Source organism: Ochlerotatus camptorhynchus, unplaced genomic scaffold (genome assembly GCF_037179485.1).
Source record: "Ochlerotatus camptorhynchus isolate MF236.1 unplaced genomic scaffold, CSIRO-AGI_Acam_v1.1 ptg000328l, whole genome shotgun sequence".
Taxonomy (NCBI): domain Eukaryota; kingdom Metazoa; phylum Arthropoda; class Insecta; order Diptera; family Culicidae; genus Ochlerotatus; species Ochlerotatus camptorhynchus.
In genome coordinates, this window is record NW_027040816.1 from 3,128,176 (window position 1) to 3,194,139 (window position 65,964).

General features: G+C 39.7%; 1 protein-coding gene across 4 annotated transcripts; it reads left to right on the forward strand.

The window, feature by feature from the left end:
- The first annotated feature begins 1,292 nt into the window (after nucleotides 1–1,292).
- On the forward strand, nucleotides 1,293–53,351 carry 14-3-3zeta (tyrosine 3-monooxygenase/tryptophan 5-monooxygenase activation protein zeta). Of its 4 annotated transcripts, none has more exons than XM_065230181.1 (7): nucleotides 1,293–1,450; nucleotides 29,490–29,641; nucleotides 29,717–29,830; nucleotides 29,912–30,038; nucleotides 42,975–43,098; nucleotides 43,289–43,452; nucleotides 51,466–53,351. In XM_065230181.1, exons 2-7 carry the CDS (start codon nucleotides 29,580–29,582, stop codon nucleotides 51,619–51,621), a joined length of 747 nt encoding a protein of 248 aa, XP_065086253.1. In that variant the 5' UTR covers nucleotides 1,293–1,450; nucleotides 29,490–29,579; the 3' UTR covers nucleotides 51,622–53,351. The 4 variants fall into 4 exon arrangements, with proteins under 4 accessions (XP_065086253.1, XP_065086256.1, XP_065086255.1 ...); XM_065230184.1 differs by lacking the exon at nucleotides 43,289–43,452 and adding an exon at nucleotides 43,858–44,021; XM_065230183.1 differs by lacking the exon at nucleotides 1,293–1,450 and adding an exon at nucleotides 17,204–17,274.
- The last annotated feature ends 12,613 nt before the right edge of the window (nucleotides 53,352–65,964 follow it).

Sequence of the window (65,964 nt, forward strand, 5' to 3'; positions counted from 1 at the left end):
CATAAGATTATCAATCTCTTAAACAACTATTTAATTTGACGTTTGGCTGAAATCGATTTTCTGCAAAGTTGTAGCTGATAAAAATTCCCATAAGAATAGAAATAGAATTTGTTAACAGTACAATATGTAAAAAGGCAAGAAGACAATGAACAAAAAGTTTTGTTTTTCCATAGTAATTTCCATATAAACTTCAATTGGTTTGTGCCAAGTCAGATTCTAATCAAATGAGTTTAAACTTTCGGAGGCTAATCAGGACCCGATTTGAAACCGTTTGAACACTCTGGAGCGAAAATTTCAAATTTTGCATCAGTCTAATGAACGTACCGCATTCTAGTCGAAATTCTAGTACTACACAATATTTGTTTTGATTCGCTATGAAAGTTTGACAGATAAAATGAGGGATTAGTGGAATTTCCTATGTTTCGAGGGGTGAATCGATTAGCTTCCCTAATACAAATTGTATGGTTAATTTGCTTAACGACGTGTTCTGGGTATCATCCAAACCATCTGTGGAATAGTTCAATGATTTGGGTTATCGTTCGTTTACGGTTATTTTTTTTATTATGGTTGGCACCGAAGAGAGTACCAGAGCTGAGCCAATAAATTGAGCACGTTTCTTCGGGACCTTCTGGTCTTAGAGTTACCTCTATGGTACAACCATAGAGGTAACTCTAAGACCACTGGGTCCCGAAGAAAATCATTATTATTTTTGGCTCACTCAGTACCAGAACAACGGTCCCAAGCAGTCCCAAGCTATTTCACTCACCCCTGCATGTTCTGCATGAATCCACACACCCCTGATGTTATCTGTCAAACTTTCATAGCGAATCAAAACAAACATAGTGTAGTAATAGAATTTCGACTAGAATGGGATACGTTAATCGTTTGCTTGGGACCAATAGGCTAGTCAAGTAGTGAGCCAATTTAAAATCGTTAGTTTCGTATTGATTGTTGGTACAACCAAGTCCCAATTATCACCTAATGATTTCATAATTCCAATTTTATAGCAAACGAATTGCCCCGTCCCAACAATCAATTACATGTTGTGTGCCCGAATAAATTATAGCAGATGAATTAATTATGGATAATGACAAAATCAAAAGAAGCAAATTGTGTAACTTTCTCAATTTTATATTTTCGATATTTACAAACACAAAAAGAAAAGTCACACAATTATAGCACCAAACGCTAATTTGTGCCGAAACCTCCGAAGAATCGACGAAACTCACCCCTGATAGTTGACAGCGAGCGAGCGAGAAGAACAGAGAGAGACAACGAATGCCAGGCTTGTCGCGAGTGCAAACCTCGGTTCGTCGAGCTTGCGGAGCGCTCAAAATCGATCGATTTTTGATATTGCGGCCGTGGAGTCTTTTCGTGAGCTGATTCTGTTGAAAAAGCGAGTGTGTGTGCCATTATTTTGTACGCGAAAAGTGTCCCTTCGTTGCAAAAAGTAAGTAACAAATGCGTATTATGGTGTGTGCCATCGGGGCGTCATGAAATTCACCCGTTTCCGGTTTGGGAAGATGGAATTTCGGTGCCCTGAAGTCGGTGTGACGCATTGAGGAGTGTCCAGGTCGCCATTTTGACTGCCTTTGCCTTGGCTGCCTGATGGTTTTTCAGTACTGCTGGTTATACGAGCGAGAGGCAGCGAGTGAAAAAGTTCTTCGATGCCGGGCGGTGTGCGCTCTCTTGATATGCGGTCGGGCTTCTTCCGTCTTCCAGACTATTTTATGAGATTTCAAATCCCGGACCCCTAGGGGGAGCTCGAGCTCATCAGCAGGAGCTCCTGTGTGGATGGTGATTAGTGATCAGGGACTCTAGTGTCTGGATGGTGAAAAAAGTAGATGCTGGAGCGCAGTGTTTCACCTACATGTGAGTGCATGTGACGTAAAAATGAGTCAAATTTCTCGTCTTTTTTCTCGTCCGTCAGCCTGCCTTGCCATCGGTGAAAAGAGTACGCATGTTTCTCTCCACATTATGGCAGCTCGAGCTCCCCGTGCTCACATTTTTTCTAGATTTTTCTGGTCTACCGTGAGCACATTCGGCATGAAAAAGATTGAATTATTGGCTAAAGTGCAATAAAAAATCATCAAAAGATCGAGATCATCGCTGGTGTAAGAACGCGAAACGGAAATCACCAAGGTCCCTTCCTGCCCCTTAGATTTTGCTAGCCACTGAGGAAGGAGCTACCGCAGCTGAATGCAGTACCCCAATGTCTCGCGCACGGCCGCACGGAAATTAATATGAGCGTTAAGGAGAGAAATTTTCAAGGCTATGGGAGATCCTAGAGCTTAGTTGTCAAGCTGCGCTATTCTCATGTTATACTAGATACAGTGAAAAAGGAAAGGCGATTTGGAGAGGGAGGAAAAGGAGGCAACGGAAGGCGTACAGGATGGGGGCCTTGTGGTATGCGCTCTAATCGATCTCCTTTTCCGACACGTCAAGGATGAGGGCGTGGTTAATGGCAAACCGATCATTAATAAGCAATATGTGAGACAGTAAATGAAGTCCTATTGGAGAAACACGCACAGTTTCAGAATATGTGATAAAAGCTCGCAGCACAATGCCTAGTAATTGGCCCCTATCGTCGCTATCACTGACAAATAGTAGCATAAGCGACCGGAATCGACGCATATGTTTCGGTACACGTAGAAAGGAATGTATGAAAAGCTGCACGAAACCATGGTCACTTTACCGCTGAAAATCCGCTCCACGCAAAGATGACTGTGGTATGGGACAGTACCACTACACGGATGATAGGTTTTAATTGATGAAACCAACACAGCCAAACCAAATATACCTATCGCCGCATCGAACTTGAGAAACATCATCGGCATTCTTTCTGTACCTACATCGGCTGTTCCGTTTTTTCTCCTGTCCTGACTCACATCGATGTATGTATTTATATAAATTTGTCATCCACATAGAACGTGTGCCGTAGGTAGCAGCAACAAAGTGCGAAAAAATAACGTATAAAAGATGACGTGCAGCATAAAATTCGCAACAACATCTACGCACACACAACCCAATCCTGCTCAACATTAGGCAATAATCCTTGTAGTCTGTTACAACGTTCAATAAACCATTAAAACGTGTTCAGAGTAAATTTACTGCGCCCTATAAGGGAGAGCGGGTGAACAGAAAGAGCGAAAACCCACCACAAGTGAGAAAACACGGCTTCAATGTCATATTGATAACACACATCTCCGATGTTCCAACCAGCACGAAGCTCTATCGTCGTGTTCCTCGGTGGATGACATGGGGCTAATGATAAGATATACGACAGTCCAGCAGTCCGGTCTAGGTAGCAGATATAGACTATCAGTGTTAGCTAACTTATATACATAATTGTTGTTCCATTTTGCCGATGCTCTCGAACTAATTAGTGAGCTCCATTGATTCACTACTGTGCTGGATTCCAGATAACATCGTCATACTGGTTGTCGTGCAGTAATTAAGTGGAAACTTCCCATCCCACAGCCTACCGGGGCTAGAATACCCCCATAAAGAGTGAGTGTGAGTGTGAGTGTGATCAGGGAAAATATGCGCGGATGACGACGGACCGACAGGAGCTTGCTGCGATCGGCGGTTTACCTACTACGCGGAGCTGATTACGCAATGTTTGTTCTGAACGGATGAGACTCTCCGCGCACACTCATACACAAACAATCGCAAGCGGATGAGCCTCATTGGTTTGCATAGCAGCACACGCATCGCAAAGTTTGAAAACTGTAGGATTTAGCTGCAGGAAAACAAGCCTGGCGTTACTGCACGGCAGGGTGCGAGGAAGAGTACGCTGGGGGGAAAACGTCACCTTGCACATAGCGAAACAATCACGAGACAGTTTTCGAAAAAAGAATTTGTTTACGTACGGTGGGACCTTCCAAGATATAGAGGTTGGATATTCGGGGATATCTGTTAAGACTCTTGACACACGAAATTTAGGAAGAAAATTTAGTCTCCCATTTTTGTAAACCTAGTCATCGATGTTATTTTTGAATCAGGCGACTCAATTTCAGTATCCAACCAAGAAGCTTATCGGAATTAATAAAGGATTTTCACCGAAGAAATCGATATCTACTGATACTTATGAAGAGCTTTTTGAGTGTGTTGATTTATTCTCGGAATTTAACGTTATATTTGCTTATCTTTTGACAGATATGCGTATTTCTACTACTACTTGCAGACTGCATCAGTGACAAGTACTCAACACCACAACATACTCAACCACCGCTCTTCCGGGATTCCGTTAAGAGATTCGATAAAATTGAAATATTTACTCATACTTGCTTTTAACTGGTTGAAAATTAAAAAAATTATTGTCAATATTATTGATGTTTGTTCCTCATTATTCCCTGCTACAGCACCAGATCCATCCTCTTTTGTCAGGAAAGTTTTCATTTGTATCGGATTTAAAACCGGACACTTTTAAAACTTGATTATCTCTGCCTACTATGCTGAAAATAGTACGCAAATTTAATCATGTTAATTTAGTATTGTTCTGAATTATCACACATAGGGTAGATGTCCAGTCATGGCTATACCTTCCTATTATGGTGTGTTCCAATAATGGCCTATGAAAATCCCATTTGCCAAAATGGGAACACACCATAATAGGAACGTGTAGCTATAACTGGTACATCTGCCTAATTTATAATGCTGCAAATATATGTAAAATTTAAAAAAAAAAACTGGATCAATGAACCGTCTGGTATTCGGTACATTATGGCAGTATTATCTTTGTCACATCACAAAAAGGTGGTGGTTACGAATGTATAAACTCTTAGTAGGCGCTGTTCATACTATTTTGTTTTAGCTTATGCCTGTACAAGTCCAGTGATATTCGATTGTATTCAAGTACAAGAAGTCAGTGAGCTTTTGAAATGGTTCTCAAAAGACTTGAAAGTAGCTATCATTTTGAAAACAGCCTAAATTGCTAGAATTTGAATTCAGCCGTCTTTGGAGGCAGGCTCAGAAAACTTCTGAGCCTTAATTTTAATTTGTCTCCAAGTCCCTAGACCTACTCATAAAGTTTGGACTTCAGGCCACTACTGGTTTCTGAAGATGGACTAGCAAATGAAGCTAACTAATTATTAAATCTAATTACTAATCCTTCTCGCTAACTTTCTTGTTTACAAATTTTACGTTATAGGGCAAAAGACCACAGGACAAAAGGTAGAAGGGACAAAAGGTCGAATTGATTTCAGTGGAGCATAGAACTAAAGGACAAAATGTCGGTGTGACAAAAGGTGTAAAAGGCAAAAATTCCAAGGGAGAAAAGGACGAAGAGATAAAAGGCCGAAAAGGCAATATACCGAGGAGGGCGACTCTATCTTCGATGCAGGAAAGATTGTGTTTAGCTGTACGCACACTGAGTAGATAGAAAGAAGATCGATGGCGAATTTGAAGATTTCCTACAAAAAGATGATGCGCATTGCAAGTAGCTTGAAAGAAGATTTTTCGAAGATTGATTCGCTAGTGTGAGATTTTTTGAATATTTATAAATGAGATTTAGATGTGTCGCCTTCCCCCCCCCCCCCCCCCCCCCCAGCAGTTCTTTGACCGATAAAAGCTATCCGGCTTTCCATGCTCGGTAATGGCGGCCTGTTTGTATGATAAATGTATCCTTCACTGTGCTTTTTGACACTAACTGTAGGGCGTATGTTGTTCCATTTTCTTCTATTCCTGGGAGAGGGAAAGGAAGGAGTCAAAATCCGAACCTCCAGATAGTGTCAAAAAGCACAGTGAAGGATACATTTATTCATACAAAAAGGCCGCCATTACCGAGCATGGAAAGCTGGATAGATCAATGGCGGCGTCAGCAATACAATTTTGACTGTTTAGAGAACTTTTTTTTAAATGGACATTTATGTTATGTTTTGTAAACAAATTCCATGAACTGTCAAAAAAGTGAGGTTAAATGTTTATGTGCAATGATATATTGAATAATCCATTTGAAAATGCTTGTGAGGCATTCCTCTCTCTTGGAGTTGACTTCTTTTGTATCAAACAGCAAAAAAGGTTATCTTCCATTTAATTCCAATTAATAAATTTTGGTATCCATGACAGATACGTATTTCGACTACAATGTGCAGTCTTTATCAGTGTCATTCCCACTAAAGAACTTATCAAAATCTAACCCCCTTAAGTACTTATCTCCTAGGTAAAAAAGTCAAGATCACAGGTATAAAATGAAACTACAATGTGTTGAAACGGAACCTACCTAACTAATAAAAACCAAAGATTTAAGTAAACTGAAGGAGAAAAATTTATGCAACTCTCTAATAAGGAAAATCCCAAAGACTTGGTAGCAGGCTTCCAGTGCGCGCGCTACCGTATGCGAGACGCAATACGAATAGTCTCATAATCATAGCAGTCTCATGCGCAAGAGATTTGTAGCACTCTGTTTCTCTCTCTTCAGTTTTGTCGCATCTCACATTCTCATAATGTCTGTGTGTCGCACTGTTTTGTAAGCACAGCACATTTCCGGATGTATGCGTTTCATGAGAACGAGTATCATGCGACGTCGCGTGAGCCGAAGCTCATGCGCTTTTCGCAATGAGACGTCGCTAAGCGACGTTTCAATGCGACATCGAAATAACAAACTCAACTGGAAGACCAACTCGTGTTCTTGATGTGGGGAAAGTGTTGTTTTGTTTAGAAAACGATGGAAAGCGACCTAGCTACTACACTCTTATCGAACATGGAGAAGAGGTGTCGGATGGTTATGACAAACAAAGTTTTCCTTGCGGCAATTTTCGTTGATTAAAGGATTAACTTGAAAAATAGCCCATTCATAACGAACGAAGTAAGAGATGTGGCTTTGGTAAGCGAAATGTACAATCAAGTTGTGGTTTATTTGCTCGTTATTATGCTTCTTTTTTTTATTTCACCGAGGGTCCACGGTACTAAAACTAGGACTATTTAGAAATCTGTCGTCGCAAATTGATTGTTTCAATTCAGCATCATGGTGGCTGATTTGAACTATCCTGTGAGCGCTAACACATCTGAAGAATTCAGTTGCTGCCGTAGTAAGTTTTGTTGATTGACAGGTATTCAATACAATTCCTGAAGCAAGAAGCTTAGCAACAATCCGTAATACAGATATGACACAAATTGTTCCTAAATTTATTACTTTAACCTTAATCCAGCATTTCGTACCTACGTACACTGTGGTGCAAAGTTGATCGGACAAAGGTCGTTTTCATACAAACTAGCCAAGCTTAACATGTTATAAATGTGTTCTGTTATGATCAATTGGGCTGAAATTTTGACGCAAAACTACAAATATGTTGAATTTCACATGTAAGAAATACCAAATTTTTTGAAGCACCTGCTGGAAGGTGACAATAAAAATAAAATTTGTGCATAGCTGATCGGACAAAGGTCAATGGAAAAGCAAGTTTTGTGTCAAAAATTTAAACTCAATTGATCTGACAGAACACATTTAAAACATGTTAAACTTGGTTAATTTTTAAGTGCAGACTTGTGTGTGAGCAAAGAGAAGTCACCACCAACGTTTTTGCAGCAAAGTACACTTCTGCGTTGAAAATAATCCCTTAAAATAGTGTTCACTCAAGCCAGACAAATAAAAATATTAATCTTCAGAGTTCTATCATTACTAGCGTGTTGATATGATCGGTCAAGTCAGACCGAAATGTGAATTTTTTATTTGATTTTGAGAAAAACGAATTTAAAGTTGGCTGTTCAATATTGTGTCTTATGTAATGGGAAAAATCATTTGACCGTTTTCTCGTGCTACTCTAATTTTTCAAATCTGGCTGAAAAATTTAAATGTAGCTGAGGGAATTCTTGATCTTATGATATCATTAACTCATTTTTTGTTTTTATTTTGCTACTTAGTCCCTTCTGACTTAAGGCCGACCATATGATCTTGTATAGTATAGTGCTGTTTTACATTCAAAATCGTCCATTTATATTTTTACTGGTCTGAGTAAAAGTATTCTGAGGGATTCTGAGTTTAATTTGGTGCAAATGCGCAATAACTTATTTATTTTTCCACCAAATGGGCTGAAAGCTTCAGAGGCTTCCAAAAAATGTATTTTAGAAGATTTCCGCATAAGGACTTGTTGAAGGACACATAGTTCCACAGATATTCCGGTATTATTTGGGTGATAACATATTTACTAACGGTATCCCAACTACCGTAAGGTAGCCATCCACAGCTCACGTAGCCTTCCTTTACCTTCCTTTAGCATCCTTTCGACAAGCAATTGCGTCTTCCTAGGATCATTAGTGGTGATCTTACGGTGATTCCAGTATATCTCTGGAACCATGAGTTGAGTCTGCTTGAATCTATACTAGAAGATATTTCTGGAACCATCTAAAAACTTTACCTCATTTCAAAATCCACATGTGCAAAGGGCCACAAGTCTTCTGTGAACAAACCCTTGCAGTCCCTTATCTCGTTACCCGACAACATCACTTATGATGGGACCGCGAGAGTCAAAGCATGCGAAACAGCGCACGGCGATGGCGCCCTGAGAGAGCGCATTGAGATGTTTCAATGAAACAGTCGCATGTGATTGAATACATGCGTCGCATTGAGAGAGCAATGCGATGAGACAAACAAAAATTGAAACGCTCGAATTTGTTGAGAGCGTGTAGCTTGTCGCGCGCATCGTTCTGGTCTCTCTTTTGTACAATAATGTAGCACACCATGGATTTGAGAGTCATGCGACGCTCCGTCTCACAGCTCGCTGTCGCATTTGTGTACGCGTGAGATTCCCGGAAGCCTGCTTGGTAATCTAATTGAGTAATGAAATTGGGTTGTTAGCGGAATGCTTAAATAAAACAGCAAAAAAGGTTACCTTCCATTTAATTCCACAACTGTAGGGGTCATTGTAAAACCACAGACAAACAGACATAACACATTGAATCTTTCTCACTGTAAAACATCGTCACTAAAACATTACCGCCATCTGTTGTGTACACTTTGGTGGGTAGTACGCTGAACAGATGGCGGTAGTGTGTAAACGTCAAACGCAAGGGAATTGACTATGTGCGCCACAGGTGGTGGTACTACCAACTACGATACTTTCAAATTGACCGTTAAATGCTTGTTCGATGAACAACTTGCGAGTGTTATGTCTGTTTGTCTGTGGTAAAACTATACTCAAAAATTGACACTAATTCAGATTTGTACTGTAAGCATGCTGTCTGTTTGTTTTGATTTTTTTAGTATGGATTTGACAGTCGGATTAGCGAGTCAAACCCTGGGGGGACGTGCTGTCAAATCAGCCTACTGATCATTCTTGTATGAAACTGGTTCCAAACGTAAACAAACGTTGTAGGTTTCTTATGGCTTGTTTACGTTTGGAACCAGTTATGCGAGGTAGGCGACGATTGTTCGTATTTGACAGCCACCTCCCCCCCTTGGTCAAACCTCGATAGTCCGACCACGGTTTTGTCGGATTAGAGGAGAGATACTGTAGATTTAACCCAATTGATGCATGTTCAAGGTCAAAAAGGTGATTTCATATTGAGTGCCCTAAACTAAAGCCCTCCAGTAAAAGTATGGACGTTTGCCGAAAGCTATTGGCGTTGACGGCGACTCTGTAGCTCTTTACTCCTATGAGAAAATCCATAAGCAAACGTCAGACTGTGCGTGAAACATGGCGGACTTTGTACTACCCTTTCACTCCATCGAAAATTCCTATAAGAAACTGTCTATATTTGCTGAAAGAGCAAATTTTTCGATGGTGCCGTCAACGCCAATTCAAATCAAACTGGAACAACTTTTTTCAGATTTATGGTTTCAGTTTTCTCGTTTCAGCCATCCATACTTTTACTAGAGGGCTTTACCTTATACCACGCTAGCCATGTCCAAAATAACAATGACTACATTAACTGGAATGTAGTTCAATTTGTTGGAAAATGCTCGGGGAAATGATCGATGAAACCCTGTTGGTTGTTCGACATAATATGATGGGTGCTCTTAATTGGAGTTACCGAGCGTGATTCTCGAATCTGTCGATTTGCTAACGTTTGAAATCGGCTCAATGGTGGGCTATGCGATTTATCTACAAGAGGTTTATCTACACCAAAAACATACTCGATCTTTCATTATTGCTCGATACACTACCTCAAAGAAAATATGTGTAGCCATTCATCGTAATGCTTTTCATTAAAGGCCCCGAATCGAAATCTCAACATAAACTTCTCACTAAGTTCTTTAAATTCATATTTCATATTTTCTGAAATTAGAACCTCAGGTGACCACATTGTACATCGTTTCGTGAGAGAAGGGGTAGTTTTTCAACCTTTTCTCTCACGAAACGATGTACAATGTGGTCACCTGAAGTTCTAATTCCAGAAAATATGAATATTCTGATAAGTCGCATTAAATTAGGATAAAGATAAATGAACTCCATTCTTTCAGACTCCAGAATCTGATTCGAGGATAGAGATCTCCAATCCTGATTAAAAGTTGGTATAGATCCATATATTTAGAACTGAGCTGATCTAAAATCCTGCACCGCGGCGTTCTAACCAGATGCTGTTTAAAATGTTTGAATCTATCGGATCAGTTTCCAAAGATTGCATGATTAGGAACAGATTTTTGCCGTGATCTGTTTGAAAATTAGTGCAAGCAACAGTGTCTCATCTGTGAACTCATTAGGACATCTTTAAGGCTCAAAACGCAATTTGGGCGGAAGCGGAACGGAAACGGAAAGGTTGGCAGTTGTCACAAATAACATCAAGAAGTCTAACCTAGGGGAAATGGCTCTAATGTTGGCCTATGGATCTAAAATTGGGCCCATCGCTAAAAATCTGCTATTTATCAATTTTATCTAGATGAACGCGTCATTGGGACAGTACTAATGGATATTTTTGGTCGCTATTGAAAATTTAGTCGATTGCTGAATTTAAATATGGGCCCATATTAGGGACATTTAGGCCGACATTACATTTCCCCCATGTCTCAAAAGCTAAAAAAAAAAACAGTTGCTGTGCTAAGCCGGGATTCCATCGACATTTCTATGAATACAACAATACTTTACGAATCAGCGGATATCCTAATTTTGATCTAAAAAAGCAGATCTATTTTTCAGAATCCGTTTAATTTTTAACAGAAAATGGATCATGATATCCATCAGGATTTGAGATGCCCTTAGGGTTTGATAAAGTTCTATTTAGGCTGTGTCCCAATTGAAGAATCGAAGTGACGTTTGACTCACAGATGGCGAGTGGGTGAAAATGGTAATGACGTTTTGATATCTGTCAAATTGCATGACATTTTTTAGCATATCATCATTTTTGTAATTGCGGATCATAAAACTAGGTGTCGCATGAAAAATTTTGGCATTGCTTTGATTTACCAATAGGCGAGTTAATTGGTTAGAAAGTGACAGCTTGGAAGTTAGCGATTAGCCCTGCTATCCGACCGTGATTATTTCTGACTGACAAGTAGCTAGATTTTGACAACCGTGGCTGTCCCTCTGTTGTTGATCTTCCGATTTTCAAGGAGGTGTTTGTCAAAATTGATTCCTGGTCGGTCAGAATTAATTCTGTTATAGCAGGTTTATTGGAAAACTTCCCATCTGTCAAATTTAAGTGAAAATTCACGAAATGGATCAAACCCAACCCTAAAATGGAAACAGGAAACTCCCACTGCAACGCTATGTCCATAGAGGTAACTCTAAGACTAGTAGGTCCCGAAGAAACGTACTTAACTTTTTCGCTCAGCTCTGGTACTATCTTCGGTCCCAAGCTAATCGATGCACCCCTCGAAACATAGGAAAATCCACGAACCCCTCATTTTATCTGTCAAACTTTCATAGCGAATCAAAACCAACATACTGTAGTACTGTCTAAGTCTACCAGGTTTTTCCAAGCTCATATAGAGATTAGTGACGTTTAACGCACGCACACTGTTTACTATTTTCCTCTGGCTAACCTTAAAAATGGATGAAAGTAAATCTGTCAAAATGAGTTTGACATCGATTTGTTATGTATTTTCCTCGGATATTCACTAACACGCTTTCACATATCGCACCAATATAACCGGACGTAAAAATCTCTATAAATTCCGAAAACCTTTAAAAGTATCTGTCACTTTAAATATTATTGTATAGACACAGACAAAAAGTAGCCAGTTGTCTTCTCTTCCTCTTAGATCAAAATCTGTTATGTTGGCAGCCAAACGTCAAACCAAGGTGGGATTTACTAAATTATGGTGATCGTGAAAATCTGGATACGTCTATTTCTAAGAGGAAGAGGATACAACTGGCTTCTTACTCTTTTATCTCTATCTATATCTCTATTTATATCTCTATCTATATCTATATCTATCTCTATCTTACGCTCTTCAAATCGGCCAATCATCAATCGTTAATTTGTCAACTTGTCACCCCTAACATACACACTTAAAATTTTTCGCCGAGTTTCCAACAGCCGAGTAGTTCTGCAATTTGTTTTGCTGAGATTCAGTAAAACAATTGCCGAGACTCAGCTAACAAATAAGTAATTGCTGAAATATCAGCTAACAAACAGATATTTTGCAGAGATATCAGCAAAAGTAAATGCCGAGGTAATCGGCTGTTGGAGATTTTACCGAGCTAGATTAAGTGTATAGTTTACCCATTTTTGGGTAGGTTCAGTTTCGGTCGATTTGGGTGGATTCTACCCAAATTTTGGTAGTTTAGAAATAGCGTGTAATACAGTTGAAATTTGCTGGTTGGGTCATGAACGCAGCCCAACAGTGAATTCATTCCACAATTGAGTTCTTTAAGGCTGCGAACCAATTGCGGAGTTAAATTTAACTCGTGGTTAAAAAGAAAGTTACTTTCAATGTTCGAAAATCCCTGTGCTGTCGATCGACCGGTTTTCGAGAAGAACTTAGCCAAGGTTGTCAAAATTTAACTTCTTGTCTGTCAGAAGTAACCACGCTTGGATAGCAGGGTTAATCGATAACTTTCCATCTGTCAAATTTTAATTTTAACCAAATAGTTCAGAGCCTAAAGATATTGAGGTAAATGCATATTCGCAATCTCCATTAAAAATGGAACGCTGGAACTATTTTAAATACTAGGTGGGGTGAAAAGTAACCTCCTTGGGAATTAAATTTATTTAATTTTTTTAAAAATTCAATACCCAAGTAACATTGCAGGTTTTATCGAGGTTTTATAGCATTCTACAAGTCTAAATCATGGTCTACAGAACCCTCATAAAATCAAAATTGTTGCTTGGGAATAGTCCCCTTTTAGCTCGATACACTTATTCCAGCGATTTTCCAACTTCATGATCCCGCCCGATAAGTAATTTTCCGGAAGGTCTGCAAAATACTCCTCCGCGGCGTCGGTGATTTCCTCACGTGAGCTGATTTTTTTTTATTGATGAGCCATCTTTTGAGGTTTGGGAAGAGATAATAGCCAAATCGGGCGAATACGGTGGATGCGGAAGCAATTGGAGTCGTAAGTCATTGATTTTAGCCGTGGTTTCGAAAAAACAAAAAAAAAAAAATCGCTTTATGTGAGGCCGTTTTGCACCGATTTCGGCCTTAAATCGCTCAAATAATGCACAGTAATACTCGCTGTTGATGGTTTTTCCTTTTTTTGAGTTAGTCCACGAAGAGTATGCCATGACAATCCCAGAAAACCGACCTTTTCGACCCATCGAGCCTCCCTCGGCCGCTTCGGAGCACTCGTGCCGGCTTCAGTCCATTGCCGGGCACTCATTCTGTTGTGTTGGGTGTAATAGTGGATCCAGGTTTCATCAACAGTTACCAATCGACGCCAAATGTCCGCCCGATTCCGCATTAACAAGTCCAAACACTTTTTCGAAATGCTCTCGCGTTCGTGTTTTTGGTCAGGAGCAGGGTTACTTCCACTCACTTACTATAAAAAAATATTTTTCGATTTTATGAAATCATAATATAGTATAATGCTGATAAGTACTTGTAAGTTACAAGAAGAGGTCATGAAGTATATGTTTGACTCATAAAATCTGTCAATATTGCTTTCAGTGCGTCACAATCAGCGATTTAACGACTCGTGAGCGCTCACTCTGAGTGAACGCTCACTAATCATAAGATCGCTAATTGTGACGCTCTCAAAGCGAAATTGACAGGTTTTATGAGTCAAACACATACTTTACTACCTCTTCTTGTTACTTACAAGTACAACATAGCATTATTGCATCTAATGGTTGCATAATTCCGAATAATATTTTTTTATAGCAAATGAGTGGAAGTAACCCTGGTCAGGAGTGAGCTTGCGCGGCACCCTGTCCTGCTCATGCAGGTCGTGTTGGAGAAGGCGATGAGGTGGATGTCATCAAAACCACTTGACTCCACTCTTGACTGATAATGATTGATGAACTGAGGGCCTGCCGCTGCGGACTTGATCGGTAATGGAGTTGCGACCACCACGAAACTCTCGAAACCAATATTTGACGGTGTAATCTGACGGAGCATTAGCCCCATAATATTTATTCAACTTTTCTTTTGTTTGCTTCGCCGTTTTGCCTCTAAAAAAATAACGTTTTATGAGAGAACGAAAATCGTTTTTATCCATACTAAACATGATGCCAAACACGTCAACAACAATCAGCCCTCAAAACAAAACTAAAGACAGTATCGCACTGAAATTTGGCATGTCTGCCGAAATATGAACGGACCTCAAGGCACCATAACCTTTATGCAGTAGCAGCGCAATCTGGCGGTCAAGGAGGTTACTTTTCATCCCACCACCCCACATGCGATTACATTAGCAAAAATCACCATCCTAGCACTCCTTGGTGGGACTTTGCATTGGCGCGAGCTGTCAATTTGTTAGTTTGGTATCAAACAGATCATGCTTTAAATCTTGATTTAAAAACCGTGAGGAAAGCCATGGGGCCTCCCTTAGCTCAGTTGGTAAAGGCGCAGCTACAAAGCAAGACCATGCTGGAGGTGGCTGGGTTTGATTCCCGGTCCGGTCTAGGAATTTTTCGGGTTGGAAAATTTCTCGACTTCCCTGGGCAATAGAAGTATGATTGTACTTGCCACACAATTATACGAATGCAAAAATGGTACAGGCATCGAAAGCTCTCAATTAATAACTGTGGAAGTGCATCTACTAGAACACTAAGTTGAGAACACGCAATAAGCTAAAATGCGATATGCAATAAGCTTGAAATGCGAAAAAGAAGAAGAAGAGGAAAGCCTATGGGATCGAAAAAAAAATATCATTGTGCTCAGAAAACGAAACTTTTTCCACAAAAAAAACAGACGTAAATCTTTGAAAAAGTTTTTCTTTAAAATATAGTATCTCAAAACATAGGACCTCAGTAACTACATCTCTCGGGCTTCTCGTGGAAAACAAGCTTGCTCGCTAACTCGCAAACAATAGTGCATAAAAGTTATATAGAATGTATAGAAACGTCAATGTGATCCGATGCCAGCGGTGCGGCGAGTAGTTCGCGGAACTTATAATATTAAAATCAACCGTTAAATGCGTGAACGAACATACACAATGAAGTGTTCCGTCTGTTTGTCTATGCTCTTTCAGATAAAGTATGATATCCAAAATATTTTTCAAAATTTAAGAACTTAACACTGTGTTCCTTTGCAATATACACACTTAGATTTTTTGTCAAGATTGGCACCACCGAGTAGACCCGGCATTTATTTTTACTGAGATCTCAGCAAAATTAATGTTTGTTAGCCGAGATCACGGCAAAATTCCCGTTTGTTAACTGAATCTCGGCAAATTTTTCACTGAGATCCAGCAAAATAGATTGCCGAGCTGCTCGGTGGTGCCCATCTCGGCAAAAAATCTAAGTGTGTACATTAAGACAACGTTACACAACCTCTAATTATTTGAATTGAATAACCCTAATAACCTTGCTGAAAGAATCTGGTGCATTGTAGTTAGAGCATCAGTAGAAGAAATTTGCTGTCGCTAATGCACAATTCGGAAGATCCCAAGTGCGTACTAACGAAGCATTCAAACAGCAAATCGTTTCGGGTTTGCTCTTAATCGCAATTGTAATCGATAATGTGTCTTCTTGATTTCAACCACAAACGATGGAGACGCATCATCTTTTTCGAACCGTTACATATAGTAACCAGCACATAATCTTGTTGCCAGGCAATCTCATTACAACATATTTACGATGTGCCTGACTGTAGAAATAGGAAAACATCGGTAATCTTATCATCGAGTGGTAACTTCCATCAAAGGAACCTGTGATGGTGATTCTCCATCCCCGCTCAGACCGACCCCCTCACTCGTCACTCTAAACAGTAGAATCCATTCTCCACACTACTGTGGTGGAAAACTATTCTTTTCCAGTCAGCAGCTCTACCGCTCTTGGTCACCATCCGCGGAGGCCAGGGCATGCGTCGTTCGCGTTCCGTTAATTCTCTCCAATTGAGAACGGACGAGATCTCCCCAATTTATTACTTATCATCATTATCACATCGCCATCTCATGCGACGGCGGCGATGTGGAATGTTGATAAATTGGATTCACTCCACTCCATTATTGGGATCTGGCAGTTTAGTGACACAGGCCCGTTTTAAATAACACCAACATGTCATGTTTTTCGCAGCCTACTGCTTCCGTTGACTCACACGTTGGTTATTTGCTAGCCTCTGCTCTGCCCCCGCCTCCTGCCCTGACGTAGGTTGCCGATGGTGGGCAACAACGGAGTTCCTATTGCGCCTGCGCACGTGCTCGCCTGCTTCCATGCACAGATGTGGTCGTCTCTCAGCCTACTACTACTTACTGCCTCCTCGCCACTCGGATCTGCTGAGTGTGAGTTTGAACGGCGAAGAAACGCGTGTGCTTTCTCTCCATGCCTCTGAGGTTGGTTCTGATTGGGCGCTCTCACTCTCACTTGCTCAGCAGCAGAAACTCGTTCGGCACGCAAGGGGCACACAGTCGCACGGAGTTCTAAATTTCTTTCACTCAGTTGGTTTTAAATTTTTTATCGGGAATGTTCACATTTTTGTAGTTATAGATAGAAATGTTTAAGTCATTTGTCTTTAAATAAGTAAAGAAGAGAAGAACTTAAACAACACACGGACGACAAAGTCACTGCTGTGCTGTGCGTGCTGTGAGGAAAATCCGGAGCAAAAAAGAAAGAAGAAGGAATTAGGCTAAACAGAACAGACCGAGATATGCAGGGAAAGTAGTTTTTCCGAGCAGAACTAGACCCGAAAGAATAGAAGGACTTTTTTCATTCTCGGAGGAATACCAGTGATACTTGAAGAAGCTGTGAAAAGTAAAGAAAATTTATTAGCTAATTAACAAATTTAAGCATAAGGTAATTGAATTTCCTGCGAAGCACAAATTAGATTTGAGGGCCAAGTGGAAATTTCTCCTCGAGACCGGGGCAGAATCCCAGTTGGTGCCATCTTTTTTCGAACCCCATCTCTCGCTTATTGGTTTTCCACGGCCATCATCGCATACGTAGATACGCATAGCTGGGGAAGGAGAATGGGAGAAAGGGGCTGCCGAGCGCTTTCCAATAATTTTCCTACCTTCTTCTCGCTGAAAATATATTCTTCATCAGCTCATTTTTTATCCCTCTACACGGCCGATGAGAGTAACTCAGTGAATGAGTCGAATGCGAGTTAAAATTCCAAACACTATTCCGGGAAAAGACTGCTTTAATATGAGGAAAATCAACCAACTCAGCAATTCAGTTCAGGAATATACTAATAGACCGAGTGAAATGTCTGTCGATTTTCCTCATATTCAAGAAGTAATTCCAACTCAAATTCGACTCAATTTTGAGTTACTCTCATTGGCTGTGTAACGTGCGCCTTTCCTTTTCAATATCTATCTATATACATTTTTTTTAATTTATTTGTCTCTCATTTTTCGATTCTGCGTATTTTTGCCAGTGTGGTGCCTTTTGCTTCTTTTTCCTTGGTGCTTGCTTGTGTATGAGCGCGGTGTGATGTGACGTGACCGTTCTCTATGGTGCGCTCAAGTCTAAATTTTATGAGCACGCTGTAAATGCCCATCATCCATTGTCGGAACGGGATGATAGACCGGGACGGCCACGACGACGACGACGACGACGACGACGACGGTAACGGTGGTTGATAATCGCTGTTCTAGCCGAGTCGCAGTTTGGAGCGTGAAAAAAAGGCTACTGCAGTTTGCAAATTGCTCACCTGGGAATGTCACCGTCACGCCACGGTTTGCAGCCGTGTGGCCAGTGTCGGCAAATGTCTGCACCACTTTAAAGGCTTGGCGAAGCCTTTTGGTGACACACCCTCTGCCGAGACAGCATGGTAGACGAGATGACTGCAGAGTTGAATGAGCCGGGAAAATGTGAAAGAATTTCGAATGGTTTGAATTCGAGTGTTTCACAATTTCTTGCACAGTTATCACATGGTGCGGTGAGATGTCAATAGAGATATCAAACCTTATACATTTGAAATTTGATACAGGCTGAAGTGTGAGCGCACTATTTAGATAAAGCTTGTTGATATGTGAGCAGTTCCACGCCAATGGCGAACCGATCTGATGCAATCTACTCCGATTTACATGAAATGTTACATAATTGTTTGTTATGGTCGATAACATTTGGGCTAAAATTCGGCTATTTTGAATCTCTCAAAAAAAACTAGCTTGTTTTTTTTTTAGCGTGTATATTTTTCCTAAAAGCAATTATTTTAATTTCCTACAACTTTGGATCAGAATTAACTTTGATTGAAAGTGACGTTTTCGTGTTATGACTTGTTGAAAAATATCGAATATTCCATTTTGATGTTTTTTTCGAGTATCAAAATGGCCGAATTGTAGCTCAAACGTGAATGATTTACCACGACACACAATTATGCAAAGTTTCACGTAAGATCATGGCGAAGGTCAAGTCTGAAATTCAAGTTTTGTTTGCTATTTAGCCTGGAAATGCTCATAGTCCCATTTGGGTCAATTCAAAGTAGATTGCGTCAATCGAAAATACAAATCGATTACAGAATCTTTTACCATGCGTTTATTGCTTTGTTGTTGTCACTTTTATTTGGAATCGTGCAATCACGAAACAATTGCGTAGCTGTAGCTACATATCCAAATTATGAACTGACTCTTATCTGACTCGAATCAGATCAAATAACGCTCGGCTGATTGCTTTTAGATTCGGCTGTAGTGTTTTAGATTAAATCCTCTGTTCAGACTTGCAGTAGGGATCGTTTTGGTAAACTAATGCTGATTGTAGCGATTTATAATAGGTACATAAACACACACACCCAAACACACACACGCACACACTCATGACTATAAACAGAACATCAAATGATAGATCCCTCGAAAAGAACTAAACTTATCTTTGTTTGCTAATTCCGTTATGTTACATGGACGATCCTATCAAATCCCTATACTCCAGACTTCAACGATCCCCAGGGAAACTTGCAAAACTTGTTGCTTGTAGTTTGTGGCCACACTCTCTTCTTATACTTCTGTCCTTGATTATCTTGTCTTGCATTCCTAATCTCTACTACTGGATTAACAAACTGAACACAGTCAAAACACGATATATCACTAAATGATAACTTTATGGACACTTGAAATAGAATTTCAACACGCAAATTAATTAATATAAATCAAAAAATGTTAAATATGCTGACGACAAAAGACGCAACAAAAGAAAAACACGTCAGCTTTCAAGCGCGGCCCACTGCGATCCTGGATTCTAAATCAACCCAATAATGGATTTTCTTGACATCCTATTAGTACAGATAGTAAGCCTACACACAAGGGGTGGTCACTCTACACACTGATTTTGCGTGCCGGAAATGCCAGGGTAACGTTGCATGTTGGTGAATAATTACATGTTTGGCATCCCGGTACTTTGACAGAACACAGAACAAAAATTATATCAACACAGTTGATGTGCAAGCTGCTCCAGACATTATTTGGCATTGTAATCGAATCCTCTTTCGCTTCCTGGGCATCAGAAATTCGCGGTTCTAGTTCTGAGGTGACAACATTTTCCTAACACTCCCGTGCACTTTCCACCTTGTTGCTATCTTCGGCACTGCCCTCAACTTCCTGCGCATGGGCAATAGGATCTGCGCTGAGAGGGAATCCATTGCGTGACTACATGGTTGCGATTCCCTATAATGTGTGTATCAACAACAATGATTCAATTTTATTCAGGCTCACAAATAACGCAGTGTTGCCAGTACCTTTAAATATTGTGAAATTTCTCACCATGGATGAGTGCCAAATAGTGCCAATGAGTGTACCCAGATGTGCCCAAGTTACTTTTTGGCACACTGTACGGAGTGATCATCCCCTTGTTTATACAAGAATCATTATGGCAAAAGGCTACAATAAGGAGAACAATAAGTTCACTTTTGCCATAGCCATGCTATAGCAAAACGATATAGTGCTTCTCAGAATGTTGTAAAAATTTGTAGTTTTGTTCCTTATCGCAAAATATTCGAACTATTTTTTTTTTTCATTTTGTCATTAGGGTGACCATTTCCATGTAAGGGTGGTCCAAAAAATCAATTTATTTTTCAAAAATGGCTTTTTTCAAAAATGATTTTTTTTTTTCAAAATCTTATAACTTTTGAACCACTAGGCCAAAGTCAAAGATCAAAATATCATATGAAAAGAAATTAAAAATACTTTTCATCATTGTTTTTATATATGTGTAAAAAATCTTAAATTTTCAAGGAAAAAATAAAAAAAACATATTGCGCCCTCTGTCAACAAACCATGAAAATCATTAAAAAAAAAACAAATACAGTCAATGCGTGTCTGTTAAAAACCCTATTTTTATATTATTATATTTTTGAAAAGTGTTTTTTATTACCCTCCATTTGATATTTTGATCTTTGAAATCGACCCAGTGGTTCAAGAGTTATGAATTTTTGAAACCATTTCAACATGGAAATGGTCACCCTAATGACATAAAAAATACGGATCTAATATTTTGCGATAAGGAACAGAACTACACAATTTTACGAAATTCTGAGTACCACCATATTTTTTTTTTGCCTGGGATGGCTGAATTCCGATGTAATCTTCACATGGCCAGTGCAGTATGATATAAGAAATGAATGATAAGGATCTGACTTGGAATCCGTTTAGCAGCAGGAGTTGAGCAGAAGGATTGTGGGGGTTTGGTAAAATCTATAATTTGAACCACCCTTTTGCTCCTTTGTTTATAACTTTTCACTCAGTTGATGAAACTTAGTTTTACTTAATGAAATTGATAGGTTAGGTTCAGAGCATAGAGTTTTAAAATCACAATATTTAAATTCATACCAATGCGTCGTATCATTGCACAGTTTTTTCACTGCATCATTCAGAAGAAAAAATGTGTCAGCATTCGTCCCCCCCTTCATACCAATCTCTTATGTGTAACGTACCTATAGGAACTTCAAACTCTTTTTTAACAGTTGGTTCAAGAAAAACCATTTTTCAACAGAGTGCTCCACTTTGTTCAAACGGTTCTAAGTTGGGTCTCGATTTGCCTCCCAAAATATGAACTCTTTAAGTAAGAAACTGGCTTGGCACAAACCATTTGAAGTTGATATGGAAATTACTATGGATAAAACCAAATATTTGATTCATGTCTAAAGTCTGGTCCACTTTGAATTCGGACACATAAAACCAGGGGTTTCTCGGGATTGAATTGACGTAAGAATGTAATGTAGTCAAAATGAAGGTATTTTATTGTACTTTAATAAAAACAAAATATTACCGTGATTCTTAGCCGTAGGCTAGTTCATCACGTTATATAGCAAATGGTCAGGCTAGATCCTGCCTCAACAAAATGGGTGTGACATTAACGTGACGAATAACTGGCTCTGATTACTCAACGAATGAGATAGACAACAGTTTAAAAACTTAATATTAAAGCTTCTGACACACAGCACGTGTTCCACCGAAGCGAAGGTGCTGCAAATTGAACAAACCTTGCGGAAAGGTGTCCCACCGAAATTACAGGAAATCCTCGAATGGCCGGTCCGTAGTCTTGAGATGATCCGCTGGTCCTTGTACTTTTGACTGTCCAGCAAGGAGCGTACGGTTTCCTTGATCTTCCTCAGGAAACCATTCCTGCTACCAGGCTTATAGTATTCACAATCCAACGCCTGACATCTAGGAGGGGTACGTTCCTGGTGTAGCGGGGACGGGATGCACCAGATCCCGCCAGTATGTCCGCAGCCTCGTTTCCGGGAACACCGCAGTGTCCGGGGATCCACGTAAAGACGGTTGAAGGTGGGGCGTACTGTGTAATGGCTTGTATCCAGGGGTGGCTTCCACCATCATCTGCCGCACACTGGACTGTTCGACCTAAGTGGCCATTTTTTTCCAACATCGAGCTATCTATGCAGCGTCCTGAGTCGTCTTTCCAGTTTTCTTTAACTTCCGCTTGATAAATGTCTAATACTTTTTTTCATTAGGTGGAGTTGTGGACAGTTGGGTGGATTGATATCCTTATCGATGAAATCCACGTCCCGGCTGTAGTGGCAGCTTGACAAATCTAGCCAGAGCTTCACTGGACCTTTTTGAGCCTTAATGGAAGGTAGTATACACATTTCTCCAGGCACTCTTGCTTATACAACTTCGATTCGATCGTGTTGCTGGTGATGAAAAGCAAATTCCTTGTCAGATCATCAGATGGGTGAATTTATCGGCGAAAACAAACTTGAATTTACTAGGGACATCACCCCGTGCTGTGGACAGATAAAACTTTTGTCCGAGAACCTGCTTGAACGTAATCTTGACACAGGTTTCGTTGTTCATGCAACGCATCCTCTGTACATCGTCAGAACCCGATCGTACAACTTCCGGACACTAGATTCTGCTTCATCGTCTTGCTCGGTTGCTTGGAGACACGAAGATGCATAAATGTCTTTCAAAAGACCATTCAAATGGTCTTGGCAGCCTAAAAAAAAATATAGTAGTTTACCTGCTGACTCTACTGAAACACTGGAAGAAATGATGAGGACTCACTTCCCAGAGTCGACTCCATTTTCACCTGAAGAACAGGACTTTGAAGTGGCGAAGCACGAATGGTCAATAGATGCCTATCGGAAACTTGTGAAATCTTCTAGAGTTGAATGGGAATTGAGTTCTTTTCAATCATTCAAATCTGCCGGGAAAGATGAAATATTCCCAGCATTACTTCTACAGGGGGAAAGAATCGCTCAGCCCCCTCCTTACTGAACTATTCAAAGCCAGTGTAACTCTGAGCTACATACCAAAAGCAACGAGAAAGGTGCGAGTTGTTTTCAATTCAAAAGCTGCAATAAGAGATAAAACGACTCCGAAAGCCTTTTATCTGTTCTGTTAAAGACTATGGAAAATTTTTTTCGATGATTTCATCAAATCAACAAGTTTAGTGAGGTTACTTCTTAGCAAATTTCAATTTGCTTATCAATCAGGTAAATCTACGATAGCGGTTCTACAATCGCTAGTTAGAAAAATCGAGAAATCGCTTAAAGTCAAGGAAATAGCCGTGGTTGCTTTTCTCGATATTGAAGGTGCATTCGACAATGCATTCTACTGCTCAGTGCGTTCAGCTATGGCAGCAAAGGGGTTGGATAACTACCTGGATAATGGATAACTATTGGATAATGGCAATACACACAGATCGAGAAATATCTGGTGATCTTGGAGATGCCCAACTAGCTATAAGATCGGTGAAGGGTTGCCCTCACGGAGGGGTACTATCACCCTTATTGTGGTCTTTAGAAGTCAAGAACTTTAGAAGCACTGCTTAAAAGTTTGGTGGAGCAAGGTTTCGATGTGATTGACTACGCAGATGATGTGGCCATTATGGTGCGTGGAAAATTTGAAAATACGATTTCTAATCGGTTACAGACTGCGCTCAACATGATCTTCAACAGTTGAAGATGCTAATTTCAAATAACAGACTAAAGCGGTAATTTATATTGGTATAAAAATTACCACTTTAGTCTGTTATTTGAAATTAGCATCTTCAACTATGTAAATTGTTGACTTCACGCAGAAGTAATACTAAACATATAGTCAAAGTATGATCTTCAAGTCAGTGTTCACTCGGCTGTCGACAGAAGCAGGCCACTCTCGATGTGTGCCACGCGATCGTCTGTTTTCTCGGCATTGTGTGGTCCTCCTCATTGTTCTTCATCAGCAGTTCTTTCGGTCGATGCGTCGTCGACTTTGGAAAGCAATCGTTTAGTGATGACCAGTGTGTGAGTGCTGACCACCTTTTGCGTCCATTGCTGCAATGGAAGCGCTCTGACCCCCGTTGGCGTAACTGTCATACAATGAAACCACTGGAAGCGGCTCTAGTTCTGATGGAGGAGGCTTTTTGGATAGCGGAAGATAAGGTGTTTATTGTGTTGTACCTTTTGACTGTAGTTTTAAGATGTATTGTATAGTGACCAAGAATCATCGGCTCTGTAAAGTTAATTCGATGATAAGGCTCAATATCAAATAAATTAATAAACATTATCTTCAAGTGGTGTAGGAGAGAGAGCTTAAATGTAAACCCTTCAAGAACTGTCATAGTACCTTTCACCAAAAGAATACAAGTTATGTTGGTTGGTACAGCCTACTCTAGACGGCTTTGGAACGGAAACTAGGAACTCTCATCTCGATAAGGTTATCACTAAGGCTAGAAATGCGCTATGGGTTTGCAGTAAAGCTGTGGGGAAAACATGGGGACTACGACCAAACATGGTGTACTGGATATATTCAGCAATAGTTAGACCAAAAATTACCTATGCTTCACTGATAGATGGCCCAAAATAAATGAATCAAAAGAAGGGGCAATGAAAAGTATATCATATGTTGCCTTGGATGCCATATTCTCAATATTCTGCCCTTGCATCAATTTGTTAAATTAGAGGCAGCAAAATTGTTTAGATGGCAATCAGGTAAGGCATTTGAGTACCCTTAAGGATTTCAACTTAAATTCAGCCGTTAATACAGTGGAGGATTGGATGACAAACTATGATGTTCCCTTCAAAGTGGTTAAATCAAGCCGCCATTTATGGGAATCTGGTGGGCCAAATATACGTCCAGGATCTATTGTATTTTACACCAACGGGTCGAAAATGGGTGAAAATACTGGAAGTAGGGTCTATGGCTCTGGAGGCAGTGATGTTGTACCAATGGGACATAGTCCCACATTATTTCAAGCAGAAATTCAACCAATCATTGAATGTGTGAATAGCTGCCTAATAAGAAAATACAGGTTTGCTAAGATCTGTATATTCTCGGACAGCCGAGCAGTTCTTAATGCGCTTAAACTGTAAAACAATTGGCCAACAGGAACGAAGCTACATTGACCGGTCATTGTGGTATTGAAGGAAATGAAAATGCCGACAGTCTAGCAATACAAGCTTCTGCATCCAGCTTCATCGGTCCGGAACGATTTAGTGGAGTCCCTGAATGCACTCTGAGGATGGAACTAAGAACGTGGGAAACGTCTATGGTAGAATCTAATTGGAATGCCACGGATACATCCAGGCAAGCCAAAAGATTTATAACACCGAGTGCTGCCAAAGCTCGGATCTTGCTTAAATCTTAGGAAAACAGATCTTCGTGTAGGAACTGGTCTAATGACTGGTCACTGCCCTAGCAGATATCACTTAAATAAAATTGGAAAAAAATCAGTTTAGCGATGTCATTTTGAAAAAGAAACTGCTGAACATATACTCTGCAATTGCGGAGCACTGATCAATCAAAGAATGTCAATATTTGGAAAAGGGCTATTAGGACCCTTTGAAATTTGGCAAAGCAATCCCAACAGGGTATTAGACTTTATAACACGAGTTGAGCCTAGGTTCATGCTATGTCAGCCAATGTCTATCAAGCTTTAATTGTGACAACCAAATTAAATATGGGTCAAAGAACAATATCCCTAAGTAATGGCCGCAGTTGCAAAATCGCTCTACCGACGAAAAAAAAAATCAGATGAGTATTCATAGCGATTATGGATCATTTTCAAATGAACCTTTGTATCATATGGTCATTTTACTTAGTAATTTAGTGAGTAAATTGAACTCAAATTCCAGTCGGATTCTACGGCTGTGCAGTGGATACATGTTGATATTTTCCAAAATCACTTAGCTCCGAGAAAATTGAATCCACTTCGAAGATCAATGTTGACGTTAGGATAGAGCGGGCCTAGGTTTGACAGTTCGTATATATTGTAAACAGTGCCGTCCCGTTTTTAGCAACTTGATCTCATCAGTTAATCCTTTCCACAAATTGTTGGCAGGTAGAAGGCAAGCTACACTTTAAGATTATTTCCAGGCTTGCTTCCACTCACTTGCTATAAAAAAAAATATTTTCGGAATTTTGAAATCATTAGATATTATAATGATATTGTGTACTTGCTAGATACAAGAAGAGGTTGAAAGGCAAATGTTTGACACATAAAACCTGTCAAATTCGTTTTCAGATAGTCTCAATCAGCGATTTTACGACTCGCGAGCGTTCACTCTGAGTGAACGCACACGAATCTTGAAATCACTGATTGTGACACTCTGAGAGCGAAATTGACAAATTGCATGTGTCGAACACATACTTTACAGCTTCTTCCTTTAACTTACATATGTTGTACTCCATCATAATAACATCTAATGATTTCATAATTCCGAAAAAAAACATTTTTTATAGCAAGTGGAAGCAACCCTGATTATTTCATAGATTTCGGTGAAATTTTACCGAAATCTCAACAGCTGAACGTTCGGTAAACAGTTCGGTGATTTTTCACAGTTTTCCTGTAATTATCAGTGAAGAATTTCGAACGTTCAGCTGATGAGATTTCGGTAAAATTTCACCGAAATCTGTGAAATAATCTTAGTGTGTAGTTAGCAATTGCGTTATTTAAATCAAGTGCAAAACCGCTGGCCGGACTGAGCAGTTATAACATGTTATAAGCCTATCTTGATGACATTTTTCTTGTCGATCATTATCATAACATGTTATAACACTGTAGTCTGATCGTGGTATAACACAAAATCCTACTTAGATTGTTCTTGAAAATCATGATATCCACCACATGTTCGACCAACTCTATTTCGGCAAATGTGAGTTGAATTTTCCGAACTCAATCCATTAGTATAATCCTAGACTGAGTAAAATTTTCATGGTTTTTCCTCAAATTCAACGCACTTCTGCCGACATTGAACCGACTCGAACGACAACTTTGACCGTGCACTAAAGACTATGTTCAATCTGCTGTGCGGTAACAAGCCGACAAGCTTCGTTCAAGCACACTTTTCCCCCCACTGTACCAAAGAGTCTTTATAAGCCGTCCATTTACTGACCGTACAATATACTGTCCAACTCTCACAGTTTCCCAATTCCCAATCAGCCGTGTCCGTTTTATTTTTATTCTTTTATTTTTCCACGCCATCCCATGCGGATTCTTCAAAAGCAATACGGACACATCGCAAATTCAAACTGCTGCTATCCACCCACCTAACCGAGAGAAGATTGATTTGGTCTACTAACATAAAAATTACCTTTAATCAACTTTCCAACGTTAACTCCGACACACACACACACACTCATATACCTAAAGCACACGGTTTGCAGTTTGCACGTACGCCTATGTGCAAGGTACGTTTCGCAAGGATAATCTCCCGGTGGACCAACGACGGCAAAAAGCCCTCCGCTTGGAAACAGGCTTCAGCATTTTGTTGCGAGACGAACGAGCTTTTCCGTTCCGCAACCATTTTTTCTTTCTTTCCTTGGGGTGGTGCTAGTCAAACAGTCTAAAATTGGGAATGTTCCAAATCGTTGAGTCAGTTGTTGGGGATGTGCTGATGGTGGAAAAGGGGAAAGCAGGAAAAATTCGAGTTGCTGCTGCTGCGGATGATATCACTTGGATGGCAAGCAGAGGAAAATATTTTATTGATTTTTCGCCGACCCGACGGTGATGGCGTCGACGGCGAAGACTGCGAATTGTGGAGACATTCTGCTGCTGCTGCTGCTGCTGCTAGAATAGCGCAAACATGTGGGAGGAAAGAGGAAACAGCGAGCGCCCATATCCAGAACAACGGCGCAATGAAGAAAGCTCTACATGGCCATTTGTCTGCCAACGGGGTTTACTACTGCGACGTGAATTGAAGTACATAAGGAGACGAGCTTTTGTTATGTTTTCGACCAAGAGTACATAGTGTGAAAGCACACTCACTCATTCGTTCGTTGCACAAAAAGCTGGGCTACAGCAGGTTCGGGCGCACCGCACCGGATGATGACGATGATGATGATGGAGAACACCACAGGACTTTTGGAGGCAGTTAGCAGCATAGCCATCGAGCACAGTACAAATAAGGATATTCCCACGGTTCTTAGTGCTCGCGCTCTCGCTCTCTCTCACCAAGTAGGCTCTGGCTCTCACATTCTGTGGAAACATACCAGGCTACTCTGATGCAGACTTGGTTCGATAGGAGGCGGCTCCACATTGTGCCAGAACAGCCGGAGGACACACAAGAAGAGAACAGTCGGTTTCCAGCTTCAGCACCTGTCCATCCGGAGCGACACGACGGCTCCAAAGTTGTGTGAGACCAGAATATTCTGGTTCCGTAGTTCTACGTTGGTTTTCCTCTTTTTAAAAATAGTCAGTGACAGTTAGAAAGGAATCCCGCAGCGTGAAACTTGGAGAAACATTTGCCTACGGACAGTACTGTGAGTGCGCCGTGTATTACGTCATACTCGGGCGTCACGTTTCTGTCGTGGAACGCCGCGTTCGTCTCATGTGAGTGTGTATTACCGTACTGACATATAACTGTACAATACTGCCGTTGCCTCGAGGTGCTTAGTCATCGCAATAATTTAAAGCTACCCCCTCTCGCCATCACCGTTAGTGCGTCAAATTTTCACCGATTCAATCGGACTTCTTTCGGGACGACATTCCAATGCTAGCTTCGATTATGGTATTGCCCCACCCAGCAGTGGCAAAATCTGTTGCTCCGTCGAAGGCGCATCCCACGGAATCCATTTACGGCTAATTAAGCATCACGTGGATGCAGGGGAAAAGTTCGCTAGCAACCGCATTATATCATCTATTATGGCACAGTGCGAAAAAAAACATCGGAATACCCCTCGTCATTATAAAAGGCTTTTTTTTTAGTCCGATCCGATCTATTTACACATTGTCTCTCGCTGTCGTCCTACTTTTGAGATCTCCATCTCCCCATTGCCACACACCACCATCCTCCGCATTATTAACAAATAGAGTCTCCCTGAATCCCCATCCCAACGCTGCTGTCACTACATACTACACCGCACCGCTCGCCTACTTCTCCACAGGGGTCAACTATCGATTTTTTGCATCGATACTTACCGTCAACCACCAAGCAGTTGTACCTGTCAGTGTGTTGTATGCATCGAGTATAGTTTGAGTGCTGAAAAACCTTGAAGTCGTCGTCTCTGTTGGACCTGTGCGTGACCGTGCCTCTCAACCACGGTGTCGTCACGGCGGCGCTGCTGCTGAACCGAAACCGAACCGATCGATCTTCTACATTGTGTCCTCCTTCATCTCCCTCTTACCCCGAACAGGAACATCAGTACCAGCGGCGACAGTAACAGAAGCAGCATCAGCTAACTCACCACCACCACCACCACCACCACCACCAGAACCAGAGCAAAATGTCTACCGTCGACAAGGAGGAGTTGGTCCAGAAGGCTAAACTGGCCGAACAATCGGAACGGTGAGTCGAATCGATCTACTGTCTATCCACTTTCCATACCGAATGCCAATGCCTAATAAATTATTCCCCGGGCAGATATGACGACATGGCACAAGCGATGAAATCAGTGACAGAAACCGGAGTAGAACTATCAAACGAAGAACGAAACCTGCTATCTGTCGCCTACAAGAACGTCGTCGGTGCACGAAGGTAATTTTTCTTTTTTGTGGAATCCTCTTAACAATCTGAAAATCCATACCAATTATCCTTTCTTCCATCCACAATAAATAGATCGTCATGGCGAGTAATATCGTCGATTGAACAGAAAACCGAGTCCTCTGCCCGCAAACAGCAACTAGCCCGGGAATACCGAGAACGAGTCGAGAAAGAACTTAGGGAAATCTGCTACGAAGTATTGGTAAGTCTTTTAACCCTCAATAGATCATTGGCTATATTCACGATTGTACCTTACTTCGTTTAAAACAAAAATGTTTAAATTGACAATCCAGAAGGTGACGTTTGGCTGTACATCATCTGGGCATCATAGACATATTTGCCATTATTGAAATCAAAAATGAAAATAAAGTTGATAATCGGTGGAGAAGTTTGGTAAAATTGAAAAAAACATCACTACCCGAGCAGGAACCGATAACATATGAATATCTCAATGTGGTATGATATCTTATTTTGATATGCTTGTGGTATAAAACCATCATTTGATATTATTCAGTTATCGATATATTTCGTAAAATATCAAATAAATACCAAAATAACAAAACGTGATCTTTCAGTTTTTAAACAATAACACCTTAAAGAGCTATTGGATTGATTAGTTATCCTATTTCCGTTCCTGAATTTGGTATTAATAAGCTATTTTCTTCTGCTCGGGTGTTGAAAACAGTTTGACAGATAAAATGAGGGGTTCGTGGATTTTCCTATGTTTCGAGGGGTGCATCGATTAGCTTGGTACCGAAGATAGTACCAGAGCTGAGCCAAAAAGTTGAGCACGTATTCTTCTGGTATCCAAATATAATTTTGTAGTATTTTGCATGCAATGTTTTAGTATTATTCTTTGGTATTTTACCTCTGACATGATTGAAACAAAATTTTGGAATCAGGAACAGAATTAGGTCTTCATAAGCTATTTTCCCCTGCTCGGATACTTTACTCGATCCCTCCGTAGTTCGATATTCGCCCTAACATGATGGAACTCCGGGTTACTTCCAAAATGGGCAGTTTCAAGCCAAATAGCGAAAATAATGCCGATTGGCATGAAACTCTTCATAAATATTTGTTATGGGTAATCATTCACATTTGTGCAAAGATTCTGTAATTTTGAATCATGCAATTGTTTGTTTGAAAATGGCGTGTTCGACATTTTTCATAAATCATAGCAAGAAAACGACACTTTTAAAAGTGAAGCCTTCTTGGAAACATTTTAAATAACAAATAACGGTACATTTTTAAAGTAATTTTGGGAAAAAATCCTAAAAATAGTTTAAAATTTAAACAATAAAAAATCTCCCAAACAATGGAAATCATTCAATCAAAAACTAAAAATATTTTGTTTATTTAAAAAATGCAATACAAAACCAAAACAATAACACACAGGTAGTCTTTTGGTATCCAAATATCAATTTTTGTAAGTATTTTGCAAGCTTTTTTGTTGGCATTATTATTTGGTATTTTACCTCTTATGTCAAGCTGATTAACACCAAATTTTTATATCAGGTCAGAATTAGGTATTCATTAAATATTTCCTCCTGCTCGGGAGTGAACAGTCAATCACTAACTAACTAAATTATGTATTAGTTCGTTATACCTTATTTCATACCTCAATTTGGTATTCGTAAGTTATTTTCTCCTACTCGGGTTCTGTCATTTTTTGCTTGACATGCATTTGACGAGGCAGAACACGTGCAAATTATAGTCGCTATATTCATAGTCTGGCGGATAGAATCTCGGGAACCAATTGAGCTGTCAAATAGCGGAACCAATCGAGCAAATCACAACCCACAACTGAAAAGAGCACATCAGCTATTGCGAACAAAACTTCGGAAACCGTTTTCTCGTTACTCAAGGCTTGCCTACGCAAACTAACACCATCTTTAGGTTGTGGAAAGTTTTCCCTATCCGATAATGCTGTTAATTTACCTTCGATTGGAGTGGAAAGAATAATCAACGTTTTGTTTATAAAAGTTGATAGTACCTTTTCAGTTGTTGGTCTACAATATATTGATAGATCGAAATTCCATCCGCCAGACTATACATATAGTGACTATAGTGTGAATCGGTCCTACTCGCACTCATTCGATCGGATGGCGCACTAGTGTGTGTGCAGTAATCTTATACCTGAGTTAGTACGCATACTTCTGTAATTTACGTAAACAAATAGTAAGATGTGTACACAGTCGAATAGGTGGAGCTGATGTAGAAAAGAAGAATGATTCATCGGATTTTTTTAATATCCGTATTAGCACGGTCGGTTTGTCGGGCTCAAATTCACCTCCATAGCTCGATATATTCTCCCTAACTCGATTTAATTGATATCGAGTTTGTTTTCCCCTGTTCGGGACATACAACCCCTCCGACCAGTAATTTGATCTATTGTAGTACATCCCGTATCCTTAGTTTAGTGCATGTCGTATTACCGGTGGAAACTAACGATTTCAAATTTGCTCACTACTTGACTTGCCTATTGGTCCCAAGCAAATCGATTAACATACCCCATTCTAGTCGAAATTCTAGTACTACACTATGTTTGTTTTGATTCACTATGAAAGCTTGACAGATAAAATGAGTCGTTCGTGGATTTTCCAATGTTTCGAGGGGTGCATCGATTAGCTTGGGACCGAAGAGAGTACCAGAGGTGAGCCAAAAAGTTGAGCACGTTTCTTCGGGACCTTCTGGTCTTAGAGTTACCTCTTTGGTATTACCAACAATCAATACGAAACTAACGATTTTAAATTGGCTCACCACTTTAGTAGCCTATTGGTCCCAAGCAAACGATTAACGTACCCTATTCTAGTTGAAATTCTATTACTACACTATGTTTGTTTTGATTCGCTATGACAGTTTGACAGATAACATCAGGGGTGTGTGGATTCATGCAGAACATGCAGGGGTGAGTGAAATAGCTTGGGACTGCTTGGGACCGTTGTTCTGGTACTGAGTGAGCCAAAAATAATAATGATTTTCTTCGGGACCCAGTGGTCTTAGAGTTACCTCTATGGTATTACCATAGAGGTAACTCTAAGACTAGAAGGTCCCAAAATAACGTGCTCAACTTTTTGGCTCAGCTCTGGTACTCTCTTCGGTCCCAAGCTAATCGATTCACCCCTCGAAACGTACGAAAAACCAATAACCCCTCATTTTATCTGTCAAACTTTCATAGCGAATCAAAACAAACATTGCGTAGTACTAGAATTTCGACTAGAATAGGGTACGTTAATCGTTTGCTTGGGACCAATAGGCTACTAAAGTGGTGAGCCAATTTAAAATCGTTAGTTTCGTATTGATTGTTGGTATTACTCCATCACTATTAAGAAATGATGAAATATTCGATCTTGATACAGTTGTCATTCTTGCCTTCATCGCAAGGAATCTATTCTAAATGAAAGGTCCCGTTATTTATACCCTTTCGAAGATTGAGAGCACCCTCCAAAGACGCGCCCTTATGTCATTCAAAATAGGATTTCTTGACAACAAAATTAAGCAATGACATCGATAATGACCATGCATCAGAACCCTAGTCTTAATCAGAACCCTAGTCTTAATCAAACTAGAGTTCAACGAATAGAAGATAAGGAATCACATAGGTGAATACTAACTAAGTAATTTTTGCCTCGTTTCAAGATCATCCTTGGTCCAAGCAACCCGAGGACTTATCACTATTAACAAGGTATACAAAGTAAAAAGGGCTAAGATGCGTTCCTTTGATTACTGAAAAATCCTGTTCCTCTAGTTTGAAGAAGTCAGAACTAGGAATCGGTGATAGATCTTACCTCCCGTAACGTACCACGAAAAGATGATCGACCCACGTTACGAGGCTGATATCGAGTTTGGCAGGGTTGACTGTATTTCAAGCATGGGAAAATTCATTCACTCGCACGAGCATCACAGATACAAAATAAAACAAGTGTGAATTCTTCCAACAAAGTGACGCAGGCACATATGCCAGGCTAGCTCAGTTGATCAACCAAAGTAGGCTGAAGTGACGTCATTAGAATCGTTAAAGTAAACAGTGCAGAAGGGAAATCTTTTTTTTTTTCACAGGTCATGGGTTTTTGACGTGCCAGACGGGATTTGAATTCATTCGGGTTTTGGCAGATGGTGGCAAACCCGCAACTCAAGCAGCTCTAAGAAACTGCAACAAAATAAAGTTCTTTTGAATCTCAGCATTATAGAGCAGGAACCCAAAAGTAGGTAAAGCGGTTAAAGTAGTTTTCATTTACTTGTGTGCAATTCGTACGGAATTTTCCACTAGCTTTCTACCCAAAAGTAATTTAGTTGTATCAATTATATCGAATATTAACAATATGATCCATTCATGTTTTTTCCAAATGTTGTAATGGCGATCCGCAAAATATTGCTTCACGCACCATCTAGCGTTGAAAAAGGTCAGCAACAATCATTCAATTACAATCGAGGGGTGCGAATATAGCACTTATTACAAAAGTAAGAGTCAAATTATTTTCATTAATTACATTGTGCATATAACTTAATATATCACTTAATAAACTTTGTCTGATATGTCACTGTTGTCATCAAATAAAATAAAATGCTGAAATAGATTCATTTGAAATATTAAACAAATTTTCATTTGGTTTACCCCTCGTGACCATAAACAAATACATTGGTAGCCTTTTTGGCCACAGAGGTGCTTTCATCGCTAAAAATTCGGTTTGCCACCTAAGCGAAAGAGTGGATCATATTGTTAATATAATGTATTTGATTGTATCCAAAAGTAGGTGAATATGATTATACTTAACGTTGGGTTCCCACAGTTTACTATCCCTATTGGGTGGTTTTGCTCCTCGGTTTTTGACAACATTAAAAGGAGAAAAGACTAGTCAGAAGTAGGTAAAAGCGAACTGGCCGTTCGGTACTTTTTTCTTACCGTGTAGGGATACTAATAGCTTCGTGTTTCGGCAGCAGTTCCTTTTTCCTGACATTGAACCAGCGTTGCCAGATATACCGATTTATCGGTATTTATACCGATTTCCGAACTAGATACCTATATACAGATAAGATTCCTCAGAATACCGATTTTTGAAATTGAATACCGATTTATACCGATTTTTAAATGATCAAAATTATGTTTGCCTACCCGCGCTCGAATTTCGGTAAAAATTACTGAGAGAGACTTGTACCTTTTTGAATAACCCAAACTTTTAAAACCCGCAATATTCTTTAAAAAAAATCATCTTTGAAAATGTCATATGATTGATACTCTTTTGACTAATGTTTCCATTTCTTCACCGTTTTTGGCTACCCATGAATCGAGAAAACTGTCGATGGCTCTCTCCGGTTATTCTTAGAGAATCGCGATATACTTTTTAAACATTATTTAACTTCCTAAAGTTTTTGTTCATTTTTTACTTCCTGAATTTTCCTCCACCTTACACCATAACTTAATTTTCGATTCCTCCCGAAAACTTATTTCAAACACCCTTGGAAGCTTCTTCAGCCATCGCTTCCGTCTTCTCACACCAGTTTTTTTTTTTTTCAACTTTCGCTGAACATCAGGGATGTTTCCAGATGTTTATTGCGGATTCACACTAGCTGCAGGAACTTTTAAGAAGTTCTGAAACTTCAGAAAAGTCTAGACTTTTGAGTAATATCCAATAAATTAAAGATAGTTTCATTAACTTCTGTTCAAATTCCAAAACCCGAAAATTTAAGGAAAGTCCAGCGAACTCCAGTGAACTTACCAAAACATCAGAAATATTTTGGAAAATTCACTAGTTCAAAGAACTTTAGGGAAATTTAATGGCTTTCAGGAAATTTAAATTTGTTTCAGAGAAATGAGAGAACAGAGAGAAAAATAGGGACGCTCCCTGATGATCAATTAATTTTAAAAGAAATGCTGATATTTTAAAGAATTTCCGAGAAACTATGCTCTACAAATTTAGGAAACGTAAGGGAAGTTACATGAACATTAGAACATTGTGAAAACATTTTATGGGAAATTCCGTGCCAAGAATAAAAATTTTTAAAATCGGGAAGATCAGTGATCTTTAGTGCTAATGATACAATAAATTCAAGAAAATTTTGAGAGCACTTCAAGAAAGTCCAGGTACCTTCAAAGATGATTATAGATATTCAGGTAGCCTCATTATAATCAGGGAAGTTCCGAGTACTTGGAGGATGATCAGATAACTCTATAAAAGTCTCATTAACGTCAAGAAAACTACAAGAACTTTTAAGGGATTCCGTGGAATTATGGAATATTCCTAAGTCCATTTCAGGAATGTTCTGAAAACTTCAGGGGCATTGCGGTGTCTTCAGGGATGTTTTATGAATATCAGGACAATTTGCTGGATCATTAGAACATCTCCCAGAAATCTCTTTCTTCCGGAATTATGTCCTTGCTTCTTTCGACTGTTCCGTAGGCTTCTGAATTTTTCCAGAAGTTTCTTATCTACCTTAAGAAGTGTCTGTCAGCATCTTTAGGAAGTTTCTTCAGTCTTCTTCTGGAAGTGTGTCCATTAGACTGATGCAAAATTTGAAATTTCTGCTCCCCAGTGTTCAAACGGTTTCAAATCGGGTCCTGATTAGCATCCGAAAGTATAAACTCATTTGATAAGAAACTGACCCATATAAACTTCAAATGGTTTGTGCCAATTCAGTTTCTCACTAAATGAGTTCAAATTTTGCGAGGCTAATCAGGGCCCAATTTGGAACCGTTTGAGCACTGTGGAGCGAAAATTTCAAATTTTGCATAAGTCTAGTGTCCATAAATCATAGATTTTCGACTTTCATTGGAAGGTTTATCCGAACTTCTTCTGTCTTCCCCTAGAACTGGCTACTTCTGGAATTTACTTCAATTTTCCGAAACTTTTCTGACTTCCTTTGGATGTGCTATCCTATTTTTTCCGATGGTTTCTATGAATATTCACTAGAAATTTCTCAATTCTTGTGTTGGTAGTTCCCGGATGTTTCTCCGACTTTTCTTAGAACTTTCCTCAAATTTCGTCCAGAAGAGCTTCTTTTTTCTTTCTCTGGATGTTCCTTCAGAAGTTAATTCAAACATGCCCCGGAGTTTTCTTTCAGAATTTTCCGATCATAGTCCAAAAGTTAAAATTTTCGCTTTCAAAAACAGCTAAAATATAAAATAAATTAAAATAGTAAATACCGATAAATACCGATTTTTTTAAACCTTTGATACCGATAAACTTTAAAACAATCTGGCAACGCTGCATTGAACATCCAACACAGTTGGAGCATCGTAGCCGGCCCCTTCGGGGGGTTTTCTTACGGTACCCAATGAGATCCCACACCACGGATGTGACATTCAAGGGCACGAGGCAACAATTTGTTGACATTTTAAACCGGCTATTTAATTGCTGTTGCATTTTTCATTGCATTTAAGGTGGTTATCATGAACTTGAACTGATTTTTAGACCTCAGATGAATAACTTTTATTGGAAAAATTTGAAAATTGATGTATATTGGCAATGAAAACTTGTTTGTTTATTTCACCGATTCTCACACAAAAAAAATACAGGAGCGGAGTAGCTAGCCTGATATATGTAAGCCGTGAATTAAAACTGACAGCCAGGGATGCCAGATAGATTTTAAAGTTGTCTGTATGAAAGCTAATAAAAATGCTTGCATTTGTCAACACCAGGAATTTTGAATACTGAGAGCGGTTGAGATGAGGGATTGTGTGAAAGTTACTTCAAAGCAGGGTTGTAAATACTATTTTTTATTATATTACAACATATTCTTCGCAATTTCACATTCAAATTCAAGTAGAGAGGGATAAAAACTGAATGTACGTGGATCAATTGCTGTCGCGGTAAATTTCAAATAAAATTTGCTAATAATGCACTCTAACTTTAATTGATCATTTTGTCAAGCTTCTGCATTCATGTTCCATCAGATGTCACAGCTGTTGTTTGCGTTGACATCTATCGGAAACTAGACACAATCTGTTTTCCTATAATTGTTCACAGAGGGCACTGCAGTGCAAAACATGTCTGGTACCTCCATATATGCATTTAGATTATTATTCGAAGTCCCTCCTTTTTTACACATTCTGCACACAAAATAGCTCACCCCTCACAGAATTTCCCGCCGAATTTTATGTATGGGGTGGGGCATAAAGTATCTTTTGCGCAGAATATGTAAAAAAGGAGGGACTTCAAATGTTAAAGCAAATGCATATATAGAGGTACCAGACATGTTTTGTAGTGTCAGGTACTCTATTTTGTAATCTGTGAAAGGGAAATCACAAATCGAGTGTCAACAAAATACATGGCATGTTCAGAGATTGAGCTCGTGAGAGAGAATTTCTCTCTCAAATTTAAATTTTTTGGCTCTCTGGGACTGGTAGTAAAGCAGGTAAAACTGTATGGGGAAAAATCATTTTTATTTAATTGTAGCTTGTTTAGCATTAATTTCCGGGAAAAAACTGAACGACAAAGCCCCTGACTAATTTCTTTAGGTTGTCGTTCACTTTTTTTGACCTGAATATGGAAGCGAATTATTCGCACTTCTTTCAATTTCTATATGGGGATTTTTATCACTTCCTACCAGCGGAACAGCGCCATCTCTGTGAAAAATGGTCGAACAAAATGATTAATTCAAAGTAAAGTTTGTAATTGAGTATATTCAAAGAGAAGTACCTCAACTGGTTTTGGCAGTTCTGTAACTTTTCTGAGCCTGTCTTGATCTTGCCCAGCAGTTTCTGACCTTTCACATAGAGTCGTATATTTCCATTAGATTATTATTATTATTTAGCTTTATTTAGGAGGCTTTCAGCCTTAGGCTGGTTCGCCTCCATATTTCCATTAGATTTCCAAAACTTGTATACGAGGTTTCCAGAACTTTTTTTCTGATTCCATAATTTTTTCTATCTCTCTTCATTCTACGAAGATCTCTGAACAGCTTTGTGCTTCTGGAACGAACCCCATTATCTTCAAATATTCTTGAACATCCGCAAAGTTCCTTCAAATTTAACGAACTTTCCCAAAACTTCCAAGAAGTTCATTGAGCTTTTTTGAAGAAAGATTTCTGGCAAACTGCAATGAAGTTACCTAAACTGAAGCGAGGATCCCTGAAGTTCTTAGAACTTTACTGAACTATTTTTAAATCTTCTTCAAAATTCCCTGCACTTATATGAAATTATATACACCTTCTGCTACGAAAATCACAAAACTTCTACGTTTCTCGTTGATTTTCCGCGAACGTACGTAATGTAGGTAATCCCTGAAATATTTCAAGCTCATGAGGCTTCAAATAGGTGTTCAAAAATTATATGACGATCCCCGAGCAATAATGAGGTTTACTGAAATTAAATAATGTTTAACTTCTACGAAGATTCCAAAACTTAACTAACAAAATAACTTTTCCAAAGCTCCCTGAGTTTTTACGAATTTTTCTGAATCTCTATGAAGTTCCCAGAATTTCTATTAAGTTTCGTTAATTTTTTACGATTTTCCCTGAACTTCTTAGAAGTCCTACGAAGTTTCCTGAGGTCTAAAAATAATCCAAGACTCTTGGTCAATTTGTAGAGCGTGAAGACGTCTTATTATAATATCGATTAAATGTTGATATAACATAAATTCTCGACAATGTTTATTCTAGTCTAGAACATTAAGACAAGTAAATATTCGTAAAAATAATAATAAATTAACCTCGCAGTGGCTTAACAAAATACCGGTGCATAAAAAAACACACCCAAAATTCCTGGGGGGGGGGACGAGATAATTCAGGAGGGGGCCTGACCCCCTTGGCACCCCCATTATCTACGCCAATGAACACGTCTCATATAGTCCGAAGAGGTGTCTTTGAGGAAACAAAAATACTCCTGAGTTTCTTTCAAAATATAAGTTCTTATTTAAACACGAGGTAAGGAATAATTATGAAGCAGTTAAGCGCTTCAGTTCGTTCGGTTTTTGAAACAAATTTTCTTGGTCGTAGGTAAGGTACGTACCGTAAAGGCCCACGCACATTAGATCCGGATCGGATGCGTTGCGGCAAAGTGACAGCTAAATCTATTGTCTAACTGCCAAATTTACGTCAACGCAACGCAAACGGATCTAATGTGCGTGCCCCTTAAGAGCGCCTGAGAAAGCAACAAAAATAACGTTGTAATAATTCAGTGTCAACATTTCAAAGGGGCGTTATTGCTTTTGTAAACAATGGCTTTAACCGTCGATTTCTCGCGAACTAAAGCTCACCCCACCAAATTAACAATGCTAGCTGGTAGAGGAAACATTCCTCTACTTGTTGGTTTTATTAATTTTCATGTGTGAGCTTTCATTCGCGAGAAATCGACGACTAAAGCCATTGTTTACAAAAGCAATTACGCTCCTTTGAAATGTTAACACTGAATTGATCTTTTCATAACTGTCAGCAGGTCTATAAAATCAGCCTTGCACGAAAAGTTTCAAATAGGGGAAATGGCTCTAATGTTTGCCTATGGATCTAAGATTGGGCCCATCGCTAAAAATCTGCTATTTGTCAATTTTATCTAGATGAACGCGTCATTGGGACGGTACTTATGTTTATTTTTGGTCGCTATTGAAAATTTAGTCGATTGTTGAATTTATGTATGGGTCCAAATTAGGGGCATTTAGGCCGACATTACATCCATTTTCCTTACTAGCAAAATTCAAGAAGTTGAAAAGCTCGAAACGATTGGTTATCAGATGTTAAGCAAACTATTTCAAAACATAGCAGCCTAAACTAAACATGGTCAAATTTTAAGATACGAGAAAATATCCGGAGTCGAGCCAGCTTTGGGCTGAAAGTCTCTTTCATAAAGAAACAATAACAACTACAAGATTCTAGAAAGAAGTAATGCCGCGGATACACTTGTATGACAAACTGTGAACATGAGCATTATTTGTATAATAAATTATTAGCAAATCCTAAAACTATACAAGCGTGACCATGGATGTGCTCATGATCTATTAAAGTATTTTCCATTTAGAATTTGGCCGCACAAAAAAAGGTTATTTCTCCAAGGGGAAATGAAGTACAAAAACGCTAAACGTATCATTTTGAAGGATTTTTATTTAGCTTTAATGGAAGAATACAGAAGAATACAACACAAATTATTCGTCGGCTTTTCGGATGAATTTTTGAACTTTTTGCGGAATACCTATCATCGTTTCTTGCACATTAGTACTGTCAAACTCATCTACCATCCTTTTCCACCACTTCTCCAAATCAGATGATGTTTTGATTATTTTGCCACATTTCTTCAATTTGCACTTGATAATTGCCCAAAATTTTTCAATGGGACGAAAAACTGGACAACTTGGGGGATTGATACTTTTAATATACCTCATTCAAATCGACATTATTCTGCTTATACCATTCTATGATATCGCGGCTGTAATGGCAGCTGGCTAAGTCAGGCCAGAACTTTACGGGACCTTCGTGTGATTGAATGAACGGCAAAATTATGTTCTGGAGACACTCCTCCTTGTAAAGTTGTCCATTCATAGTCGCTCCAGTGATGAAAACCTTTGTTTTCTTTCCGCAACAGCAGATGCCTTGCCAAATCATCAACTTGCGAGCGAATTTATCTGCAAAGACAAATTTGAATTTATCCGGAGATTTGTCCAAAGTCCATTTTTACGTTTTCTGAAACTCGTCCGTCAAAATGTCGATCTTCTTCGATAACTTTTGATCAAGTATCTGAATCCTGATGAAATTTTCACTTCTAAATAAACAAATCAAAACGCTGCCAATAGTTTCTTGCTACGACAACTAGAGGCGCTACAGTAATTAAAAAGAAGCGACCAAATACTAACTGGAACAGACTTGATACAAATAATGCTCATGTTCATAGTTTGTCATACAAGTGTACCAGCGGCATAAGGTTCTAGGATAAGAGAGGAGTGGATGCAAAACAAACTTGAAAACCTATAGACGAAAGTTCGCTCACTCAAGAAAAAGTGGCACAAGCTGCGGGCAATGTTTACTAATCATGAACATTAATAGTGGTAAGCTTCAACTCGGATTAACTTTTAATTCCAACCCCTCTGATGTCGACATCAAAGCAGCTGAATATTCTTAATTGAGATTTAATCCAAGGATAGTGCCGGTTGGAGCTTACCACCAGGAATGTACATTGTTCATCTCCAACCGGTATTATCCTCGGATACACTCACGATCACGAATGGCAGGCTGTTTTGCTGTCGACGTCGATGATAATTAATACTATTCATAACAAACATTTGGCAGATTCTCCAATCACGAACAGTATTAAAGGTTAATCTGAGTTGAAACTTACCGCAATTAGCGTTCATGATTAGCCAGTTTTTCTCGAGTGAGTGAACTCAACTCCATCAGTGCACTCATCTATAGGTCTATTGTCCTTAAACGTGCAATAAACGATATTTGGTACTCTCAAACTTCCAAAAAAATTAAAATGCCTGATATTCGGGACAAACGTTTTTTCCGTGATGCAATTTGAAGTGGGACACCCTTTATCCGCAGAACCTCACAGAAAATGTCAGGAAATGAGCTTTAAGAAGCAGACATAATTAATCCGGTTGTGATTACATAGTAGTGTCAAATATACCAGAACCTGTGCCAGAACGTATCTCAGAAGAATTTATTTTGGCTAGGAACCATTTGCCGAGTTAAATTTAACTTGTGGTTAAAAGTGACGTTTCGAAAGTTATTTCTTATGTTCGAAAATCTCTGTGTTACCGATCGATCGGTTTTCGAGCAAAACTCAGCCACGGTTGCCAAAATTTAACTTCTTGTCTGTCAGAAATACCCACGCTCGGATAGCAGGGTTAGTCGATAACTTTCCAACTGTCAAATTTTATTAAAGTTCGGAGTCTACAATTCATTTAATTATATGTTTTTGTGTCAGTGTGTGGAATGTATGGCAGCTGCGGTTGTTTCTTCTTCTTGTTTCTGAAAATTTAATGAATGCTAAGATTTCTGTGCTATACTTGGGCGCTGAACGCTACTACATGCGTGTGTATTTCTCCATGATGACAACCTACACAGTATTCGGAACACCATGCCGACATTTATAAGTTTGGTTCATACTGATGAGAAATACAAGTAGACTAAGTTTTCCAATGCATGTTCAAATCAACCATTGCCCCCAATCGTTCCGTTAATAATAAAACTTCCTTCTCTTCTCCACTTGCAGGGCCTGCTGGACAAATTCTTGATCCCCAAAGCCAGTAATCCAGAAAGTAAGGTGTTTTACCTCAAAATGAAGGGAGATTACTACAGATACCTAGCCGAGGTAGCCACAGGAGAAACCCGCAACAGTAAGTATTACCGGTTCCGCTCGATCCTGCTGGACAGCAAAGCAGCGTCAGGACGGCAACATCCGGCGACGGTCATCGGCCGAACCATCATTACTGCCGCCCAGCAAACCACTAATCACCATCTCTCAATCTTCTCGTTGTTATTGTTGTCTTATCTTTGCGATCATGCGTTCCACCTCACCACTTACAGCCGTAGTAGACGATTCCCAAGCCGCTTACCAGGATGCCTTTGAAATTAGTAAAGGCAAAATGCAGCCAACACATCCCATCCGGTTGGGTCTCGCGCTCAATTTCTCAGTCTTCTATTACGAGATCCTAAACTCTCCAGACAAAGCCTGCCAGCTGGCGAAACAGGTCACTACCACCATTTATTCCTTAGCACTATTTATAGAACTTTCTGCTATACCGTTCTGTTATTTTTTTGGGAACCGGAAGAAGGAAAATCGATCAAAATCAAAATAAAATACACATCGGACACTCACGCAATCACTTCAGAAAGAGGGATGACATGGTTAATTGCATTTCCGGAATGGGTTGAGCGATATCAACCAAGCGGACCAAGCGTTCCTTCCACACAATCCCATTGGTCGTTCATTGTGGTTTATAGGTCAATCGGTGCTAACCCAATAAAGCCGCCATTTTACCCACCCCGTCATGTGCTCATCCATCTCCAAAAAAAAAACCCACCCTACTGTTTCATCTGTTTATCTCTATACTTTCTCTCTCTCTCTCTCTTTACCTCTTGTTCTTTTGTTGTAGCCGTGGTTGAAGATTCGCAGAAATCGTATCAGGAAGCGTTCGATATTGCGAAAACGAAAATGCAACCAACGCACCCGATTCGGTTAGGCCTGGCGCTCAATTTTTCCGTGTTTTACTACGAAATCATTAACTCGCCGGCCCGAGCTTGCCATCTGGCCAAGCAGGTTACTATACCGTTGAACGATCGTTGTTGTTGTTCTTGCCTTGCTGTTGAAAATATTTGTTTGCGTCCTTACTTCACTGACGACCTCTCTGTGTTCCACCCCTCCCCACCCCCCCGAAACCGCGCGAATTAAGTCAAAATTGACCTTAGTACTAACCCCCGCCTAGATATACGGTTCTCCCTTCTAGTCCGATAGAGGTCGTTGTTCACTGATATTAACAAACAAATGCAGCTTTCTTGTAGTACCGAGTATGATCCTTCTCGATGTGTGGTGTTAACCTGCTTTTTGGCACTAACAGTACTAACTCCTACAACCGTTCGATTCGAGCTGCTCTGGCCCCCCCTCCAGGAAGGAGAGGCAAGCACGAGTGCAGTCGGGAATTGGTGAAGTACTCCATATGGCGTTAATGATTTTTCTAGAAATTTATTTTCCATATACCTACCGCAGAATGGTAGCAAATAATTTCATCAATGTATTAAGCGAATGGAGTTAAAAATGTTCGTGATGGACTTAAAGCGAAGACATCATACCAAGAAGACTGGAAATTTTGCCAGAATCCAAGCGACAGAAAAAATAGCGTTGCGCTTGTCGCCCCCCTCGGTCTACGTAGTTTATGAACAGCCACTTAGAGGGTGCATGTGAGACTAAGATTCTAGGACAGAGCTTTATTCCCAACTCACTGAATAATCGATACTATATTATCGAAGACATCATATCAAATAGACCAGCAACTTTGTCAGAATCCTAGAGATAAATACAGTCCAAGTAGCCATAGGCACTTTATTTCGCCTGTTTTGCTATATAAAGCTGAGCAGCGGGTATACCAGTGTTTGTAAGTTCTGATGAGGCCCGTATGAAGCAGGATGGGATAAGAGCTGTTCTTGACCAAAGTTGGAAGCAGCACTAACAATTATGAGCACATACGCAAACCTCTCTTCTGAGGTTGGATTGGAATATTCGTTATCAATTTTTTGTTTTCGTATCCACCCTTTTATAAGGTCGAGCGAACCAAGCATGCAATCAATTCGTACTACAAATAAATATAAAGTTCACATGGTGTAATGACCAAAAACAATTTTATTTCTAATAAAATAACTCAAAAAATTTGTGTGAACAAATCTGGATTTTCAAGAGGTGTATTTTTTTTTTTGAGCGTGCTTCAAAATTCCTGAAATCCAGACTAAAATGTAATTGTTTGTGGCCATAGAGTTGCCACTGACTTATGAAGGGTTAACCTTTGAGCGGTAGATGGCGTTTGAAAAAGCGGAAGAGTTGCCAGTCTTCTTGATATGTTGTTTTTGATATTAGTGAACAAATTAACTATTTAATATTGTTTTGAAAAAGAGAACCTACGTTTATTCAAGAAATAAACTCTATTTTGGATGACATGGAAGACATCTGAAAACAGAAACAGCTGCAATCAAAATTATTAGAATGCCAAATATAATAAGTAACAACTATTCCACAATTGTTTCTTAACATTATCGGTATAAAGTGCAGTCCAAACATTTTTGATCAATTTTGATTAGAAACTCCAAGCAACCTTGAACTGCCACGTTGAATCATTTTTTTTTTTTTTTTTAGAACGGAAGAACTGTTCCAAAGAACTAGTTCTTTTCAGTGCATTGAACGGCTCGGAACCGTTCAGTGAAAAGAACTATTTTATCCATCTCTAGATATATACTGCTTTGCTTGGGTGTTGAAGTCTAGAGGCGTGAATTTCTTCGTGATGACAACCTACACAATATTCGGATAACCATGCCGACATCTATAAGTTTGGTTCATACTGATGAGAAATACCTCTAGACAATAGAGCAGTTCCAGGCCAATTAGCTAAAATAGAACATTTTTGTTGGCTCGATCTTCTTCGATTTGCATGAAACTTTGTATAATTGTTTGTTATGGACGATCATTCAACTTTTTGCTGAAATTCATCCATTTTGGATCTTGTATTTTTATTCAAAATGGCGTCTTTGTCATTTTTTTAATAAATTGTAGCACGAAAACGTCACTTCTGATCAAAATGACGTCTGAAACAAAGTTGTTGAGAAAAGTAAAGGTTTTTTTTCTGGGAAACATAAACACGGTAATTTTGTTTAGTAGTATTGAGTAAAAATTTAAAAAAAGTGTTGATAGCTGAAATATCTCAAAGCTTAGATATAATACTTTCTTCAATTTATATAAATAAAAAAGGCAAACTTTTGGAATATTTAACATCATTAGACACTTAAAGATTGTCAAAAATCGTAGAACATCAACTTTTGGTAAAATTTGTAAACTCATTGTTAGCTAGCTTAGTATGTCTCAAATATTGTTTCCGGCGTATTAATTTCATAAATAAGCGTACTAGTAGTACTTTTAATTCTTGCGCTACGATTTTTGTCAATTTTGAAGTGTCCGTAGTTTTATATAGTTCAAAAGTTCGCTTTTTTAAATTGAAAAAATTTAAGGTATACTTTTGAAAACTTGAGTAACACCCTTTTTGAGTTTTTACTCAAAATTACAAAATTCGACAAGACTATATCTGTATGAACAACTTTGTATCAGACTTAACTTTGATCAGAAGTGACGTTTGCGTGCTAGAATTTATTGGAAAACGATAAAGGCGCCATTTTGACTAAAATTACTTGATCCCAAATGGCCGAATTTGTGCAAAAGTGTGAATGATTGCCCATAACACACAATTATCCAAATCGGAGAAGGTCGTGCTTTTTTCCGATTCGTCTTTTGGCGTTGAACTGCCCAATACCCAAGATACAATTTGGAATTTATGAAGGTTCTGTAAACCATGGTTAAGACTTGTAGAGTTTTTTATAACCTCGATAAAACTTTATTTAAGGAGGAAGATGTTTATAAGGCTTCTTCGTCTTTCTTACTTTGAAGATCTCACACGTGCTTATACCTGCTCTCAACCTGGAGTTTTCTATGAAGCACTTCAACAGTAATTAATCGAGTGTTGTCGATGTCAATCAATCCTAAATTTGAATTTTATGTAGCAACTAAAATGCCCAAGGATTTTGAAAGTAAAACCAACACGACAGATTTTCTAGAATGGACCAGGAATCGAACAATATAATAGAATATAGTATCACAGACAAACAGACGTAGCCCTTTAAATAAATTTTCCATAAATATATCGTCATGGAACTCACTAAAGACATCTCGCGAGCTATTCGCAGAAATAAGCTTGCTGGCCAAGTCTCAAACAATGTTGCATGCAAGTTCGATGAATGTACAGAATGGCGTAACATAATTAAAAAAAAAAAAAACTAATTTTATACTCATTAAAAATATGAGAACACTAAATGTTTCGATATTTAAGGAGGAAGATTCTTATAATGCATTCTCATTGGGCACACGGCCGTAGAATTTAATTCAAATTGGAGTTCAATTTACTGAGCAAAAATCTGATCGGATCTGAGTAAATTTTACTGTACTGTTACTGTTACCGTGCTAAATACGACACTGAGTAAACGAAACTCGAATTTGAGTTAAATTCTACTGTCCTGGGCGCAATCATTTCCTTTTCACTTTGAAAATCAGCGCTCGTGCTCAATTGGGGGGAAGTTAACTTAAGTTGAGTAAATGGTGTGATTTTGAGCTGCTCAAACTCGGAATGCTTACTCATTGAATCAATCTTTGACTATGGAAGATCCTTCAGTTTTTATTTATTTGCACGATTCAAATGAAGTAGAATGAAATACCTAAATCAGGTCAAAACCTACACGCTAAGATCGTTATATCCAAATCTGGATATAGTTTACCAAGAGTCGGTCAAAACCGGACAAACTCAAGAATATGGGTAACATGAACCCAAATATAAAGGAATTGTAATGAACACATCAAAATAAATTTGATCAATTTATGCCAATAAATTTTACCTGCAAAACGAGCTCAAGCCTGAGTGAATTGATTATCGACATACTCGATTTAGCTTGCAAAACCTCGTTCAGCCGATCAGGTCTAAACAAAATATATGTTTGTTAGCTGATATCTCAACTACACTCTCGTTTGTTGGCTGGGTAAATCTTGCCAATTTCCACATAGAAATCTCAGTATGTCAAATGTGCCGAGCAAATCAGCTATACAAATTTCAACAAAACATGTTAAGTATGTTAATTAGAGCTCTTAATTATTTAACGAATAAAAACTACTAGTTTTAATAATATTATACACTTGGCTTAGTAATTTACCAAACTATTTTTAATATAAAAAACAAACATCTTTTTACAACTCTTAGTTACATCAACAACTGTTTGTTTTTAATTAGTTTCCCTACACATCGGGATACACACTTAGTTTTAGTAAATAAATCTCGGCAAGTATTTGCCCAGATTTGCACAACTGATTATCCTGCAACAAATATGGCGATTTTGGTTAAATTGGACTCAGATTTGCATAACTCAAATATTGATATTGATTGATGTAAAATTGGTTTTAAAATTTAATATTTTTATGATTGTTAATTTCAACCTGATTTGCGAACATTCCATTTACCACACGTTTTTTTCTAAACTTCCCAAAGTGAAGTAGGATCTACTTATGTGGGTCAAAAGTGAAGCTACTTAAAAATGAGTAAACCAAGTTGGGAGAGACAAGTTGCTCTGAATCCGATCGATGTTGTTTATTTCTCAACTTGTCAATCCCAACTTATTGTACTCATTTTTGAGTAGCTTCGCTTTTGACCAATATTTGTAGACCCTACTCAAATTTGGGTAGTTTAGAAATAGCGTGCTTATTATTCTGAATTTGTCTGTTTTGACGCAGACTATGTCTTACGGGAAGGTACAGGGGGTTATTCGAAAATCTAAAATTGTGACCGTCACGAAAAGATGTTAGGTTTTGAACGCTTCAGTTATAGATGAAACTAAAATTCAAATACACCAATCAATCGGAAACAACTCTACGAGTCTTCTGATATAAATATGTTTATCCAATTTAACATAAAACAGCTTTGGAAAAAATTCAAATAATAAGTGATAATTATATCACTGTTTTCACAAAATAAACGTTCTCCCCAAACCCAGTCGTCATAATCGAGTACATCTTGGTTGCACTCGGCGTGGCAAACAGCAATTAGTAGCAAGTCTGCGGTTAAAGGTGATTTTTTTCCCTCTCTTTCTCTCTGCCTCTGCTGAAAATTCTCGCAGCGGCCGTATTTAAAGAGCACTAACTTGGAAGAACAGGTAAACACAATTTCTATGAAAATACGTACTTTTGTGAATTGAGACTCGATTTTCTCAACAATTGTGTATGCTTAAAAAAACCAACCAACGTATGGATTCAGCAAGGTCCATTTTAAAATCGAAGCATTATTTTCAAAGGGTGAATCAGAAATCTAACTTGACAGAACAAGCAAACTAAATATCTATGAAAATTCGAACATTTGTGTTCGTTTTTCTCAAAAACTGTGCGCGTTAAAAAAAATCTGAGTACATATTTGAATTCAGCGAGGCAAAATCTGTTAAACTCATCGCAAATGGTCCAAGGGTGTAAGACACTGCCGACTAGTGGAATCAAAGGGGTTGAAGCCATGAGTCATTGATAAATTATGAAAGCTCGTTATAGCAATAAAATGTGTTTTGATATCCTTCACTAGCGCAGAAGGGGGACAAACAGCTCTCATGCTAGCACCGTCCGAAATTTTGCTCATTTGAGATCTGTTTGTGGGCCTTTTGAACACCTCTCACGGCTTTTTGAAGAAAGGCTTGATAATGCAGATTTCAAAATTTTGAACGGCAAGGTATTGAAGAAAAGTTTTAAAAACGCTTATATTTTTCGAATGAAGTTGGTACTTTAAATCAATTTGGGTTTTACTGTGGGGGATAAAAAGTCGAAGTCTATCTGTTTGTTCTTTCATCAAATATATCTTTTTTTTAAATAACACGTCTATCGAGTAGCCCTTGATTTTTTAACCCCCGTAAAGTCATCGTTAAAAAACAAGCTTTATTTGATTTCACTTGATTTTCGTGGACAAGAATCAACATGCAAACAACTGCGGATGATATTACAAGCTAATAAAACTCACCAGCTACAATTCTCACCAAACTATGGTGAGTTTGAGTTTCAAGATGTATGCTTTACACCCGAACACGAAACGAAACTTCCACCACCGCTGGCAGCAGTAACTTCGTGTCTGCCATCGGTGCAGAGTAAAGAGCGATATCAAACTATGCTTTCCCTTTCTTTGAAAACGATGTGCAACTCGCAGCAGCATTTTTGCATGTTGTGTATAGCCTCGCAATATCAAAGGAGCTTGTAAAATCAATATCAAGCATGATATTTTGTTCCAATATCACTCGAGATATTGAAAGCTTTTGAGAGAGGAAAAACATCATTTGATTGATTATTATGCCATCACTGATTTCAATCCCATACTTCACAACGAAAAAAATTTTAAACCTGCATCATCAAGCCTTTTCTTAAGGTGGCCGTGAGATACGAAGTTTCAATGGTCGTCTATACAACAAACAAAAGTCAAGTTTGCTGCGACCTCAGTAAAACGTATTGCCGAACACTCAGCTGTGCAAATCCTGGCAAAAACAAATCTACACCCTTAATTGTATTTGCCGAGATTTGCACAGTCGAGCTCCCGGCAAACATATGTTGCCGAGATCTCAGCAACAGTGACGTTTGGTTTGCTGAGTCTTGAATCTCTGCAAATAAATATCATGTTTGCTGAGATCTTAATAAAAATTATTGCCAAGCACTCGGCTGTGCACATCTCGGCAAAATTTACTGAGATTCAGCAAATAAAACCAAGTGTGTATGTGTGTAGATTAAAACGACTTTTATTAGTCTGAAAGTAAATCAGACCAAATTTGACCAAACCAACCTGTCAGCCTCACAAGACGACCATGAAATTATCCAGCCCTGCCGAATGCGTCGTGCAATTAAAAACACCCATTAAAAGGTCAATAGATATGTCTGGTTCTTAGTCACAGCTAAAACTCAATTCAATGCCACCCCGGCAACTCATATTTATATTTGCCAAATTTACGCCAAATGGAGTACATCTCATTGTATTACTTTTCCGGACACCCGAATCATTATCATCGTCTAACCAAATCCCGAACCCAACCGAACTGTAAACTAACCCAAAACCGATTGGATCCCCATCCCAGTGGAATGCAGCCGATGTGTGTTTTCTTCTAAATAGATTACCATTGAATGAAACGGAAACCGAAACCAAAATCAGGCAAATCTCATCTGAAACTGAAACACGTGACTTGTTGTGTATTTTATTTTGATCATTTTTCTTCTGTTCCTTATTATTTTGCTACTTCGAATTGAATGATCTAACAGTCGGTATTATAGCTTTGAGTTTCTATTAACCTATCGAGGATAGAAATTGAACGGTCGATGATATTAATTGTTTATTTTTTTCCTCTTGCCCACAATATTTTTCTATTTTACGGCTACGGATCCATCCGAAAACCAACAGGCCTTCGATGACGCGATTGCCGAACTGGACACCCTGAACGAGGATTCCTACAAAGACTCCACCCTGATCATGCAATTGCTGAGGGATAACCTTACCCTGTGGACCTCGGACACCCAAGGCGACGGTGATGAACCACAGGAGGGTGGCGATAATTAACCAAACTAAAATTAATGAAAAACAAAAAACACACACTTAAATATAATAGAAATTCCTTTTGACTAATTAATTAAAAAAGAAGAAGCAAAAGAAGCAGAGAAAAAAAACACAAGACAAAGAGAGCAAAAGAAGAAGAAGAAGCAGATCAAACAAATGCAAGAGATCATCATTTCTTTAAGAAATTGCAAGAAAAACACACACTTTCTTTGTGGCGTTTAGGCTCTCTCGCAGACCTGGCAGCGAAGCAAAGCGAAGCACAGCGCAGCATGCCGAAGATAACCGAGCCGCCGGAGCGAGAGCGCAGAAAGAAGAGAAAAGAGAGAAACAAAATACATGTTTGTATGTATGTTCTATTTATCCCCCCTTCCCGATAATTGTTTCCATTTGGGAAACAGCCCGAAAAATTATGAAACAAAGCTTCGTTAATATAAATAGTTTCACTTCACAGAAAAAAATTGTTATTTTTTGTTTTTGTTTTACGAAACTAGAGAAAAAAAAAACAAAACAGGCAGCGAAAGGTTTTAAATCGCTTGTAATTTGTAATTACGCATCAAAAAAAGCTACAACAAATCATACAAAATACAGTCAAACAGAACGAACAGAACACAACATGAGCATTTTTTGATTCTGTTTGACAGCTCTCACCTGTTTTTTTGTGGGAGCTTGAGAGAAAAATTCGTGCATCAGCAGCAGCAGCAGTGCGACATTTATGGGTTTTTCGTTTTCGTGTCATTGGAAGAAGGGCTGCCAGAGAAGCAGTTGCAGGTTTCTTCCGCGGATTGGTTTCATTTTCTCTTCGAAATTTTTCGGCTTTCACACACGATGTTTACTCACAAAAACCGTTTGTTCCAAAACGTAAGAAGAAAAATATTAAAAAAGAAACCGAATTGTATTATTCTATGCCTCTGTGTCCCCTCTAATACGAAGAATTAAGACAAAACAAACAAAACGCTAATCAGTGGAAGGAGATCGAACAAAAAAAAATATTGCAAAACAACACTTCTATAAATGTACACATCCCGATTGAAGTTTTTGTGATTCACACTCTGGAACGGCACGTGGACTCGCTTTTTTGGACCGGCGGCCGTGCACGTTCCGCGTCAAACCAATTTCCAATCAGATCCTTTCTACCAAAACTAAAAATGTAAGGAGAAAATCTTTAACTGTAATTTGCAAACAATTCAAGCGAGCAGCAAATGTCTTTTTACGCATTCATACTACGCGACGAGAGAATCAAATTGAAAAGGAAGAACAAACAACAGCAAACCGTCGACGAACAACTTGAGACGTCCAAGAGGAATACCGCAGAACACTCGACATCGTCCTGCGACGGAAATAAAAACAACATCATATGGAAATTATTACTCTAAAAAAAACCAACAAACCAACAGAAGAAGAAGAAAATGAAGAAGAAAAAGAACAAAACGTGCATAAAAACAACTGTAAGAAGCAAAAGTTTTTACTATAAAAAACGGCAGAAAAATCTACAAAAAACATCCAACCTTTTCAGCAAGGGAAGAGTTTGGGAAAAAATGCAAGGCAAGAAGACCAGGAATGCTAGCGCTACATATTCTGTGAAGAATTGTAACAAGGAATATTTTTTAATTTATGGCGTTCACAAAAATACACACTCACGATTTTTCATGTATTATAACAACAACAAAGTATGGAAAAAAAAACAGCTAAATAAAATGGAACAACATTAACTGTCCGATAACTGGAGAAAATAACGTGTGTCTTTTTTTTTTTTCTTCCGCCGCCTGTCCGTCGTTGTGAAAATTTGGGAAATTCCCGTTTGTTTGGATCGAAGTAGGTCGCGTTAAAGAAGTGAGGTGTTTGAATTTTGCTCTCGTGTTTAACAAATTGTGAAGTTTCTTGCGAACATGTGTTTTTGCGTATTGGAATGTTTGAATCTGAGAGTGGGACAGTTAGAGCTGATCGGAACGGGGATCGTGAGCCAACATCTGGAGGTTCATCGACAATGCTGCAATGACGGTGCGTTTATTCCGAAACTGATTTTGTTATTATCAGGATCAAGGAGATGGATCTCCATTTGCGAGAACATTTGATCTTAAGAATCACGAAGAGGCGGGCTAATTACAGATCATTCGGGTGAGATTCTTCCTTTTTATTTCATTTGTTTGCACTATAATTCTATTAGTATTCATAAAAACTTTACCAAATTATGTCCCAAGGTTTAAATTGAGGAGCTCGGCTTGCTTGGTGGCTGCCGCTTTTGCTTACTGAGAAGAAGATCGTGGGTTTACTCCCAAGCAGGCTCCAACAAAGTCACTTTCAATCGATAATCGTCAAGCGACGACGAAGCTGTCAATCATCACTTTCAATTGAAAGTCATTCTGTCTTCTCTTCCAGCAGATGCTCTTGAACATCAACAGATCCACTTACGATCAGTTTTCATGCTGTTTGTATAGTCTTGACTAGTGTTCATTTCGTCTTTCATTGTCAAATGAACTTACTTGCGCATTGAAGCGAAGCTGTTCAATCCAAATTCACGCAGTTTTTCTGACTTTTGTTGATTGTTCACTCGGTTGATTTGAACGCATGCTCATAGATCGGTGCACGTGGATGTAAAATTTATCGTTGTCGGGTGGTTTGTTTACCCATCAATATGGGTTTTTTGGACTCGGAGTGACGTCTAGAGACCGGAAATCGATGACCGACGCCATTTTGAAATTCAAGATGATGACTTCTGATTCCAGAAAAAGTATGAAAGACTGACAACGATTTATCAATATGGGTATTTTGGAATCGGGTTGACGTCTCAAGATCGAAATTCGATATGCGACACAATTTTAAAATACAATATGACGGCTTCCAGTTTATAAAAGATGATGACGTCTAGAGGCTGAAAATTGGTATCCGACGCCATTTTGAAATCCAAGATGACGGCTTCCGATAACAGGAAAAGTGGGAAATACTGTCAAACACCCACCAATATGGGTATTTTTGGAATCGGGATGACATCTATAGGCCTGAAATCAATGATCGTCGCCATATTGAAATCTACGATGGCAGCTTCCTTTTTCAGAAAAAGTGAGAAATACTGCCAAATAGCCATCAATAGGGTAATGTTTTAATCGGGGTGACGTCTAGAGGTTGAAAATCGATATCCGACGACATTTTGAAATCCAATATGACGATTTTCGATATCAGAAAAAGGGGAAAATACTGATGGCGACCTTCAATATGGGTATTTTTGAAATCGGGTGACATCTAGAGATTGGAAATAGATATGCGACGCCATTTTGAAATCCTAGATTGTGGTTTCCGGTTCAAACAAATGTGGGAAATACTGTCAAATACCCATCAATATGGTATTTTTGGGATCGGAATGAAATCTAGAGGCTGAAAATCGATATCCGATGCCATTTTGAAATCAAAGATGGTGGCTTTCGATGTCAGAAAAAGTGGGAAATACTGTCATATACCTATTAATAATGGTATTTAAGGAATCGGCATGTCATCTAGAGGCCGGAAATGATCCATGATGGCGACTTCCGATTTAAGAAAAATAGGAAATACTGTCAAATACGAAAAAGTGGGAAATACTAACAAATACCCATCAATATGGGTATTTTTGGAATCGGGATGTCATTTAGCGAATGAAATTCGAAGTCCGACGCCATTTTTAAATTCTTGAAATTTTGAAAAATATGTAAAATTTTATCAAATATATATGTATACAGTTTTTTTTATAGAATCAGGGTAATGTCTAGAAGCTGGAAATCAATATCCGATGCCATTGTGAAATCCAAGATGGTGGTTTCCGATTTGAGAAAAAGTGTCAAATACCCTAAAATATGGAAATTTTCAGAACTAAAATATGGGAATTTTCATAACGTAGATGCCGAAAATCGATGTCAGACGCCATATTTAATACACACAATATCGGTTGCCGATAGGGCTGTCATCTGGATTATGTAGTAATAAAGTGTTATTTTATTTTAATCGAAAATTAAATTAACGAATCCAAGATGGCGGCCATCGGGCTCAGGAAAAATGTCAAATATCGTCAAGCTTCGTCTACAATTTGGACTTCTACATCAACACATGTCAGGCAGCCTTCAGGTTCAATTGGCTAAACTTGGTGAGTTCGTTCCATTTTGTAAATTTTTATCTTTTCAAACCAGTAACGTTGAGAGATCACCTTGTTGTGGTGCGTTACTGGTATAAGATCTACCACCGAACCCTAGTCGGGACAACTTCAAACTAGTGAATCAGGATTATCCAGTAATCAAAGGATCACATTTTGGTCCTTCACACCAAAAAATTATGAATTTTAATGGTGATGTAAATATCCATGCATGCTAAAATTGAAGCATGTAAACTTCCTTTTCACGTGAACTAGCAACTTCCTAGATATATTGCTTACAAAGATGAATGGTTGCATACAATATTTAGAATATTTCATTAAACGACTGATAAATTTACACGATCTGTAATGTGAATTTGTATGATATGTGACGCTCCATTTATGTGCATCATAGTGACAGAAATTTACACTACTGTTTTCGAACTGTGTTGTTACTTTTTATGACTTGATAATAGTAACAAGACTCGGGTAGTGACCACCGCGCCGTTATGTATTTCTATATTGTATATTTCAAATAAAAAATATTGTTTATGTTCATAGATTTCACATAATCCTTTTCCCTTTGTCCTTCTCCTTTTCCTTTCCCTCTTCTCTTTTCAGAAAGCGAATAACCCAACAAACAATTTGAGTTGATTAACAGCTGAATAAGCTATTTTTTAGCTGAAGTAGCTTATGTTTGCCTGAATAAGCTCTTATTCAACATTCAATGTTTGTTGGGAATGGCGCAATAGCCATAAGTCATAATAGGCTAGAACAAGAGTTAGTGCTCATGCCCCAACCGTCAGAAGAAAATGGAGCATCACTTAACCTTTCTAGCTTTGATGCTTCCAACGACCAACCAATCATATAATTACCAAAATCGGAACGTACGGTATGAGATGTCCACGTTTCATCCATTTATTGGATCTGAAGCATCGTGTTTAAATCTACAATTTAAACAGGCCCGATGTTTTCTGAATCATCTTGCCCCTTAAATGCTGCACAGAAGGCCTGGCCGTTTTGATATGTGTGACGCATCTTCGATATGAAACACATATCAAATAGACAAGAAAAATTATGTAGGTATATATATCATTTTCCAGAATGCTTTCAAGAACTGGCTGTGTTGGTGTTAGATTAGATTAGATTAGATACACGTTATGAAAGAGAATCTTCTTTTGAAGACTACTTGTATCTACTGTATGTCTTTAGGAGTAAATTCTTCTTAGCTCTCTAATATTGAAATTAATGGAAGAATAGAATAAATGTCGATTAAAAGTTTTGTAAGAAGAATTCTATTTTTCTTTGAAGAATTGACACGGCAAAAGCTCAATTTTACCATTATGTTAGTGATCTTTTATATGCTAGGAATTTTTCGGGTTGGAAAATTTCTCGACTTCCCTGGGCATAGAGTATGACTGTACTTGCCACACAATTATACTAATGCAAAAATGGTACAGGCATCGAAAGCTTTCAACTAACAACTGTTGAAGTGCATCTAGAACACTAAGTTGAGATTAGAGTACGTAATAAGCTAATATTCGATAAGCAATAAGCTTGAAATGCGAATAAGACGAATAAGTTTCTAATAACATGAAGTAGTGTGGCGTCAATGAGACTTTGTTGAACGTTGTCCTTAACCTATTGATATTAAGCGCCAAATTGAAGTACTCCAATAACTAGTAATAGAAAAATCCAAGCGCTCCTAAACCAAATGTCACAGCTGCTGTTCTGAAACTATCCTGGACCTCCTTACTCAACGATGACATTATGACTCCCTTAAGCAGTTCCATCACGAGACAATCGTTTGATTCGTCGATTTCCAAAAATTGGTAAACACACTTAAATTTTTTCGCCGGCAAAAAAAAGTGCCGAGGATCCAACAGCCGAGCCTTCGGCAAACATCGCGGTAAAACATTCAATTGCCGTGAGATCGGCAAAGCCAAATTTACCACAACTGTCAAATTTTGTCAATCCTTCGGAAAAAATGCTTACCGTTTATCGATATATTTTTGTGAATCCTGGCTGTTTTTCGTTTTTTTTTTGTTTTTTTTTTATTCAAGTTGGTGGTTCCACGAAAAATTAAAAAAAAAACTTTAGATGGCTATCAATCTAGCCATAAATAGTCAGAACTTACCATACATCGTCGGCGAAGGTTTGACCAACATGACTAATGAGAGTGTCAAATTTGGGTGATCCGGTGCTTCTGGCTTGGTGCTTGCGTAGTTTTTCCTCTTCGGTTCGGACTGAACTCATTTCGAGCGAAGATAGAGCCTGTAATCGGAAAATCTTAGGATGGGAAATTTCAGCATCTTGAGAGTCGTGCCGGGCCAAGGGTAAGCCGTGGATCGTTGGATCAGATCGGTTGCTTTGACTTTACACAGATCGGACCGGACAAGGGAGTTCTTGCCGACGTTGGTGCATCCGACCAGATAGATGTCGCCACGTGTTACCCAGTGGATTTTAGTGATCAGCTGTTCGACTCCGTAGCCGAGATGAGCTACACGTAAATTTAACGTGTTTGATGTTATTTCTAGTGAAGCCAGCCTCCACGAAAGTTGTTCCGAATGTTGTTCAGATAGCCGGGGCAGTCCCGAAGAAGAAGGTCGACTTTGTTCACGACGACGATTATCGATCGTTTGGGTCCAAGAATTTCAGACAGACCCGGCCAGATAGAGCACGGCAGATCGAAAAGATCCACCTGAAAGGGATTACAAGAGAAATTAATAACACTTTTTTAAACAGAAACCTATCAAAATGGTACCAACCAGCAACAGGACGACTAACTTCATATCATTGATGGAGGATATAATCTCGACGTAATCTGGCACCTCTTGCACCTTCTCGCAGATGGTGGTCATTAGCAGGTATCCGGGAATGCACGTTTCGGCACATTGCAGCAGCCAGGAATTTTAGAAACTGGTTGCTTCGAATCTAGCGTTCCGTAGAAGGACGTTCGATCGTCGTCTTCATCCTCTTCGTAGTACTCGTAATCGGACATCTAGTCTCTGGTTGTCGATACTGCTTCTTCCGTAGAGGAAGATTCATCCAGGGCACCCGTTCAATCTTTCTCACTGATTTTTCTTAACTGCAACGCTACCACTTTTAAATTTTCATGCGCACCTAACCTAATTATATTCTGACAGTTATTTTTGTGTCCGTCTTCGATGACATACATTTAAATTATTTTTGGCAAAGCAAATGTGAATACCGTATAGTTCGTTAAATTATTTTGCTGATTCTCAGTGATTACAATTGACGAAGCTTGGTAAATGATTATATGTTTTACGAAACTTCGGCAAATTTTCAGTTTACTGAACTTGTTACGGTAATATATTTTACCGAGGACAGATTTTGATTTTAAGTGTGTGTAGTAGATAGAGTTAGTCTGGAATAGAAATGAGTAGAATCGAGTGAGCGTGCAGCGTGATAGACCGTATGTAAACGGAATCTGATTGGTTCGGGAATTTTGATATAGCTAGAGGTATAAATATGAGGTACCTAAGCTCGTTGACGGCATTCCAGAAAACAACGCGCAGAACTTTCCTCCGTTATCACCGGTCCAATCACGGCCAATTCCAGTGTTGCCGCCGTTCCCGCTCAACCAACAGTTGGCTGCTGCCCAGTTGGCTGCCGCTGCAGTACCCGGTCAAGCCTCCGGGCCATCGACGGATCCCCCTGCTCCGGGATTGGCCGGTACAACCGGTGAAGCTACAGACGATTCTCCGCTGTCAACGGATGAGATCGTCACACTGTTGGCCCAGGCCATCATCATCAAGCGCACCTGCGCAACAAGAACACAACAGCTCCAAGCTATCATCTCCTTCGTCACTAATTATGGACCGTGAACCCATAAAGATTGCCAACTGGAACGCTCGCTCCGTAGGGGCGAAAAACATTGAGCTTGCAGACTTCCTCCGCAAGCACGACATCGACGTGGGCCTTCTCACCGAGACCCACCTCAAGACCGGTGACAGCTTCTGGCTGCCCGACCACAGCATTGTCCGGCTTGATCGCACCAGCTCCAGGGGGGGCGGTGTCGCGGTCATCATCAAGAAAGGCATCAAGTACTGCACCCTACCCCACTACCGCACTTCCATCATCGAGGCCGTCGGCGTTGAGGTGGAAACATCGACCGGAAACGTCCGGTTCATCGTTGTCTACTGCCCCCGGCAATGTACCGTTAGCAATGGTACAGCACAGCAGTTCAAGAACGACCTTGCCATCATAACCCGCACCAATGCCCGCTTCGTAATCGGAGGGGACCTGAACGCCCGGCACGAGGCCTGGCGGAACTACCAGCAGAACCAGAACGGCCGCCTGCTATTCGACCATTCCCAGCATGGTCTCTATTCCGTCTGGTTTCCGGACGAACCAACCTTCACATCACCGACGGGCAACCCATCGACACTGGACCTGTTCTTGGCAAACACCAGATTAGCCAAGCCGGTTGCCGTCAACGACCTGAGTTCGGACCACCAACCGGTGCTGACCGAGCTGGGCTACAACGTGGCCCCTGCACCGTGCCAGCGGAAGGACTACCATCGAGTCAACTGGGTCCAGTTTCGACGCGTGGTCGACCGCCACATCGACGACAACCCACCGCTCGACACAGTGGAGGACATCGACCGGGCCCTGGAGGGTCTCCATCAAGCCATATCCATGGCTGACGAAGAGTGCGTTCGACGAGTTCCTGTGAGGGGTAAGTTTCAAGCAATTGATTCCCACACCAAACTCTTGATTCGGCTCAGAAATGTTCGTAGACGCCAGTTTCAGCGGACTGGGGATCTGCAGTGTAAATGCGAAATGGTCGATCTGAATCGGCAGATCGCTTCCAGAATGATCTCAATCCGGAACGAGAGTTTCGGGCGGCTCGTTCAGAACCTGGACGACCGTTCCAGACCATTCTGGAAGGTTGCCAAGGTGCTGAAGTCTCACCCCAAGCCCATTCCACCACTTAGAGTCAATGACGAACGGCTTATCACCAACGAAGAGAAGGCCAATGCAATTGGGGAGCACATTGCCCAGTCGCATTTGCTTGGCTCTACAATCCCAAGTCCACTCGAGAACCAGGTTGTGCAGTGCGTCCAGACGTTAGATACCTCCCCTTGTGCCGTACCTCCAGAAGAACGGATTATAGAGGAACAAATTTGCTCAGCGCTGAAATATAGTAAAAACATGAAGGCTCCCGGGTTTGACGGAATATTCAACCTAGCGTTGAAAAATCTCAGCCCGAGGGTCCACTCGCTGCTGGCTGCCATCCTCAACAGATGCTTGGAGCTGCACTACTTTCCAAGCATCTGGAAGGTGGCAAAAATCATCCCGATCCGCAAACCTGGGAAAGACCCTTCACTACCGTCAAGCTACAGACCGATTAGCCTGCTCTCAGCGCTGAGCAAGCTGTTCGAAAAATTGATCCTCAGCCGACTAAACAAGTTTGTGGAGGAACATGACATTCTTCTTCCGGAACAGTTCGGATTCCGCAAGGGGCATTCCACCAATAATCAGCTAGTGCGGGTGATGAATAACATCCGAAGTAACAAAGCTGTATCCAAGTCCACAGCCATGGCCTTGTTAGACGTCGAAAAGGCGTTTGACAATGTCTGGCACGACGGACTTATATACAAGCTTCGTAACTCCAACTTTCCACCATACCTTGTGAAAATCACCCGTAACTATCTCCAGCAAAGGTCGTTCAGGGTGTCGTTGAATAGTTCCCTTTCGGGACAATTTCCGATCCCAGCAGGTGTTCCGCAAGGGAGTCTGCTGGGACCACTGCTTTACAGCATCTACACGTCGGACATCCCTCCTCTAGGAGACGGCTGCGTGTTCTTTCTGTTCGCAGATGACACCGCGATAGCCGTCAAGGGTAGGATGCCTCGTGAAATTACGAACAAGCTCCAACGATGCCTTGACACCTTTACTGATTATGCCACCACGTGGAAAATCAAAATCAACACCTCGAAAACCCAAGCGATCATGTTCCTTCACAGACAATCACCAAAACTTAAACCGTCTCCCTCCTGTACCGTAATAATGGATGGTACAAGGGTCGAGTGGTCCACTGATGTTACTTATCTCGGGATGTTGTTCGATGAGAAGCTCCTGTTCCGCTCGCACATAGAGAAAACCCTAGTTAAGTGCTCCGCCTTGGTTAGGTGTTTGTATCCGCTCATTTGCCGCAGATGCCGCCTCTCAAGGCAAAACAAACTGGCTGTTTACAAACAGATCATAGCCCCCGCGATCTTCTATGCCGCCCCGGTGTGGGAATCGTGCGCTCAGACCCACAGGAACAAAATCCAGGTTGCACAGAATAGAGTGTTGAGGATGATCCTAGATCGTCCATTCGACACAAGAATAGCAGACCTCCATCAAGAGGCAGAAATTCCCAAAGTAGATTCCAAAATTGATGATATGACAACCAAATTTATTCAAAAATGCAATCTTTCTGAACATGCTTTAATAAGCAATTTGTACATAGTAGGTTAAGTGTATATAGTAGAGTAGGTTAGTTTTAAGCTGTCAATAGTAGTATTAAGTAGTTTCTCTTCAAATTCTAAAAACAAAACAAACCAATCCCACCAAGGTGATCGACCGTGTACTAAGTCTAGGACTAATTCTGTAAAACAAATTTTGAATTTTGCCCATACCTAAAGATGAAGAAAGCAATTAAATCACTTAGTAAAAAAATTTATATGGTAATCGTCCAAGTTAAACAAAAATAAAGATCATTTAAACTAAAAAAAAAAACTCGTTGACGGCATTTTTATGACGGACTGTGGAGAGAGCGAACGACCATCAAAGGACCACCAGCAGAAAGGTTAGCGGCACTAGCGGACCGCGGACCAACAGAGGGATCTGCAGATTCGTGGAACCGTGACCGAGGCTGGAAACCTCGGTCAAGTCACGACAATGGCGCAATTCGGTAAGTGAGAACCATCCTCTTTCTTACGAGGATGCTACTGGCGCTCCCCGAGAGGGTAGATGAAATTCCCCCGAGAGGGTGGATGAATTTCCCCTGAGAGGGTAGAAGAAATTCCCCCGAGAGAGTAGATGAAATTCTTCCGAGAGGGTAGAAGAAATTCCTCCGAGAGGGTAGAAGAAATTCCCCCCGATCCTCTATTAAGGAAAGTAGGAGAGGGAAAGAATGTAGTAGATAGAGTTAATGTGGAATAGAAATGAGTAGAATCGAGTGAGCGTGCAGCGTGATAGACCGTATGTAAACGGAATCTGATTGGTTCGGGAAACGTTGAACAACCCCGTTAGTTTGAATAGCGAACAGTTGCAATCAAACAGAGCTCATTTAGAATTTGATCAACTGATACCCCTACACGTGATCAATGGCGTCACGCACCAGTGTAGGGTAACCAGTTAGGGTTGTCATTACCGGGAATCTTTTCTGGAAAACCGGTTTTCCGGAATTGAGAAATTTAGTATCGCTAAAACCGGTAAACAATCGGTATTTGACTAAATTTAGCATAAATGGAAAATGCTAGTCATAATTAGAAAATATGCAGTATCACAAACCGAAAGAAACTAACGATTTCAAATTGGCTCACTACTTGACTTGCCTATTGGTCCCAAGCAAATCGATTAACGTACCCCATTCTACCCGAAATTTTAGTACTACACTATGTTTGTTTTGATTCGATTTTTGACAGATAAAATTAGGGGTTTGTGGATTTTCCCATGTTTCGAGGGGTGCATCGATTAGCTTGGGACCGAAGAGAGTACCAGAGCTGAGCCAAAAAGTTGAGCACGTTTCTTCGGGACCTTCTGGTCTTAGAGTTACCCCATTAGCGATGCAACCGATATCATTGAGTCCAAAAAGAATTTAACAAGTCACAAACAAGCCCTATTCTTACATATTAATTATATGAAGTTCGGAAGCCCTATATTAACCTTATATCTCATAAAAGGCGATCATCGGACTTGTTGGTTACTTGGGATGGGAGCCAATTGATTCTAAGCATAATAATTATAAGGGTTCCAAGAGACACGTCTCCTAGAAGATGTTTGTCCAAATCGGTTGAGCGGTTGCTGAGAAACGTGAGCGCATTCATTTCGTTACATACACACACACATACACACATACACACATACACACATACACACGTACACACACACACACACACACAGACATGTTCCGATCTCGTCGAGCTGAGTCGAATGGTATATGATGGTTTTGATACGTTTTCCGTTAAATCCAGCGTGAAGGTCCATATTCACCCGATCTTATTCGGGCCATATCTCCGGAACCGCTTCACCGATTCCAAAACCGTTCAATAGCGTTCAATGGGACCCCGAAACCTATTATTTGGCGCCGAGTTTGTCCAAATCGGTTGAGCGGTTGCTGAGAAACGTGAGCGCATTCATTTCGTTACATACACACACACATACACACATACACACATACACACACACACACAGACATGTTCCGATCTCGTCGAGCTGAGTCGAATGGTATATGACACTCGGCCCTCCGGGCCTCGGATCGATAGTCGGTTTTTCAAGTGATATCTATACCCTTCTTTGTAAGAAGGGTAAAAATATAAAGGAACAACAAGCAGATACAAGAAGGAGGTAGTCTTAAAACGACTGCAACCAGTATCGATATTCTGGACGATATACAAAATGCCCAAATTGAGCCCAAATTTTGCATAGACGCTTTTTTCGAGACAATGAACATTTGGTATATAATCCGTTTCCAAAAAAAAAATCATTGGCTGTTATTGCTGTTGATCGAAGATGGGACTCTCCGAAAATATTTCAGTCTGTAGCTTTAGTTTTATAAGCCCCGCCTCCAATCCAACTACACCTATTAGATTGAACAAATATATGTGTAGAACACATTTGAACATAGGGGAAATGTCTCTAATGTTGGCCTATGGATCTAAGATTGGGCCCATCGCTAAAAATCGTCAATTTATCAATTTTATCTAGATGAACGCGTTACTGAGACGTTACTAATGGATATTATTGGTTGCTATTGAAAATTTAGTCGATTGCTGAATTTATGTATGAGCCCAAATTAGGGACACTTAGGCCGACATTACCTGCATTTCCCCTACCAATTCGCCAAGATGAGGGGTTATTTCAATTTGAAGCCATTGATATGAGTGAGGGGGCAGGGGTATAATAAGCACCCCCTCCCCGCCTCTCCAACTACACTTATGAGATAGAACAATTGTTTTTGAATAATCCATCTGAATATAATCGATAAGATAAAAAAAAACTCCGAAATTATTTCAGTTTGGTACACCGGCAGTGTTAGCAGGAAGCGGTGCCGGTGGTGTAGTGGTAAACGTGATTGCCTCTCACCCCAGCAGACCCGGGTTCAATCCCAGTCGATGCCTCCGGATGTTCTGAGGCATAAAATTTCTGACCACGCCTTCCTTCGGAAAAGAAGTAAAGCCGTTGGTCCCCGGTTCATGAGTTGATGGGTCGATAAGTAGGAACCAGGTGTGGGAGCTGCCTCGGTAGCATTCAAAGGAAAAACAATAATCCTATTTGCTTTATCGATGGCATGACTACCACGCATTTGCTTTAAGTAACTTACATGATTTCATTGAAAAGCCACAAGCTTTCGCAATCGTTGTGAAATGGTATGATTCACTTCATTCGCAGAAACCCTTCCTTCTTCCATGCATCCAAATTACGGGCCGATAAAAAGGCATTCCATCATTCCACCACCACCACAATCATAAAAACAAAATCGAAGTCCCCCCCCCCCTACAAAACGATCGCAGTTGGACCACCAAAATGCGCCGGACGTGACCCGAATCGCAGTGTCATTGCCCCCACGAAAGACGATGAGCCTGCACCCAATGAGAGCGACGACGGAGCATGTGCATGATTTAAAGGAACAGGTAGCTTCTTAACGATCTCTGCGCGCGCTTCAAACATAGCAGAGAAGGAGCCTTAAACAGCTGCTCGAAGCACGTGATTATCTGCACGCGGCCGGTTGATCTTCTTGTTCTTTACCGATGCAGTTTTCTTGATTTTAGAAAAAAAAAAAACCGCTTCTCTCTCTGCAAAATTATGCTCGCTCGCGAATACCAACAAAACGGTGCCGGTCTCACGATACACGCACGTGTATCGATGCTTTCACCACCATTGTCAGGCGAGAGCGAGCGAACCGGCGGTGAGCATGCATGGGGTGGTGATGTCATCCGCCATACTGCATCATAGCATGGTAATGTTTCGTCATCGTTATGATTAAAATGCATTTAATTGGATTGGCGTTATGT

Coding starts and splice junctions, on each gene's coding strand:
- 14-3-3zeta (XM_065230181.1), top strand. CDS start 29,580: ATGTCTACCGTCGACAAGGAGGAGTTGGTCCAGAAGGCTAAACTGGCC. Junction 29,642..29,716: donor CTGGCCGAACAATCGGAACG/GTGAGTCGAATC, acceptor TTCCCCGGGCAG/ATATGACGACATGGCACAAG. Junction 43,099..43,288: donor CACAGGAGAAACCCGCAACA/GTAAGTATTACC, acceptor CACCACTTACAG/CCGTAGTAGACGATTCCCAA.